This window comes from Pan troglodytes, chromosome 21, assembly GCF_028858775.2.
Source record: "Pan troglodytes isolate AG18354 chromosome 21, NHGRI_mPanTro3-v2.0_pri, whole genome shotgun sequence".
NCBI lineage: Eukaryota > Metazoa > Chordata > Mammalia > Primates > Hominidae > Pan > Pan troglodytes.
In genome coordinates, this window is record NC_072419.2 from 13,325,639 (window position 1) to 13,397,727 (window position 72,089).

Genomic DNA, 72,089 nt, shown 5'->3' on the forward strand with positions numbered 1-72,089 from the left:
AGGGCCATATAGTGAGGAGTTGATCAAATTTATTGTTCAGGTGGAAACTTGAGTTCTTCTAAGTCAACTCGTTCCTACAAGTGTCAGTCATGTTCGTTCAATTTTTTAAAGTCTCTCTTTTGACCCTAGCTTCCCTCATTATTTGAATTTTTTTAAACAGCCAAATTACATATCCCCCAAAGTTATTCCCCACTCTGACTCAGCTTCCTTTCCTTCCACTCCCACATCAACCCCACTAGCCTTGCTCCACTTCATTCTTCTTCTATATCTGCAATCTAGAAACCTCACCAAGGAGCTGCAAATTTTTCATCTATTTGTTCCACACTCCTCACCATCGTTTAAGACTGCAGATGAGCTTCTTCTTCTGAGAACTCCTCTCTTATGAATTCTAAGACAAATCACCATTGTCTGCTTTCTATTTTTCGGAACACTTTTTCTGTGACATCTTCTATGCACTTCCTTGGCAATTTTTTCCTCTTCAAATGGTTAAGCCTTAGCTCAGAAATCTACAACTCAATTCCCTAATCCTTCTGATCTCCAGGCCAGTGCCTAATTATCACTCCAGAAGAACTCTATGAGGATATTTAACCAGAATTTTCTAGGTACTTCCAGAAAGAATCATCCCTGAGTCTCTTGTCAGGCTTTTGCTCATACTCCCCCATGTTAAGGGCCCCACTAGTTTTTGTTTTTGTTTTTTTCACCTGGGCTCCAAACCCTACAGATACTGTTGATTCTTTCCCTCTGCAAAACTCTCCTACCCATCCACAAGCCACAACCTGCACATCCCATCTCCATTATAGCTTTCACTTTGGCTTATTTTTCGTGTGGACATTAGACCCCCGTTACCACTTCTGTGCATAGTTACAAAAGCTAGGAACTGGTTCTATTACCTACAGTCTCTCACTGTACTTTCTACACTGCACTATTACACTCTACCAAATGTGAGATTTGTTTTTGTAACTTGCATCTCCAACATGCCATTCCTTTAGTAAAAACATTTCACTTTGGAGTAGGAGGCAAGAGTCCTAAGATCCTGTAGTCTGCCACTTTTCAAATCTTATGAGGTTGGATATTGTTTTTGTACCCGGAGATCCACAACATAAGGAGATCTACTCTTTTTCTTCCTCCGTGCCTGAGAGGCCGACTTCTATAGGCTCCAGAGACCGAGAGTCTGAGCATTTGGTGTGCAAGCTCTGAATACTCCCCTCCTTTTGAGTATGAGAAGTATCTATGAATATTATGAAATGTTACCCCTCTTATTGGGTTATGTTATAAGGTAACAGCGAAGGGATTTTTGCAGATGTAATTAAGCTTCCTAATCAGTTGACTTCGAGTTAATCAAAAGACAGGTTATCCTGGGTAGGCTTAATATAATTATGTGACTTTTTAAAAGTAGTGTCTAGTAGTCAGAAAGACAGTCTCCTGCTGGCTTTGATGAAAAGAGCAACCAGGAATGAGTTCTGCAGCTGCAAGGAAGTGAATTCTGCCAACAACCACCAGAGCATGGAAGAGAACCCTGAGGCTTATATGAAACTGCAGCCCCTGTCAAAACTGATTACAGACTCAGAAGACCCTGAGAAGAGAACTAAGTTCTTTCTGCATTCCTGACCCACAAAACTCCAAGATAATAAAATGGGCTTCAAGCCACATAGTTTATGGTCATTTATTACACAGCAATAGGTAACTAATACACTTGCTCTTCTGGTCAAATTAGGCCAATGAGAGATGTCCACAGATGTTCAGAGAGTAAGAGAAAAGAAAGGTTGAGATCTTTATTTGCCCCGCCGGCTCCCCAGCTTCTGTCAATGGCTTGCCTTCAGCTGTGGCTTTCTCTGGGCTCTAGCAACTATCCCTTCTGTGTTCCTGGTTTGGCTACCCAATGTAGGGCCATAATACATCATGATCCCTTACCACTTTCTCTCAATTCTGCCCACAGTTTTGTACAATGTTCCTTTGTTCAACTCTTTTCAACTGCCCCTTTAGAATACGCCATCATTTCCCTACTGGGGCTCAGTCTAAAGAATAGTCCTAATTTCTAGTATAGTCTTATCCCTATCCAACCCCACCTCCAAATCTGAACTACCTCTTTGTACTCCTCAAAACAACATCCTACATTTTTTTCACATGATGTCTTGGCTTTGAGTTGTTACCACTGTATAGAATTGAGAGACCATAAGCATAGTGGGGCAAAAAGCCCCAAACTCCCAAAACATGAGTCTAGTGTAAGCTATGCCATTTGCTAGCCATGTGGCTTTGGAAAAATGACTTAGCCTTTCCAAGCACAGTTTCTTCACCTGTAAAATAAGGGTAGTGACATTCACTGAGCAAGGTTTTTGTTCCACATTTCAGAAGTGAGTTGCTCTTCATTAAACCTGAAGCAATTGTTTCTCAACTCTCTTAAAGTTCTTATCTCATATGCCATATATTTTATATGTATTTACCTGTAAACATGTTGCATTTCTTCCATTGAATTCTAAATAAATTATGTGCAGAGATTATGTACTTTTGTATTAACTGGAACCCAATAACATAGTGCCGTGGGCGTTGTAGTTGCTCAATAAATATTTGTAGACTGTATGTAAAAGGAAATACTATAGTTGACTCTTCACAGTCTATTTAACAGAAAGTCAAAACATTTTAATATCATTGACAAGGTATGCAAATGTATTAGTATATGATAATTAAAACATATGTAGTGGATATTTAAAACAATCGTACTTGGCCAATTTGGCCTGGCTTAGGCTTTGCATATAAATTACCCCACTCCACTCATCCTTCCTGTTACATCTAATCAAATGCAAAATAGGTAAACATTTGAATGACTAAATGCTGCTCTTTTGCTGTGGCTCCCGGTTCCCATGAAAGAATTTCATGGAGGTAAAGTCATCAGAACCGGTATTGGGTGTTGCACTAGTAAGAAAGTGTTACTCATGCTAAAAAGCCAACAGGCTTCTCAGGGGAGTCTTATTTTGAAGACTATAATCATTTTCCAGAAGCATGTGCTCATTCAACCCATATTTTTGAAATCTACCAAGTGCAAAAGAAAATCACATAAGACAAACTCACATCTTTCGAGAACCAGAACCGATGGCCTTAATTTGCATGTATATAGTAATACAAATTTGCAACTTTTTGTTGTCTTCACACATATCTTCTCATTTATTCTTCACAACCTCCATGAGAAGTCAACTGTTAGTCTCTACAGAGTATTCATGAGGGAGCTGAGGCTATGAGAATTTGTTACTGCCTTAGATCAGAGGTCCCCAACCCCCGGGCCATGAATAGTACTTGTCTATGGCCTGTTAGGAACCCCCAGGGGCAGGCGAGGGAGCATTACTGCCTGAGCTCTGCCTCCTGTCAGATCAGCAGCAGCATTAGATTCTCATAGGAGCTCAAACCCTACTGTGAACTGCATGTATGAGGGATCTAGGTTGCATGCTCCTTATGAGAACCTAACTAATGCCTGACGATCTGACGTGGAACAGTTTCATCCTGAAACCATCACCCCCAGCCTGGTCTGTAGAAAAATTTTCCTCCACAAAACTGGTCCCTGGTGCCAAAATGGTTGGGGACCTCTGCTTTAGATTGACTGACCCAACTGGTGGCCTTTCTGATGAAATATCCACTGTTTGGCAATATAATAAAAGCTGGGAGAAGAGAAGGAGAAGGAGGAGAAAGAGGAGGAGAAGAAAGGCATCCAAAGTCCTATTTCTTAAAACCAGGCCATATTGCAGACAGAAGGCCAAAGAATACATTTGAAGATACATAGAGTGAGTAGCAATCAGAAACTAAGTTCACACATGTTATCCATTTGACCTTCATCATGTCAGTCTGAAGCAAGCAAACATATATTTATTTACTCCAATTAATAGATGAAATGACCATTTTAAAGTCAGTCATCCATGACAGAACCAGGAATTAGAACCGAGGTCACCCAACTACATCTTAGACTATTATCAACATAGTTTACAGACATAACTTAAGGTGTACATCTTAAACTGTGTGACAGTCTAATCAATGCACAAAATTCATTCTTTTTAATTTTTAAGAAGATGTAGTTGGTACTTGCTGAAAGCAGTGATCCTGATTTGGCCAACTTGGCCTAGTTTCTGATATAAATCACTCCACCTCTCCCATCCTTTCTACCATGTCTAATCAAACACCAAAAAGGAAAACATTTGATTGACTAAATGCTTCTCTTTTGCCTTGGCTCCAAGTTCCTGTAAAAAAAAACTTCATCCAGGTAAAGTAAGTATAGATGGTTATGGGTGTCACCCTTGTAACAAAGCGATATGTATGCTAAAAAGCAAAGAGGGTTTCTCAGGGCAGTTGCCACAGGTTTCCATGGAATGACAATTACAAGGTAGATGGATCAGGTAATGCCTGCTGTGAACTTTACAATACATGAGGATCACTATTTTAATGTTGATTTGCATAATGTTTGGCCTAGCAAGAACAATACTGAATGCTAATAGCTACAGAATGCAATAAAATGGAATATCATGTGAGCTGAAGTGCTAAAATTGCTAAAGTATGACTGTAAGCAGTTAATTTCATCCCGAGTCTTGTCCACACACAATCAAATGCAAATTTCCACTATCTCCTGAGAAACTGCCAAGAGATGACTGAAATGGAATAGCAACAACCTCCTTTATGTGGAATCATTATCTGGTCATCTTTGCTTTTTTACATAACTTGTCTGTACCCTCTGATGCATTTGAATTTGCAACTTCTACTATCCCTATCTTAAACAACTCCCCACTCCCACCTCTGCCCCTTCCACATTTGCTGGCAGATGCACTAAATCTGATAAACTCAGCAAGAATGAATCTCACCCTCTGAACTGAAAAACTTTGAATGGACCTTTGAAAAAGGTAGAATTGACAATGGTTAGCTGCAAGTGATATTTTCAAGGCAAACAGACACTCTCCCAAAGTATTAAATAACCCAGCATTCTAAGTTGCAGGTGGAAGGTAGCCATTAGTGAAGAGAGAGAGAAAAAAAAGAAATAGCTCGTCTGTATTTAGATTTATCATTTCTGACTATTGCTCTTCCCTGGAAAACGGGTAGGTACAGTCATCCTGTACTTCGATCCCAAATCAGTCTTTGGAGACTATTTATTTATTTATTTATTTATTTATTTATTTATGGACTTCTTTCTTTCAAGCGTTCGAACTCATTTCCACCACAAGAGGGCAGCCATCTCTAAAAAAAAAAATAGGGCCAAAATTTATGTAAGTTGTGCTTGGAACAAGCATTCAGTAGTTCCTCAGAAATCATACACCCTACATAAAAGAGATTCTGCAATGGGCAGCACTAACATGAAACAGTGTTCAGAAGTACCCATTTTCCCTCAGATTCTAAACTGACAAGGTTTCCACTTATCAGGTTATGAAGTTCTAAAGCTGCAAGACATCCTTGAGGTCATCACAGGATATTTATTTTTTATTTTTTTCTTCGGGTGCATCCAATAGTTATCAACTTTTCCTCCTCTTTAAAAGCTACTTAAATCTCATTGAAGTTTTGTTTTGTTTTGTTTTTGAAATCTAAGTAATGAGAGAAACAATTGTTAACTTCTCAATTAAACTTGATAGGAAAGGAAATAATTTCAGAAGCCCTGTGTCCATGAGTAGGATATGTTTTATCGCCTCCTTGTTTGCGGTGCAATGACTCTAAGTGACAATCAACTTCTATAGCACCTTTTTTTTTTTTTTTTTTTTCAGGAAATAAAGTAGCATGTTCCTGAATAATTCCCCCACCCCCTTTTATTTTCCTGGTAGTCAGGCTTCCTCCAAAATACCTTATTTGACCTTTATACCTTTAGAAACAGCAAGTGCCTAATTCGCCTCTGTGGGTTGCTAATCCGATTTACGTGAGCGGAACCTAGTATTATTTTAGCTCCCCTACCGAAAAAATAATACACATGGATAATAGTTTTATTACCAGCTCCTGCTTCTGGCTTTTCTCTCTCTGTTTCGCAGGCCCGATAGCTCTGGGAAAGCAGAACTTGGCCTTTTCCAAAAATTTTCTGCCCTTGGTTTTGGGGATCATTTGGGCAAGCCCGAGGTGCTGTGCATGGGGGCTCCTGGAATCCTGGGAAGGGCAGAAAGCCTTGGCCCCAGACTCATCGTGCAGCAGCTCTGAGCAATATTTCGGCTGAGGAGTGACTTCAGTGAATATTCAGCTGAGGAGTGACTTGGCCACGTGTCACAGCCCTACTTCTTGGGGGCCTGGTGGAAGAGGGTGGAGTAGAAGGTTCCAAGGTCCCAAACTGGAATTGTCCTGTATGCTTGGTTCACACAGTGCGTTATTTTACCTTCCTCTGAGCTGCTAATCGCCTGCCTCTGAGCTGGGTGAGATAAATATCACAAGGCACAAAGTGATTGTACAATAAAAAGAAATCAAATCCCTCCCATCCATCCTTCAGTCTGCCACACACGCAGTCTATGTTACACACATGTCACGTAAAGCAGGATGACATCCATGTCACATACATAGACATATTTACCAAAATGTGGGCCTTCGGTTGCATATATTCTCATACATGAATATATTTATAGAAATATATGCACATATTTTTGTATATTGGATATATTTATATAACTATAAATTTACATGCCTATGGATATGAAAATCAATGCATACACATATTTATGTAAAAGAAAATTTGTACACATGCATTTACATATGTCAATACATACATCTCTGTGTATTAATGTTTAAAAACACTCAATTTCCAGCCTGCTGTTTTCTTTTAATTTTCCTCCTATTCCGGGGAAACAGAAGCGTGGATCCCACGTCTATGCTATGCCAAAATGCGCTGTAATTGAGGTGTTTTGTTTTGTTTTTTGAAATCGTATATTACCGAAAAACTTCAAACTGAAAGTTGAATAACGGGCCCAGCGGGGAAATAAGAGGCCAGACCCTGACCCTGCATTTGTCCTGGATTTCGCCTCCAGAGTCCCCGCGAGGGTCCGGCGCGCCAGCTGATCTCTCCTTTGAGAGCGGGGAGTGGAGGCGCGAGCGCCCCCCTTGGCGGCCGCGCGCCCCCGCCCTCCGCCCCACCCCGCCGCGGCTGCCCGGGCGCGCCGTCCACACCCCTGCGCGCAGCTCCCGCCCGCTCGGGGATCCCCGGCGAGCCGCGCCGCGAAGGGGGAGGTGTTCGGCCGCGGCCGGGAGGGAGCCGGCAGGCGGCGTCCCCTTTAAAAGCCGCGAGCGCCGCGCCACGGCGCCGCCGCCGCCGTCGCCTCCGGAGTCCTCGCCCCGCCGCGCTGCGCCCGGCTCGCGCTGCGCTAGTCGCTCCGCTTCCCACACCCCGCCGGGGACTGGCAGCCGCCGCCGCACATCTGCCGCCACAGCCTCCGCCGGCTACCCGAACGTTCTCGGGGCCAGCGCCGAGTGGATCACCGGGGACCGCGAGGCACCCGCGCGCCGCAGACCCCGCGCGGGCTGGAGCACCCGGCAGAGCGCGCCACAGCGCCGTGGCCTCTGCTGCCCGGGCTGCGCCAGAGCCGCGGACGGGCGCGCAGAGCGCCGGGGACTCCGGAGCCGATCCCTAGCGCCGCGATGCGGAGCAGCTACTGCAGGAGATCGGGGGCCTGGGACGCGCTGGCCGAGGTGTGATCGGACCCCAGGCTAGCCACAAAGGGCACTTGCCCCCAGGGCTAGGAGAGCGAGGGGAGAGCACAGCCACCCGCCTCGGCGGCCCGGGACTCGGCTCGACTCGCCGGAGAATGCGCCCGAGGACGACGGGGCGCCAGAGCCGCGGTGCTTTCAACTGGCGAGCGCGAATGGGGGTGCACTGGAGTAAGGCAGAGTGATGCGGGGGGGCAACTCGCCTGGCACCGAGATCGCCGCCGTGCCCTTCCCCGGACCCGGCGTCGCCCAGGATGGCTGCCCCGAGCCATGGGCCGCGGCGGAGCTAGCGCGGAGCGCCCGACCCTCGACCCCCGAGTCCCGGAGCCGGCCCCGCGCGGGGCCACGCGTCCCTCGGGCGCTGGTTCCTAAGGAGGACGACAGCACCAGCTTCTCCTTTCTCCCTTCCCTTCCCTGCCCCGCACTCCTCCCCCTGCTCGCTGTTGTTGTGTGTCAGCACTTGGCTGGGGACTTCTTGAACTTGCAGGGAGAATAACTTGCGCACCCCACTTTGCGCCGGTGCCTTTGCCCCAGCGGAGCCTGCTTCGCCATCTCCGAGCCCCACCGCCCCTCCACTCCTCGGCCTTGCCCGACACTGAGACGCTGTTCCCAGCGTGAAAAGAGAGACTGCGCGGCCGGCACCCGGGAGAAGGAGGAGGCAAAGAAAAGGAACGGACATTCGGTCCTTGCGCCAGGTCCTTTGACCAGAGTTTTTCCATGTGGACGCTCTTTCAATGGACGTGTCCCCGCGTGCTTCTTAGACGGACTGCGGTCTCCTAAAGGTAGAGGACGCGGGCCAGGGCCCGGGGTGGGTGGTGGGTGGGAGGGGGATTTGGGCAGCCACTGCGGCAGAGCCCTTCCTTACGTCCAGGCCAGAAGTAAACAGACCCCTCTCCAGTCCACGTGCAACGGAGCCCTGCAGGGGCTCCCCCTTCCAGCTGCCCCGGGCGACCGTAAGCCTCACCCTCCCGGCCCGCACTCTTCCACCCCTCTTTCTTCCCCTCTCCCTGGAATACTTTTGGAGCTGTTAACACTTAGATGAGGTGTTTTATTTATTTATTTATTTATTTTTAATTTTTTAAAAAATTTTTTTGGGTCAAAGAAATCCCTTTGAGAGGGTAGCCCCTGGGTTTCACCCGTTAGCTGAGAACCTGTCCGCCCTGCCATGGTGATCTCCATTCTTCAAGTGTTTCCGGGAGACTTGGTTTCTTTGCTCAGAGCCGTGTCCCATTTAGGAAAGTACTAGGAGTTTGGGGTTCTCCCTACTTGTTTCCAGAAATGCGAGGGGTCAGTACGGAAGGATCACTTGGTACTGTGTTTTTAACAGCTGACACGTGCATTAATAGATATTCACCATTTACGTAATCCCGGGAAGATACATGTGTATCTTGACTGCACTGTGGGGATGCGGGATGGAGCTGCCTTTCGAGACACCCCTGAGGGTAGGGGCCTAGGACACAAGTCTTAAGTGGCTTCAGAAGTTGTGGCCTTGAGCTTACAGGGTCTGGAAGCTATAAGGGTGTGTGTGTGTGTGTGTGTGTGTGTCAGGAAGTTCTATACAGTGCCTCTAAGGAAGTCACATGCACCATTTATGTGTGTTTATATGCCAGAGAGCGCTCAGCACTCTGCATTTGGGTTTGTATAGGGGACGCAGGGTGTCAGATCAAGCGGTGGTTTTCCCAGGTTCCCGGCATTGGCTGTCAGCGCTGTGTCACACACAAAAAAGTGACAGTCATTGGCGCTGGTTTGGTTGGGGGGGAGGGCAAATCCCAAATCTGATGTCAGACGAGTTAAGCGTTGGATGGGAGCGATAAATCATCTGGTTCAGGAACTTGGGACCCTTCATTATCCCAAACATTTGAGCTTCGGTCGGTCTTACCTAGACTCGTGAGTGTGCCAAGCCAGGAGGGCATCCTGGAGGAGGCACGCCAGCCAAATGGGAGACCGGGCCGCGGGGGCGCGAGGGGGGAGGACTGGGCGGGGAACTCGGGTGACTCACGTCGGTCCTGTCCGCAGGTCGACCATGGTGGCCGGGACCCGCTGTCTTCTAGCGTTGCTGCTTCCCCAGGTCCTCCTGGGCGGCGCGGCTGGCCTCGTTCCGGAGCTGGGCCGCAGGAAGTTCGCGGCGGCGGCGGCGGCGTCGGGCCGCCCCTCATCCCAGCCCTCTGACGAGGTCCTGAGCGAGTTCGAGTTGCGGCTGCTCAGCATGTTCGGCCTGAAACAGAGACCCACCCCCAGCAGGGACGCCGTGGTGCCCCCCTACATGCTAGACCTGTATCGCAGGCACTCGGGTCAGCCGGGCTCACCCGCCCCAGACCACCGGTTGGAGAGGGCAGCCAGCCGAGCCAACACTGTGCGCAGCTTCCACCATGAAGGTGAGGCATGGAGCAGGGCGTGGGGGCGGGGAGTCACCCTGCAAAGCCCTCCACCCTGGGCAGACTGCAGCCGTCCCTGTAGAGGCAGCTTGGCCGGGGCACCAGCGGACGTTTCCACTCTTGCTTCTGTACTATCGTTTCTGAATCTGATTTTAACTCACTGCTTGTGTGGTGGGGGAGCCAGGGATTCCCCTTTAGTAACTCCGCACCCTCTTCCTGGCTTGCAGCCAAAACAGCTACTCCTCCTGGAAGAGTTGGAGAGAAATCAAGTGATGGGGAAGATGAGGGCAAAAGGCCTGCCCCTAGTCAGCTACACGTGCAAGAATTCCACAGAGGGAAAAGGAGAAAAAGGGAGGCAGATTGAGATTTCTTTAAGTCTCTTTGGAAGCTTTTGCTCTATAAATCTGCCGCTTAAGCCAGGGTTTTAGGGTAGACAGAGCCAAGGGCAGAGTTTTCAGAGATAGTATTGAAAAATCAAAGCCCAGGGCCCCAAAGTCTTTCTAATTTATAGTTGATCTGGGCCTGGTTTGGAAGATTTTGAATCCCAATCTAATCCCCGTGGGAGATCAATACTACAATCAATCTTATTGTTTCCACAATGACTTTCTTGTCCTGTGCTTAAATCTGAGATAGGCTCTGAGTAGAGACAAGGCAAGCCTTCAGATAAAAGCGTTTGTAGCAGCTGCCTGTTTTTTTTCATGTGCACTGAATTGTGGATTTTTTTTTTCTTTTATGATACTACATGTGGTTTTTCTAAGGTGGGATATTTCTGCTTGTTTCATCAGAAGGGCATTTAGTGGACTGGAAATGTCTTACAGCAGCTATTGAGATCTGCTGTACCTAAGTTCTTAGAGCAATTAGTCAAAAATATGTTCCACTTCAATTCTTTTTCTACACTTTTAAATGCTTCTTTGGCTTAATACATTTAAAATAGAGCATGGGTTTCTTCAATTCCTAGAAAAGAGTACAAAATTGTATATCACAGAGCAACCACTTGGTGGATATTTGGGGAGTTGGGAGTGAAGTTCTCTTTCTTGCCTTTCCCTGCTTAGGTGGTAAATTTCAAGTGGGAAATTTACACTGATAATAGACTCATGGGAAATGGCACTTCCAGATGTTTTCTCCCAGTGTGAAGGGTGACTTATACTTGTGAGAGTATCTGTTGGTAATGGGAATAAGTCCCAAAGGCAAGCCACATAGCAGAAGATACGTTCTCATTGAGGCAGCTACACATTACGACGGGGACACTGAATTGATCATCAGTTCATTTACAAGCACATTCCTAAGTGAGGTGCTCTCTGCTAGCAGAAATCAGATTTGAAAGGCAGTAAGATCTCACTCCACTCTTTCAGAATTCATCCAATGAAAGCAGAAATCACCTGTTGTCATATGTAAAATTTGTGTGTATGTGTACATTCTGCCATCTTAACCCTGAAATGATTATAGATCCAGCTAATCATTCCCAGGTAATGCTGATTAGAATACTTTTTTTTTTTTTTATATATATATAGAAATGTAATAAGAACAACTGTTTTAGACACCTCTTCTGGAAATTTAGCATGGAAGCTCTTAACTTTATTTTTAAGGCCTGGAAGATGCTGTGTCTCTGTTACAACTTAAAAGGAAGATCATTTAAGTTAGTTAACACCTAAAACATTCCATTGTGTGAGGATTTTATCCGTGATGTCTGCATATTCTCATCATTCATCTAGAAGTGGTTTGATCAGAACTAAACAGGCTACACGTTATTCAACTGTGTTATTTTAACTTAAAAAGCATGCTTGAGTTTATAAAATCAGAATTTATATCTTTGTGAGTGTAAATGTTACCTGAGAAACAGTACAGAAGTGACCAACTTGATTAAAATCAACTTGTAATAACTTCAGGTCTTAACGCAGTTAGATAATGGAGAAAAGCTATGTAATTTTGCCCCAAATTTCAACTAATCCATTTCTTGTCTCGTTATGACTAATATATCATCCTTAATCTGGATGGATATAGCACTTTTTTCAAGACTAATCATTGTTGTATACACCCAGGATTTGCTTTTGATAAACATCCTTGTGCCATGCGTGCCACGAAAAAAGTTTTTGGTAAACCATGTGATGAAGGTTGCTGGCTCAAGAACAGAATTTAGTTTCTACAGCATTAATGAGCATTTATTTGAAAAAAGACCATAAAGACCCAATCATAAGAATTACCTGTTGGGTTTTCTTTGTAGGTGTGATCGAATGGTTTGGTGGAATTACTCGACGAGATATCATGATAGCATTCTTTCAACCAATATGAGTATAATGCGACCATATCATAGGGGATCTGAGACAGAATTACCAGTTGTATTTTTCCTATTGAATTTTGTCTAGTCCTTTCTCCAGTGGCTTTTATTTGGGAGAATATCAGCTTTGCTAAAATGTTATTGTTTTCAAGATCATTAAAAAGTGCTTCAGCTACGTAGACCTTTGGAAACTGCCATTGAACATACAAAAGTCAGTTCTGCAAGTGGAAAGAGTGTTTTGTGTATTGCTGTAGTTGGAAACACATTGAAACTGGTTGACTTCACTGGCCCTCCAAAAAGTCTTTATGCTTTTTTGTCAGATGGGAGAGAGAAACACCAGGTGCTTCTTGTTCTCCTCACTCTGAAGGACACAGTCTTCTTTTTACATGAAATAACTGGATTATTTGCCTCTATGACTGAAGCTTTCAAATAGAGATTAACCCTCTTTCCACAAATATAATTATTATGAAAATATCCATATAATAGGAAAGTTCAAGAAATAACTATTGCCCTGCATTAGAGACTTAGTGGCACAGATTCCCCCGTGCAAACAACAGATTTGGACACATAGATCCACTGAAACCAATACTTACCTGGTATGGTTCCCTAGTGGCCCCAGGTATTTCATTGTCATTACAGAGGCCACATTAAGTAGGAAAGTTACTCTGTTTGGAAATGGTTGTTGAGATTGAGGCTTTGGTGTCCAATGATACTTCCTTGGCACTGACATTTTCCGTTCCACCTGTTTTTTAGTGGTTCCCCTAAATTTCTCTTGATCCCTTTGCAGTGAACTATTTTGCCTTCTTAGACTTGCTCTTTGTGTATTTTCACTGAGACAATAAGAGAATATTTCATCATTCCGAAGGTGTTGGTGTTAAGGGTGGGCAGAGGCCAAATCAGGGTTGTTGATGACAACCATGCTCTCTATTCCTTTATTTGCCATTCCCTTGTTGTATTTTTTTAAAATGGAATGTTTTTAACCTTTTGTATTTGACATTTTTTTCTCCTTGATCAGTTGTCTGTTATTTTATTATCTGGAAAATCTTATATTATACTCAGCCTCTTTCATTTTGTGTTAGGGCAGTGACTTCCAGCCTTACTGATTGCCAGCATATCCCCAGGTTTTGTTGTTGTTGTTGTTGTTGTTGTTGTTGTTGTTGTTGTTTTACTGGAGATTTTTTAGCCCAAAGTGTGTTTTAAAATCCTCGAAGCATAATGGTAACTTACTTTTTTGATAAAACTTACCATACTTTATTTAGAACAAAAGCGCAGCCACAAAATAGCAGTGGCTCCGTATAAAATAGACACATTCCAGTGGGCCCCGTCACTTTTCTGCTCATTTCTGTCTGTTCTGTCCATCATACCTAAGTCATATATTTCTGTTCATTTAGTTGGGACAGAATTCACCCAATGTTATCATTGTACTAAATATAAATGTGCCCCTAATGGTTTTGACTTTTGCTTAAGTTTTTGAGTCCTCATGTATGTTAGGTAGTGCCATCTAGTAGCCAGAAATTTGGGAACTGGCTGGGCATGATGGCTAATACCTGTAATCCCAGCACTTTGGGAGGCTTAGGTGGGCGGATCACTTGAGGTCAGGAGTTCCAGACCAGCCTGGCCAACATGATGAAACCACATCTCTACTAAAATATAAAAAAATAGCCAGGTATGATGGCCCGTGCCTGTAATCCGAGCTAATTGGGAGGCTGAGGTGGGAGGACTGCTTGAACCTGGGAGGTGGAGGCTGCTGTGAGCCAAGATTGTGCCACTGCACTCCAGCCTGGGCAACAGAGTGAGACCCTGTCTCACAAAAACAAGAAACGAAACAAAACAAAAGACAAGAAACCTGAGAAGTGCAGTAGATTCAATTACATATATCTACGTTTAATTTGCTAGCTCTGTGACCTTAGGAAAGTTACATAACCTCTCTGAACTGCAACTGTTTCATTTACAAAATGGAGATAATGATAGTTTTTCTCTAATGGGTTTGTTGTGAGATAATTCATATAAAGCTGATAGTGCCAGATTACACTCAAAAAAAGCATTCAGCTGTCATTATCATTATGACTTCTTTTGTTAATGTTATAGCCTTCCCTTCTCTAGGGAAAAGGAGGCCAGAGTGGACCTAGGCTGACTGAGAGAATTCAGCTCAGTCTTTTGAATTATTTTGAGGTAGAGGAATGATTGATATAGTATAGATTATTAAATTAGGACTTCACTTTTGGAGAAAAGGTCAGATATCATTGTTGTCTTATTTTTCTTCACTTTCCCACATTTTTGCAGCCATAGCTCCATCCATTTGGTTAAGAACTTAGAAGCTCACAAACTCGGGTCAAAGATAGGTCGAAATCCTCAAATCCCTTAAGAACTTCAGCTTATTCAGGAAGGGATATTTACAGAAAACTAGCAATTGTATAAGTCTCCAAAAAAGCATACATTACTTGAGGATCCATATATTTTTGGCATCCTCAGGGTTGCTGTGATGATTTATAGAAGGTTTGTTTATTTAATTTACTTTATTTCAAATAGGTTTTAATTTTTGTACCCTTAAGAAAAGATTCGTACTCTTCCCTGGCAGATTAAAGAAAATGAGCGTATATTCCCTAACCTTGGCCAGTTACTTTCCTGGGTTTGAGGGTTTCTGTGAACGTCTGACTTACCTCTGTGACCTGTTTCTGCAACCAGGGGTGTTGCAATGGATGCTTTTGTATTGAGGATGGGACCTTTCAAGAAACAGATTCACTGAGGTGCAGTGGGAAGGTCAGAGAAAGATCTTCGTATCACCTATTATTATTTGCTCGTGTATTTTTTCTCCTTTCTTAAGGCCACTAACTGATTCTCCTTTGCTAAGGCTACCTACTTCCACTGAGACCTTGAACCACATGAAAGTGTTGTTGTCTGTGTTTGTGTGTTGTCAAATAGTGGCAATTTTATATGATTCAATCTTGTCATTTAATTTTTTGGGAGGTTATTATTCTATTTCATACCTTTTTTATACCCATCTTCTTTACTTCATTTACCTGACCCTCATACTTGCCTTGTAGCTTGTCCCTTCACTGTCATCGTCTGGCCATGTGGGTGTGTACGTGTGTGTGAGAGAGAGAATGTGTGAGAATGTATGTTTCTTTATGGATTGGGATTTAGGGTTTTTCTTGCAATTGTGATTTCTCTGGGCACTTTTGTTAATATAGCTAGTCAGCGAGTGCTCTAGATAATTTTCCTTGCCTCCCCCTCTTTGAAAGAAAAGAGGGTGTTCTTAGATGTATTCTTATCAGATAAGCCAGTAGCTCAGGTGCTGGTCTGGCTTTGGTGTCATTGGGGTCTGAGGTTGCTGACTTTTACCTTCTCTGCTGAAAAATTACCTTCAGCAGAAACATCTGAATTGCAAGGAGAAGGAGAAAAAAACAGGCCAAACACAGTCCTTGGTACTCCTTGGGAGCCACTGAGAAGAGTCCAGGTTCAAATGGTCAGAAGGTTATTTTAAGGATTGTGTCTGGCCTAAAGTACCATTAGCTTCCAGTGGAGTTTAGAATGTGGATGGATCCTGAAAGGTATTCCCCAGAGGTTTGGATTAATAGGCACAAGGGAACCCTAAAGGACTGTATTGGCCTGATACTCCCCATATCCACGTAGAAGAGCTTTAGAAGAACCTTCTGTTCTGAGACCCTGGCTGGGCCCACCCAGAGCTGGCCCATTCAACTCTTACTCCTTTGCCACCACTAATGGTTCTTCTACTAGTTTTTATATTATTTAACAAAAAGGCACTTTAAAAATGCACTCCTCTGGCAATCTACACTGGAATATGAAAAACATGCTGCAAAACCTTGACACTCCAAGTGTGGTCTTACAGTTCCCAGAATCCCCTCCTCGAGGAGCTGCTAGAAATGCTGAATCTCAAGCATCTCCCCAGACCCACTGAATCAGAGCCTGCATCTGAAGCTTTACGGTGTACAAGCTGTTTTATGTGAAGGCTGAAGTTTGAAAAGCACTGCATTAAAGCGTTAGTTTGGTATAAACTGCCCTGACTGAACTTGGTGTGTCCACTTAGCTTGCATAGTGACTGTTGCTTTGATGATGAAGGCTTACACAGGTAGATCCTTTGAGTGAGAGATCTGACATGATTCTCCTTTGCTAAGGCATCTAGATTCAGTGCACAACTTATAGCTGTTTGTCTTTAGGGGAAATACAACTGTAAAATTAATAAAAACATAGTCTCTTCTTATGATAACATGGAACGATGGCAAAATAGATTTTGTTAGCACTTGGGTAGGAATTCTGAATGAAGCAGGCAAATTCTGTTGGCAGTGAAATGATAGGATGTGGTAAAGTTACAATAAAATAAACTTAAATGTCTCAAAACTCTCATGGTATATACTACCAGTTTAATAATAAATGTTGTACCTTTGATGATTTGCAGACTACAAGCATTCAAGGTGCTGTGTTATATATTACTTGCTTGGAGAATAATACTTCTTAAAAATTGAAATTCAGAAATTTTAAATCAGACAAAGCTTTTGTGCATGGCCCACTTAAATGGCTATTTTGAAATAATGATAGTGGATATAGAAGGATTATTCTGTAATAGGATGAGACTGTTCCTTTTGTCATGTAGATCATAATCATATTTTTGTAAATTTTTATAATTTTTTTGGTTTTGTGTCCATCCTGCACACTATTAACTGGGTAGGTACATGGTTTTTTAACATGGTTTATCTTTCAAAACTATAAAGGCATTGCAAACAGAAGACAGGTCATTTATTTTTCTTCCAAAAGCATCTAAAATGAGATTTTGATATTTGAGGTCATAAAGAGGTGAGAGAACAGACGACAACAGTTGGGAAAGCTATTTCTCTTGAAATTGTTTGGCCTTAATTACTGCAGTGTCCTAGTACCACCCATACGTTTCCAAAGAAGTAGATCCCTGTAAATGCCTTTGTCTCTGGACTTTTGAGTAAAATAGTAGGGTGTGCTTTGCAAAATGTCATCGTTGATGTTGAGTTTCAGAGTCTTTAATTAGGAAGCTGAAATCTGTATATCGAGATTTGTAAATCATCTAAATTGCAGAGTAATGTTGTAGAATACTGCTTAAGGGATTGACATTAAAGCCTTTTTTTAAAAAGAAATGCAATAATTTCCTCAAATCCTCACTCATTAGACCTCTACTAACTATAGTGCTGACTTTTTTTTTTTTACCCTAAAGTCTGGAATTCCAAAGAAATGCTTCACCATTTCCCCCATTATTATAGCCACCTGGAAGCAGTATTCATGTATTAGATCAAAAACACAACAAAGAATTATGAAAGGTTGTTTCCTGGTATGCAACGCATGATGACATGAACTTACAGAACAGAGAGAAGGGAGGCTCCATTTTTATTTAAAGAGGAAATTTTTATTTTCTGGTTACCAACTTTTACATGGGTTAAATCAAATCCCACGATGAGGTTTAAAAATTCTCATAGATAATCAAACGTCATTACTTGGCTTACTGAAAGACTTTTCTTTTTTCTTCCCTGTTTTTCTCTATCAAATTAGAATCTTTGGAAGAGCTACCAGAAACGAGTGGGAAAACAACCCGGAGATTCTTCTTCAATTTAAGTTCTATCCCCACGGAGGAGTCTATCACCTCAGCAGAGCTTCAGGTTTTTCGAGAACAGATGCGAGATGCTTTAGGAAACAATAGCAGTTTCCATCACCGAATTAATATTTATGAAATCATAAAACCTGCAACAGCCAACTCGAAATTCCCCGTGACCAGACTTTTGGACACCAGGTTGGTGAATCAGAATGCAAGCAGGTGGGAAAGTTTTGATGTCACCCCCGCTGTGATGCGGTGGACTGCACAGGGACACGCCAACCATGGATTCGTGGTGGAAGTGGCCCACTTGGAGGAGAAACAAGGTGTCTCCAAGAGACATGTTAGGATAAGCAGGTCTTTGCACCAAGATGAACACAGCTGGTCACAGATAAGGCCATTGCTAGTAACTTTTGGCCATGATGGAAAAGGGCATCCTCTCCACAAAAGAGAAAAACGTCAAGCCAAACACAAACAGCGGAAACGCCTTAAGTCCAGCTGTAAGAGACACCCTTTGTACGTGGACTTCAGTGACGTGGGGTGGAATGACTGGATTGTGGCTCCCCCGGGGTATCACGCCTTTTACTGCCACGGAGAATGCCCTTTTCCTCTGGCTGATCATCTGAACTCCACTAATCATGCCATTGTTCAGACGTTGGTCAACTCTGTTAACTCTAAGATTCCTAAGGCGTGCTGTGTCCCGACAGAACTCAGTGCTATCTCGATGCTGTACCTTGACGAGAATGAAAAGGTTGTATTAAAGAACTATCAGGACATGGTCGTGGAGGGTTGTGGGTGTCGCTAGTACAGCCAAATTAAATACATAAATATATATATATATATATTTTAGAAAAAAGAAAACAAACAAACAAACAAAAAAACCCCACCCCAGTTGACACTTTAATATTTCCCAATGAAGACTTTATTTATGGAATGGAATGGAAAAAAAAAACAGCTATTTTGAAAATATATTTATATCTACGAAAAGAAGTTGGGAAAACAAATATTTTAATCAGAGAATTATTCCTTAAAGATTTAAAATGTATTTAGTTGTACATTTTATATGGGTTCAACCCCAGCACATGAAGTATAATGGTCAGATTTATTTTGTATTTATTTACTATTATAACCACTTTTTAGGAAAAAAATAGCTAATTTGTATTTATATGTAATCAAAAGAAGTATCGGGTTTGTACATAATTTTCCAAAAATTGTAGTTGTTTTCAGTTGTGTGTATTTAAGATGAAAAGTCTACATGGAAGGTTACTCTGGCAAAGTGCTTAGCACGTTTGCTTTTTTGCAGTGCTACTGTTGAGTTCACAAGTTCAAGTCCAGAAAAAAAAAGTGGATAATCCACTCTGCTGACTTTCAAGATTATTATATTATTCAATTCTCAGGAATGTTGCAGAGTGGTTGTCCAATCCATGAGAATTTACATCCTTATTAGGTGGAATATTTGGATAAGAACCAGACATTGCTGATCTATTATAGAAACTCTCCTCCTGCCCCTTAATTTACAGAAAGAATAAAGCAGGATCCATAGAAATAATTAGGAAAACGATGAACCTGCAGGAAAGTGAATGATGGTTTGTTGTTCTTCTTTCCTAAATTAGTGATCCCTTCAAAGGGGCTGATCTGGCCAAAGTATTCAATAAAACGTAAGATTTCTTCATTATTGATATTGTGGTCATGTATATTTAAAATTGATATCTCGTGGCCCTCATCACGGGTTGGAAATTTATTTGTGTTTTACCTTTACCTCATCTGAGAGCTCTTTATTCTCCAAAGAACCCAGTTTTCTAACTTTTTGCCCAACACGCAGCAAAATTATGCACATCGTGTTTTCTGCCCACCCTCTGTTCTCTGACCTATCAGCTTGCTTTTCTTTCCAAGGTTGTGTGTTTGAACACATTTCTCCAAATGTTAAACCTATTTCAGATAATAAATATCAAATCTCTGGCGTTTCATTCTATAAAGTCCAACCTGTAAGAGAAAATGGTGCATTTGTATAGCGCTTACAATGATGACCTTGTGTTTGCATTTTTGTTTCTGAAGTTATATATTTTAGAGGGGGTGGGGGAAAGGTAATGAATGGCTGGAAAATTGCAGGCAAGTTATTTGATAAGTCATATTTGCACTAAAGGTGTTACCAGTGATTTAGTATTTTTCAAATGAACTTCTTTGGGGCAGAAAGATTTAAGGGAAAACTAAAGCCTACAAAACAAGCAAAACCTGGATAACCCGAGATAAAGTTTCAGAGATAATAGCCCATGCAACAGAGGCAACGGTGCCAGAAAATTAGAAAGGGAAAGTGTCGGAGATCAGCTTCTATAAGAACATCTGCCAGTTGGACTGACGCCCAAACAGAATGAAGTCAAATTAGGCTGCTCAGATTGAACCCTTACCAGAGCGTCAGGGCTTCTGTACCCTGGGTTAGAATCAGACCAAGGAAGGGTTCAGCAGATGTTCGTAAGAGCAGGGCACCCACAACTACCCACTATTTTACTGGCAGTATTTTAGGTCAGTTTCCAGGACTTTGCATCCCCTCTGATCCTGCCATGCATGATTGGTGAAACCTACTTCTAATCTCCTTGGAATTGGCTGAAAAACAGTGTGTTTATAATGGAACAGACTGTTATAATCAAATTCTTCCTAGGAATTAACTTTTGATGACTATGAGCTTAGTTACAGTTCGGAGGTTATGAGGTTATGTAAACCTTATCTTTAAATGTGCATAACAGTTATCTTTTACTAATGCTGGTTAACTTTTAAAATCTTGTAGCTTCTTTTTATCTCTAGTTCTATTGTTCTTGATTAGGTGAGAACCATTAGATCATACCCAACTAAGGGGATTGGGGTCTTGTTTATTCTCCAGCTGTTCTTCAACCCTCTATTGCCATGGACATGAAGGACAGACTGCACGGTCTTAACATGTTAAAACGAATGACCCATGTTTTCTCATATTCACATTCTCTAGATGAGAGCATGAGAGTATAGCACAAGAATTTCATCCTTTGGCAGTTCCATCCACCCTTTTGATTTCTCTGCTTCATTGGTTCTAATATTCTCGGTTAAAACTGTTTTCAATGGTGTCAACTAAAATGTGTTATCTTGCATATGCGTATTTAATATATAAAACATAAAATACATAAATATACATCTAAAGATGTATGTAATATGTAGTACATATGTATAGATGCTGGCATTTTCAGTTTAGTTTCAGAGATTTTATAATCAGACACTCTGACCCTCTTGGAAGCTCACATGAGAAACAATATTTTTACAGACATTCTACATTGTTACAGACATCTTAGCTCACAGTCTTCATTCCGAGGAATAAAGAGTCAAAATGAACATAACACTGAATGTCTTTAATTTCACTCACTATTCTATAGGATGCTTTGAATCATTTCAGAGTTGGCTTTAAAAAGTCCACACATAGTCATTTCTGAATTTTCAGGGGCCCGCCTTTCAAAATCGGTTAAACTGATCATCTGTTTTTGTGCTTGTCTCGACTGCATGTGCCCCTCTGGCATGGTTTTAACCTGTATGGCACGTCCGGGTTACCATGTTCATTATTTGCCTTCAAAAATTAGGAAAAGAGAGTGTGGGCAGCTTACAGATCTATCTGTGCTTCCATCTTTTCATAATTTCTACTTAAATCACAGCTTTAAATTGTACCTTAAGAGGTCAAGAATGGAGAGATGATCTGTAAACCTGATCTATATAACAAGCTGTATAATCACTACATTACCTAAGCAATCCATATTTTTTCCCTCAATTTATTATTGGAGAGGGAAAATCATGCGCACAATTCAAAGGGCTTTCAAAAATAGCTTATTTCTATTCTACTGGCATATTAATGTTAAGATTCACCGAATGTTTACATGCCACAGCCTCCTTATCTGTTCTAAGGCAAAAGGAACATAGCCTTGCAGTCAAGAGCAATGAAAGCCTATAGTAATTGTGGCATAGATTCATAATCCAAGAAAAGTTAAGAATGTCCTGGCGCCATTTCTCTTCTGTTTTTTATTTATTTATTTATTTATTTATTTATTTATTTATTTATTTATTTTTGTGCAGGGAACGGGTAGGGTGAAATGGGGGATAAGATGCAGGTCTGCTCAGCTTGGGTAAATTGCTTTTCCTCTTTCCTCCACCCTGCTGACATAAATTACAGCCTTTTGGTATTCTCCAGGGCAGAATTTTCTGACCATTTCCCTGCCTTGCAAACTTCAAAGTAAACTTCTACCTAACTTAGGGGACCAATGCTCTAAATAAAACTTTAATTTTAATGTGCATCCGAATTACCAGGAATTCTGTAAGGAGAATAAAAGTTTAATGTGTGTACAGACCCCCAGGAATCATGTTCTATTAGAGATTCTGTTTCAGTGAGTCTGGGTGGGGCCTGAGATCCTGCATTTCTAACAAGCTCCCAGGTGAAGCCCTTACAGGCCAAAGGACCACAGATTGAGTACCGAGGCTATAATGAATAGCTTCGTCGTCACTGCAGAAGTTGGATCAAGTTTAGGCCCCTCTCTAAGAAGCAGTACTTAAAGGAAAAAAAAAAAAAAAAAAACCAGAAACCAAACCCGTATACAGGATGGCATCTTAATACTTTTCACCGTATCTGAAATGATGCCCTACATATTTTTTTTCAAAGGCATTTTTCCCCCCACAAGATGACTGGCAATTTTGTGTTCTAGCCACCCTCAGACATGAAAACACTTGGTTGCTTATCTTGTAAAATCTGCTCTGCTTGCTTGCTTGGGCATGTATGTAGTCAGTTTAGTCAAATACGTGTCAGTACATCTATGTGGATGGGGAGCAGGTGCAAGCCCTTAAAAACGTACTTTAAAAAACTTTAACACTTAAGTCAGTCCACTGAGCTGATCCTGTGTGATCTTAGTGCCAAGCGTCTGAGTTTAAAGTTTTCCCTTTGAAGGCAGCAAATAGATGTCATACATTTGAAGCATTTGTTTATACTAAATATGATGCTTGATTTTTTTTTTTAAGTTCTAAGACAGTTCACTGTTCAACACCATTGAGCCTGCAGGGTGGTATAAAGCTTCCAAAGCTGGTATTTGAGGTTTGATTTAATGGATATTGGAATTTTCAATGCTGCGGTTGGCTTCAAATAAGGTGTTTAACATGGGCTCAGGCTAGAAAAAACAGCGGGAATTGATTTCCTTCTGAGAAAGGGAGTCAGCAAAGAAATAACTTTCTGCCTTTGCTTGGTGATAGCACCTCTTTGTAAAGTAAAATGTCCTGTGAGGCTCTTCTGTGTAGCAGCCTCATTTTATTTTAAGAAGCACTTGGAAGATTTCTCACAAGTAATTCAGATTTGAATATTTGTTGAAGACATGCTGGGATGAATGGATTCCTAATCTCAAATACACCCCTTGTTGTGTGTACATACGTACATATATGCATATATGTGTGTGTATGTGTCTGTGAATGTATATGTACATATGTAATGATTTGTTCCTATCTGGAGTCCAAATGCCAAGCGTAGGGCACCTCCTTCTGGTTTACTGAGTTTCTCATTTTGCGTAGGTCTCTGAATTTCGCATTGAGTCCCTCTGAGGTGCTTAAGCAGTACTAAGCAAGACACTGACTTTAACACCACTTAAAAGCTTGCGTTTGCCCCACGTCCTGGGCCCCACTCCAAGGCATTGCCAGGAGTACATTATTGTTGCAGTGCATTCTGATGAGGAGGTCTCTAAGCAAACCACCGATCTGCTTAAAGCCTCCCTCATAAGGAGCAGGATCTCATCTGGACTGCATTTACACTGGAACCGCTTGGCCACAACACTATGAGAGAATAATTATTGAACTATTTTACTGTACAACTATTTCCAAATTGTTGATTTTTTATTGATTTCAGGAGGCAAGCTAATTGCCCCATGGCAACTTGATGTTAACGTTTAATGAAGATCAGGAAACACAGTTTATGAAAAGCTTTTGTATAGTAACTGCAAAGTTTCAAGAACTGTTTTATACTTCCTGACAGTGCTGGGCCTAGCTTAATGGTTTGTTTTTATTGCTTAAGAGTGTAAACCTTGCTTTAGCCCGGTGTGTGGAAACTATACCCTCATCCTGCATTACACATTTTCTCATTGCTTTTTATTCACTCCTGACTTCCTTTCCTGATATCTGCAATTGAGACCTTTTTCTGTTTTAATTGTCTCAAAATGAGTTGCTATCTTTGCATGTTGAGAATCTAACACACACACACACACACACACACACACACACGTGCACGCATACATACTCATGAAGTTAAGTGTCTGTATTGTTTCACTTTGTTTTGGGTGGAGTCTCTTTTGGACACTTGGTTGCTAGACGACCAAGCAGACAAAAGTTAAAGATTGAAAAGGCATTTTTAAAGATGCCAAATCTTGGCGGCTGAATTATTTTATCTGTGTCTTTCTATGGAGGGCTTAGTATTCCTACCAGGTTACCATTGCTTTTGTCGGCTAGATGGCTGGTAGAAGATTTTTTTGAAGTCTAGCTCTGAAGGCATTATCTGTTTGAGAACTTTGTTAAGTGTTGTTCCCATTTGAGGGAGCACGCTTCCCACCTGGATTGACAAAAAAAAAAAAAAAAAAAAGGCCAGCCAGTTTCCAAGGGTGTGTTTTAAATCACTAATAAAGTGGAGCTCCAGCTCCCAGCTGCTTCAATTGTTTCAAGGCAAGGAGGAAGAGAAAAGGTTGCTTTTGGAGGCACCATTCAGATATACAGGCTTTAGTGTGTGGAGAATACTGTTTCCAGGAAGCTACCGTTGCTTTTTTGGTAGATAGTACTGGAAAAGTTTGGTTTTTTTTTTTAATTCTTTAAAGCCTAATTTTAAATCAAAGTCATTTGTTCATTTCGGTAAGATGTTTCAGGAGCATGTTATAAATACACAATCTTTATAGATCTGCCAAGTTAGACATGTGTTCACAAGTTCATCTTGCATGTGTACACAGTTTGTAGCTGACGTGCGTTCCTCACTGAGGGCTTCCATTCTTTCTCATTCATTCTGTGAGATGCTGAATCTTTGGCTCTCCGCTTTGTGGGGTCTGCTGTGCTGGAATTAAGTCACATCTATGGCAAACTTCAGCTAGTTTCCTGGTTCATTTCCAGGCAGGGTTTCCTGGCATGGGGATCAATTAGGGAGCCCTGAGGTGTGCTCATCACAGACTCTCTTGAAAATTAGGATCTTCTGAAACCTGTCTGGCCTATATATGTAAATTTGACAAAATATTCCTCTGGAAGGAAATCTTACTAACTGACTTAGAAATTGTTCAATCACTCGGTTTAACTGGTAAACCTACAGTCCTCCAGGACATATCAGTATTGTCAATATTATAATATTACAAACCATGAAAATAATTATGCTTAAACACTGAGGCCCTGAAGTGAACCAGACTACAAACTTAATAATAGTCAATCGATAAGCTAAATAGAAATAGGAAAACAGATTCAGGAGAATATTTCAATACTTCCTAATCTCATAGGATGTGGAGCGTGTTTGCTGCCACAAGATAGCTCAGCTGAATACTAGAAAATGGGGAGAAATGGAGAAGTTAGGGGTGGTTTCTGGTTAAAAATATGCATATACATATATACAAATATATATACATACACATACAAACACATACAGACACGTATGTATATATAAAAGTGAGGTCAATGCTGCTTTCAATAGCAGAACAGTGATTGTTTCTTTTTTGAGACGGAGCCTCGCTCTGTCTTCCAGGCTGGAGTGCGGTGGCACAATCTCGGCTCACTGCAAGCTCCGCCTCCTGGGTTCATGCCATTCTCCTGCCTCAGCCTCCCAAGTAGCTGTGGCTGGGACTACAGGCGCCCGCCACCACGCCTGGCTAATTTTTTATATTTTTAGTAGAGACGGGGTTTCACCGTGTTAGCCAGGATGGTCTCGATCTCCTGACCTTGTGATCTGCCCACCTCGGCCTCCCAAAGTGCTGGGATTACAGGCATGAGCCACAGCACCCAGCCCAGAGCAGTGATTTGTAATACAATTAAACAGCACAATCATCCCTTTCTTGGTGATGGTATGAAGCATTTTACCTGCACAGAGCAGGGCCCAGAAGCTCCTTTTGAAGGCTTCCTCTTTATTGAACTTTGGGGAAAGAACACTTCTCAGCTGAAAGAGAACTGAAGACTAAGAATTCTAGAATCCTCTTACCAACAGCTGCCCAAAGGAAAATCTGCCTGACACGCAAGTATCAGATTTTGTATGAATATTATGTTTTGTGGAAATATATCTTTGGGGGGTTGTCATATTAGACATCTACACGTAAGCTCCAACTCTTCTCTCTCTTTCGTGAGTACCCTGATGCCTGAGCAGCCCTTTTTTGATGGCACAGGCAGGTGGAGGCCAGGTTGTTGTAAGGACACTGCTTTTGTGCCTTTGTTCAGCCTCACCCTTGGTGTGCTTTCGAGTGCGCTAAGGTACTATTGAGGATTTGGTACAAGGAGCAGAGAGAGGGCTGCTTGAAATTCCTAAAAGACAATCAGGTGCGTTCTTGTACATGGCAGGCAATGTTGCAAAGCACTCTCATTCCCAGAACCAAGAGGGAAAGGACACTGAAACTGTGACACTGCCATGAATCATGGGAAGATTAGTTAAGGAACTTTTATGAGGGAGGGGACAAGTTTGTGTTTTATGTACTATTTCTGGAAAATTCAAGGAGTGGCAATGTTTCAGTCCCAGTGGTGTGAAAATAAGAACCTTCGTCCAATGGCAGCTGGTGCTGAAATGCAACTTTCTGGAAGTCTCCTGTTTAATGGGTCTGTGAGGTTTTGACCTCTGGGTCCCAACGGATCCCAGGACCCACAGTGCTGTTCTGTGATAAGGTAAGTTACCTGGTGGTCCTTTTTTCGCAGGAGTAGAAATTGGTATCATTAATCTTGTCCCCATCACTTACGTAATCCTCAAACAGTGTGACTAGACTTATCCTGTACTTTTCATTTTACATTCAGTTCCCTTTCATTTTTTTTTTTTTTTTTTTTTTTTTTTGAGACGGAGTCCCGCTCTATTGCCCAGGCTGGAGTGCAGTGGCGCGATCTCGGCTCACTGCAAACTCCACCTCCTGGCTTCACGCCGTTCTCCTGCCTCAGCCTCCCAAGTAGCTGTAGCTGGGACTACAGGCATGTGCCACCGCACCCGGCTGATTTTTTGTATTTTTAGTAGAGACGGGGTTTCACCGTGTTAGCCAGGATGGCCTCGATCTCCTGACCTCGTGATCCGCCCGCCTCGGCCTCCCAAAGTGCTGGGATTAAGGGCGTGAGCCACCGCGCCCGGCCCAGTTCCCTTTCTGTTTCTCTCTCCCTTTCTCTGGGTGTCAGGAACATTTGTGGAGATAAGGAAATGTGCTAGGGGAAGAGGAGCTGAAAAAGTCAACCTTATTTGCTACAAAGTGAGAGCAATGTGGTCCTGTGTCATCACAGACCTGAGCGTTTGTTAAACCCGACTGAAGCTGTGCCTAAGATCTCCTGTGAGCGGCCAGTTTGGACACAGAACAGGATCCTATTGTGTTTGTCCTTTTCCATGGTAATGCGACTCGGCTTGGGAGGAAGAGTCATTTCACAGACTTCCCTCGTGGAAAATGCTGGTGGTGAGGGAGAAATGGCTCTCCTCCCATCCCTGGAACACCAGTTGTGGGATGCTGAGAAGGGCTGCTCCAGCTGGGGGTGGGGTCGTGGGGGCGGGGAGGGAGCTGGAAATCCACCGGCTTCAGCAGAGTGTAAGCACGGACCAAAGCGCTTCTCCTCTGCAGCCAGAAACAGTGATTCATTTGATTTTAATTTTTAACATTAGCATTTTTCTCATGACTCACTGATAATTTAATATGGAATTTAAAAGGTTGAAACAGTTATTTACTTTTTAGGAAATTAAAACATTCCCTAGGTGGATATATATTTTCCCTCTGAAACAGAAGATGTACTCGTGGTTGATGAAAGAAAGAAAGAGAGAGAGAGAGAGAGAGAGGAAGGAAGGAAGGAAGGAAGGAAAGAAAGAAAGAAAGAAAGAAAGAAAGAAAGAAAGAAAGAAAGAAAGAAAGAAAGAAAGAAAGAAAGAAAGAAAGAAAGGGAGGAGTGGGCATTTCACCCTTCCCTTCCCAGCTCCCAACTGCACCCGTACACCAGTTGATCTCGCTAATGTTGACCGACTATCAGCCAGTCTGTTTCTTCTTATTCTTTCTCTTATATTGAATTGCTCAGAAAACTGGGTGAAAATGTCACCCCAGCAAATACTTCCCTACTATCATTTACCTCCTCTGGTCTTCGTTGTAGCAGCATTAAGTGAGGGCAGTCTTTCTCATAGGTATTTTATGAATCTTGTGAGCTAAGATCCTGCCCAAGATCATAGATCTTTCTGAATAGTTTTACTGAGGGTATTGTAGGACTTCTGCTGAATGGATGAGGAAAAACCTGGGCTGGCACAAGGATCTTGTCATAACTTAAAAATACACACGCACAGTTATTCTCACTAACTTTCTGATATTAAATGCAGTTGTAACTGGTAAATTTGCTATCTAATAATGGGTTGTAATAAAAAATGTGATTCATCCAACAGCTCCCGCTTCATAATTTTTTGCATATCTGCAGAACACCACCAATGAACTGATGCTCAGAAACTTACTTTAATGAATAGGTAATAATTATTCTAAATCGGGATAGCAAGGATATTTTTGTGCCATTGCACAATGCCAAGAACATTCTCGGGAGTCTAGGCATTTCCACTGGAAACTTGCATATTCATTCTGATGACTATAATAAAAAGGATATGGTAGATCTCTGCACAGAGGATCCTTTCCCCATCATCTTTCCTGTCTTCCAGTTCTGTTCTCCAGGAGAATGTATTAGGAATGGAAAAAGCAAACGGAAAGCAGGGTGCTCCAGTTCTCAGTATTTGCCTGCATGCTCAAGTTAGTTGTGAGATGTGGCTCTAAGCATTTTATACTAAAATGAAGTATCATCTTTTATGCGTGATATCCTTAGAACAGAACTGTGCAAAACAGTAGCCACTAGCCACTTGAGGCAATTAAACACTTGAAATGTGACTAGTCCAAATTGAGATGTGCTGTAATTGTTGAATACGCACCTGATTTCAGAGTTAGTATGAAAAAAAAAAGATGGAAGATAACACATTAAGAATTGCTACATTGATTTCATAATGAAAGGGTAATATTTTGGATATAGTAGGTTAAATAAAATGTATTTTTAAAATTTATTTTATCATTTCCTTTTATTTTTTAATGTAGCAACTAGAAAATTTTAAATTACACGTATGGCTAGTATTATGTTTCTGTTGGACAGTGGTTAGTTAGAGCAATAAATTAGAGTGGACTCGCATCACTTGCGTTCATTTCCAGACTGATGGAGTTTCTCAGGTGACAGTGAAAATGATGAAGGTAGAGCCAACACTTACATAGAAATTCACGAATAGCTATAGGACCCCGATAAAGGTTAATGATGTTCATCTACTGTGTCTTAGCAGAGAAAAAGCTGGGAGCCATCGACATGGTAGAAAGAGAACTGGCTTCACGTTTTGGAAGTCTGTGTTGCACTCCAGCTTTGCAGGTTGCTAAATGCATGTCCTTTGGGAGGTGGTTTAACCTATCAGAGCCTCAATCTCTTTGCCTTTAAAACAGATTATTCTAGTGCTTTCTATTTCATAGGATTTTTTTTAGAATGGATGAGACAATGCTTGTAAATGTATCATTGTTCAAAGTAAATGTGGTTTATAAAGTGAAAATTGAATAAGTGGAACCTGTATTAGGTGTCTATTACTGCAAAACAAGTTACCTCAAACTTTGTGGTTTAAAACAAGCTTTTATCAACTCACGTATTTTTGAAGGGTTAGGAATTCAGGAGTATCTTAGCTGGGTGGCACTACTACCTCAGAATCTCTCAGGACATTGCAGCCAAGGTATCAACCAGGGCTAAAGTCATTTGAAGACTTGAGCTAGGCCTGGAAGATTTGCTCCTAAGATGGTTCATTCAACATGGTTGTTGCCAAGAGGCCCCTGTTCCGTCCCCCATGGGCCTCTCTATATGGATGCTTGAGTGTCCTCATGACACGGTGGCTAATCTCCCTGCAGTATTAAACAATAAGAGAGAATAAAGAGGAGGCCACAAAGCCTGTTTGCCTCAGTCTCAGAAGTCAAACACTGTCACTTTGACCTTATTCTATTAGGAGCAAGCCACTAAATCCAGTCAAGTCTCAAGGGAAGTGGGAAGGGGCATTGATTGAACCCCACCTTTTGAAGAGACTGTCAAAAAATTTGTGACATATATTTCACCTCCACAGACCTTTACCCTCTAAAAGTCGATGACACAATTTGGATTATTCTCATCATATCTAACTAAATCAGCATCGAGGAACCAGGGGAGAAAAGCACTTGGGGCACATAGCACCCAATTCAAGAATTATCCTCAAACCCAGCTACTGAAAGGGGCTGCTGTAACCTTAACACCAGTTTTACCTCACGGCTGTTGAAATGACCCACTATGACTCTAAGAGTAATTTTACCTAAAGCCATCACTCACTAATCAGAGTTTGCCAGCTCCCAGAAACTTGCTAATATTAATGAGCATTTTTTTCAACACAATACAGAACGTTTCTCTTTTTAATAAAACTCCCAACCTTCTCTTTGTTCTTTGGACACAACAGAGACCACCATGGTCTATGTGTATGCCCCAAATTGCAATTCTATGATTCCCAAATAAAATATTGAGTTTAGAGATTTGTCTCTATATTTTATTTGATGTTGACAACCACATTTGAAAACAGAAAAAAAAAACTGTTTCTATAAGGGATTGAGCTCATGGCCTAGTTGTCTTCAGAGCAGAACAAACTTTTGGTTCTGTTGCAGTCTCTGAATAACAAAATCTCCAGTTGAACTTCATATTCATTAGAACTAACAATTTGAATACTTTGCCCATCATTAACCATAATTCATTTTTTGAGATATAGCAGAATAGCCTCCTGGAGTTCTAACTCCTCTTCTCTCTCTTCCCAAGCAAAGGAGCTCCTGCAGAATCCATGGATTCAGTAATAAGCATGAGAAGAAAGACGTAATTGTGCCGCAGAAGTCAGGAGGCCATAGGAGCAGGTTGGGAATGACTGTGGTTCTTGAGCCTTTCGCCTACCACTGCCCCTTCTTCATACCCTTGACCAGCCTTTCTTTTTTTAATCGATGGAGATTTTAAGAAGAGGAGACTGCTTTCCTAGATTTCGGAATACATGTGGAAGCATTTTATATTTCCCTGCTCTACTGTCTTAGTGTATAGGGAATTTTACTGGTATCTGGATTAAATTAAGTCCTTGGTCTTCTTTATCCCCTCTTTGTCCTAAAGCTGTCTCCCTAGCTAGAGAACATTTATTTTGGGAAAGCCTTTATGATATTAAAACTCATCCTATAGTACCTGTCTTATTTGCAGGTGGACAAAACATTTCCCTTGGCCCTTTGTGGAAGGTTGACTATTGAATGTCTGTTTCTTTCCTAGAAATTGTGGTTTTTTTCTCCTTTTTTGAGTTTTGATACTTCCCAGAGGAAAAGAAACTCATAATATAATAACTACCACTCAGAATTCTCCCTATTCTAGAAAAATACAAAGTAAGATGGACCTTTCTCCCTATATTTCAGGGACATTTAAATGAATAATGTTAAATGAATAACACCAACAGAACTTGATAGAAACTTCTTTCACTTGAGAGGAAACACAAGAAAAATATAAATCAGCAGAATACTGATATGCATGTTAAAATTTTGGAGTCAAAAAGAAAAATAATTGTAGGCTGGGTTTATATTTTTGAAATATTTAGGTTCAAGATTTACCATGTCAGCAGGTGTGGTGCCAATCTAAACTACCTTTTGAAGTGAGCTTAAATACCAACTAATTAATTGCAAAACTAATATTCTTGAGAATCTACAAAAAAAAAAAAAACCAGAGTCTTTACCAATAAATAAGTAAACATACTGATCAGTGAATAATTACTAAACACAATATGCTGTAAAGGAATCAGGGCACTGAGCTAGAAAATACCAGGTACCTATTTAGGATGATCCCTCCGAGGAAGTCAGCAAGCTGGAAGTTCATGGAAGAGAAACAGACCTGCTAAGCCAAGTGTTTGGATATGCGAAGGTAGGCAGAAGGGAGCATTCCAAGCCTCTGTGTGCCCCCAAAATGTTATGGAGTGAAATAGTTTGATGTCAGTGAGGAAGAGGGAGAAGGCCATGGTAGGAGGAGCATCTTGATCACGAAGAGAGGAATAACATAAGACCAGAAGGTAAACAGAGCTCATATCATATCACTCTGCTATTCTAAATCTGCTGCAAAGTTATTTAAGGCATATGAAACAAGGGTGAAATGAGATGTAATGAATTTTTTTAAAAGGTACCATGACTGCTCGTGGAGAATAGATTGAATAGGAAAGGAGAAATGGAGAATGATTAGGAGGCTGCAGTAGGAATAATTTTGAGCTGGCCCTCAAGATTTCTGCTCTCTGATGTATGCACTCTGCAGAACCCTTGCCTTTGAGAGCAGCTGACCTGTAAATACGATGGGAGGCAATCAGTTGACTCTGAGTTAATCAGAAGGAGATTATCCTGTGTAGCCTCACCTCACCAGGTGAGATATTTAAAAGAAAGTGAACAGGCAGAGAGAGTACTCCTACTGGCCTGGGAGAAAGCAAAGAGCCACACTGTGAACTACTCATGTGGGCCATGTGACAAGGAACCGTGAGTAGCCTCTGGGAACTGAGACTGGTCCCTAGCAAGGAGCTACCAAAGGAAGCAGGGCCCTCAGCCACAAGGAAATAAATGTTAACAAGGAAGAGGACCTTGGTCCTCAGATAAAGCTGAGAGCCCCGGTCAACACCTTCATTTCAGCCTGTGAGACCCTGAGCAGAAGTACCAGCTGCCACACCTAGACTTCTGTCCATGGAAACTGTGAGATAACAAATGTATGTTATTTTGGCGAGGTGCAGTGGGTCATGACTATAATCCCAGCACTTTGGGAGGCCGAGGTGGGTGGATCACTTGAGGTCAGGAGCTCGAGACCAGCCTGGCCAACATGGCAAAAATGCGTCTCCACTAAAAATACAAAAAAAAATTAGCTGGGCGTGATGATGCACACCTATAGTCCCAGCTACTCGGGAGACTGATGCAGAAGAATTGCTTGAACCTGGGAGGCAGAGGTTGCAGCGAGCCGAGATTGCTCCACTGCACTCCAGCTTGGGTGACAGAGTGAAACTCCATCTCAAAAAAAAAAAAATTATGTTATTATATTTTAAGTCACTACACTTGTGGTAAATTGTTACTTAAGAAATAACTAATGCATAAGCTATTTGTGGCATTCCAGCTTCAAAAAGATGGTGCTTGTATTAGATTTGTGGTAAGGAAGATGGAGAGAAATGAGTGGATTTGAGATCTTCTTTAGAGGTATATTTGACATTACTGGCTGATGGACTAGACATGTCAAGGAAAGAAAAGAACTAAATGTAATTTTTAAGATTTTTAAAATTTGAGCTACTTAGTGACTAGTGATCACAATGAATGTTATCACAATTTCAGCTATCATAATTTCAGGAGGGGAAGCATGGAGGAAGAACGTGATGCTAGGGAAACATCATGAGTTCAGCTTGGACATGTTGAACTTGAGATGTTTGTGAAATATGCAAACGGTATTGTCAAGTAAGCAGTGGGTATGTGAGATGAACTCAGAGGAGACTCTTAGGTTGGAAATGGAAATTTGGAAGTTATCAGCATATCAGTACCAAAGCCATGGAAATGGAACAGGAAAGAAAAAGGAAAAGGGGCTTCGACCAAACACTGAGGAATTTTGACATTTAGAGGTCAATAGAGGAAGTAGAAGTGAAAAAAGGCTGAAAAGAGGTGGCCTGAAGAGCACAGGGAAACCTAGAGAGTGTGGTACCATGAAAACCACGGGAGGACATTGTTCACAAAGGAGGACAGAGTCACAATATTGAGTGCTACTGACATCTCCAGGAAGAACAGGGGTTTGTGACCTTGATTTAAGTGAGCCATTAGAGCTTTGAGCAGGAGCCAGGCTATAAAAGGTGAAGAGTGAAAATACTGAGACAGTGAACATGGACAATTCTTTGAAGATGTTTGTCTGCAAATATAGCAAAGTGATAAGGCAGCATTTTGAGGGAAGTTTGTGTATAAGTGCATGTTTGTTTAATGTGAGATATTAATTCATAACTATATCCTAAAAAAGGGAAAGGTTGATAATAACAGGGGAAGAAAAATATTTCAGATAGATCCAAGTATCTGAGAAGTTTAGAGGAGATGGATTCAGAATACTTGGAGGAAAGACTGGCTTTTCTCAGTTGAAACTAGAAAAAAGAAGGTGGAAGTACAAGTAGGCAATTTTTCTTTTTAATTTTTAATCTTGAAGTCAGTAGAGATTCATGTGTACCTTTCATACAATTTCCCCCAAAGGTTATATCTTGTATCATTATAGTACAATAGCAAACACTAGAATTTGACAGTGGTACAATTGTGCCTATTTCCATGACATTAATCACGTGTTTAGATTTGTATAAGCATCACTGCAATCAAGGTGTTCCATTATCACAGAGATCTATTTTATGCTTTTGTGCTGCTCCCTAATAACCATTCCCACTCCCTTCTTCTCCAACTTCCCTAACCCTCTGCAACCACTAATCTTTTCCCCGGGTCTATAATTTTGTCATTTAGAAAATATTGTATAAATGAAATCATACAGTGTATGACCTTTTCAGATGGGCTTTTTTTTTTTTCACTCAGCGTAACGCCCTTGAAACGTATCCAGGTTGTTGCACGTATCAGTAGTTCATTCCTTTTATTCTATGATATGGATGTATCATAGTTTATTCAGTCATTCACCTTGTGAAGAGCATCTATCTGATCTGATTCCAGTTTTTGGCTATTATGAATAAAGCTACTGTGAGCAAACATGGTTCTAAAGCTGCTATGAACAATCAGGTTTTGGTGTAGATATAAGTTTTCATTTCTCTGAAATTGTTCACGTGTGCAATTGCTTGGTCATAAGGTAATATCATTTTTGGTTTTGTTAAGAAAACGTCATACACTTTCCCACAGTACCATTTTACTATCACCAGCAGTGTGTGAGACTCAGTTTCTCTGTATCCTTGTCAGCATTTGGTGTTGTAACTATTTATTTTAACTATGCCAAAAGTTGTGTAGCTTGTGTTCTTAATATCCATTTTCCTAATGCCTGATGATATTGAACATATTTCCTTGTGCTTTTTTGCCACTTCCTTCAATAAAAAATCTCATTTTTTTTTGTCATGTTCTAATTGGATTGCTTATTTTTAATGATGAGTTTTAAGACTTCTTTATATAATCTAGATATGAATCTATTCTCAGATATGTGGTTTGCAAATATTTTCTCTCTCAGTCTGTAGCTTGTCTTTTTTCATCTTAATAGGATCTTTTACAAATCTTTTTCTTTTTTTTTATTTTTGATGAGATCAAATTATCAGTTTTTCATTTATGGATTCTGCTTTTGGTGTCATGTCTAACAACTCTTCACCAGGTTCTAGGTCTTGAAGGCTTTTTTCTATGTTTTTCCTAAAAATTTTATTAATTTACATTTAAATCTATGATCCTGATCCATTTTGAGTTAATATCTATATAACATGTAAGGTTTAGGGGTTTTTTTGCCTGTGGATATCCAATTACTCCAGCACCATTGGTTGGAAAAAACAGGTTCTTCCTTCATTGAATTTTACCATTGTCAAAAATCAGTTTTTCATATCGAAGTGGGGCTGTTTTGGGGTTCTTTATTCTCTTCTATTGATCTATATGTCAATCTGTTTGCTAATACTATACATTTTCAGCCAGGAGCAGTGGCTCACACCTGTAGCCCCAGCATGTTGGGAGACCCAGGCAGGAGGATTGTGCAAACCCAGGAGTTTGAAACCAGCCTGGGCAACAAAGTGAGACCCTGTCTCTACAATCAATCAATCAGTCAATCAATCAATCGACACAATAGTGTCATACATTTTCACAGTTATAGCTATGTAAGTCTTGAAATAAGGTACAGTGATTCCCCTCACTTTCTTCTTTTATAGAATAGTTTTAGTTATTCCAGTTCTTTTGCTTTTCCATATACATTTCAGAATAATCTTACCTGTATCTACAAAAATACCATACTAGGTTTTTGTTGGAATTCTGTTAAACCTGTATATCAGTCTGGGGAGAACTGATATTTTTACTCCATTGAGTGTTTGAATACATGAACACTTTGTCTCTCCATTTATTTCTAATTTTTAAATTTCTTTCATTAGCATTTTGTAGTCTTCAGTATCAGCGTCCTGTCCATATTTTTTCTTAGATTGCAACTAAGTATTTTATCTCTCTTTTAATGGTTTTTACATAGTATTGTATTTTAAATTTGTTTCAACGTGTTAATTGCTAATGTATAGAAATACAATTGATTTTTGGATGTTGACCTTGTATCTTGTGACCTTGTTGAATTTATTTATTAGGTCTAGAAGTGATTTTGTAGATTTTATGGAATTTTCTATTTACATCATAATGTCATCCGCAAATAGGACAGTTTTATTTCTTCCTTTCCAATCTGTATTCCTTTTATTTCCTTTTCTTGTCAATTGCACTGGCTAGAAATTCCAGTAGGTTGAACAGCAGTGGTGAAAGTGGACATCCTTGCCTCATTCTTAATCCTATGTGGAAATCATTTAGTCTTTCATCACTATATATGATGTTAGCCAGAGGTACTTTTTAAAAGATGTTAGATATTATTCATTGGGAACTATGATTCTTAGATGATAATTATTTTCTCAAACAATTTCAAAAATATTGTGCCACTTCCTTCTGGCTTCCGTGGTTTCTGATGAGAAATACACTGTTATTTGAATTGTTTTACCCCTCTCTGGCTGCTTTCAAGATTTTCTTTGTCCTTAGTTTTCAGAAGTTTGGCCACGATGTGTCTTGGAATTTGTTTCTTTGCTCTTTTTTTGTTGGTTTGTTTGAGGATCATTCATATTCTTGAGTCTATAGGCTATTTTTTTCCACCATATTTAGAAAATCTTTTGCCATTTCATTTTTGATACTTTTAAAGCCTCATCTTTTTTTTTTTTTTTTTTTTTCTCCTTTCCTTCTGGGACTCTGATGACAAGATCTTTTGTGATAGTCCCACATATACCTGAAACTGTTCACTTTTTTTTACACTCTGCTTTCTCTCTGATCTTTGAATTGGGTAATTTATATTGTTTTATTCTAGTTCACAGATTCTTTCCTCGGTCTTCTTCATTCCGTTGTTGAGCCCATCATTGAGTTATTTATGTCAATTATTTTGATTTTTAGTTCTAAAATTTCCATTTGATTCTTCTTTAGATCTTCTATTCTTTTGCTGACATTTCCTATTCTTTCATTTATTTCAAGCCTGGGTGAGACTGCTCATGGAAGCAAATTTATGCTGTCTGCTTTAAAATTCTTCTCATCTTAGGGCAGCATCTGATGATTGCCTTTTATCCATTAGTTTGAGTTCTTCCTGATTCTTGGTATAACCAGTGATTTGTTATTGAAACCTGGACAGTTTGGATTATAGGATTTTAGATCTTATTTAAATCTTGTGTTTTAGGAGGCCTGCTGGATGAAGGGGGAGAAGTGCCACCTTCACTCTGCCAGGTGGGGATAGGAGTCCAGGTTTTCCACTCTGCCTCCACTGACAGGGGATGAGAGGCTCTTTGTTACTGCTATGTGGGGATAGAATTTCGGGATCTGAATCTGGCTTGCACTGACTTTGTGAATAGGGGGTATCATTATCCCAAGAGAGAAGGAGTGGAGTATCTATTCCTGCCGTGAAGCCTGGGCTCTCACTTGGCTTTTGCTATCAGAGGTGTGGATAGGACTGAAGTTTCTTTCTGTGGTATTTGGCTGAGTAGAGTGGTTATTATCTAAATGTTTCATGTCTTGCTGGACTACCCCTTACTTCGTCTTTTGGCCAGAGTGCAGGCTTTCCTGTGGGCTTTTTTTTTTTTTTGTCTGTGTCCACTGGTGTTTTTAAGATGTCACTTCTCTATTATCCACTCTGGGATGTATGAAGTAAAAAGAAACCCCAGGGAACTTACCACCTGTGTTCTTCAAGTCCTAATGTCCCTAGCTAGCCTGCCTTTCTCTCTCTCCCTTTCAGATATTCTTAATTTATTTAATATATAATGCCCAGGGATTTTAGTTGAACTTAGAGGAATAGGGAAAAGTATGTCTACTTCATCTTCCTGGAAACAGAAGTCTCAGCAGATAGTTTTTATTTATTCTTCAAATGTCCTTATAAATCTGCAGAGTAAAAGGTGATAAATGATTTCAATTTTCCAAAGGGAAAAATTGAGACACTTAAAGGTAATTTACCTGATCAAAGTTACCTAGAAATACAGTCTTAGCTTCAAGTAAAACCTCACAATTTTAAATAGCTATTATTTTGCTTTTCTTTTTTTCTCTCTCTGCTAAAAGGAAAAAAATTACTGATTGGTAGGGGGAAAGGAAGAAATGGTCACCCACAAAAAGACTAAAAGGACTATTTTTTTGGCTTGGAAGCAGTAACTGTTTAAAATCACTAAAGGAGGACTTTTCAGAAGTGATTACATAATCTTCTCAGTTACTCCTTTATATCTTATCTTATAAATGAATGACTTTAATTATTTATACTATGTCCTGAAACTTAAGTGTCAAGGTGCACATTTAAGAATCATTGTCACTCTCTTGATTAAAGACTCACACAAAAACAGGAAAAAGGATGAAACTGTTTCATTACTATATTAGGCCATTCTTGTGTTGCTATAAATACCTGAGGCTGGATAATTCATAAAGAAAAGAGGTTTAATTAGCTGATGGGTCTGCAAACAGTGCAAGAAATAAGGTGTCAGCATCTGCTACTGGTGACAGCCTCAGGAAGGTTACAATCATGGTGGAAGGTGAAGGAGGAGCAGCCATCTCACATGGTGAGAGTGGAAGCAAGAGAGCAAGGGGGCAGTGCCACACTCTTTTAAGCAACCAGATCTCATGTGAACTCAGAGTGAGAACTCACTATTGCAAGGACAGCACCAAGTCTTTCATGAGGGATCTATGCCCATGACCCAAACACCTCCCGCCAGACTCCCTGCAACATTGTGGATTATTTTTTAACATGATATTTGCAGGGGACAAACATCCTAACTATGCCAATTACTTTGCAGGGCGTTCATCTTTCATCAGAACCCCTTTGGTCCTAGGATTTCTCTAGGTTGCGTAGCATTTCAAGAAAGATTTAGACTGCTCCCTTAAAACCCATTATCTGAAGTTCTTGAAATGTTTCCAGTATTGCAGAGGCAATGATAAGCTCAGGGAATTAACTTCCCTGAGCAAATTTTCCCAGTTCTAATATATTTCCTAATAGAGCGTTCATAGGCCCTCTTTCCCTATTTTAGTTTTGATCATTTAGCACCACACTTTAAAATTTACTGAGTCTAAAATCCAAAGACTGGGGAAGATGGGAAAGACCTTTCAGGGACAAGTGAACTGGCCTACAGTTCGCTCCTATTATGGCCATTTTGATTCACCTAGCTGATATGAGTTTAGATGTGGCATATATTGCAGGAATAAGGGTGGCAAATGGCATGATTTCTTCAAAAGAACATAGAAACCAGCAGAGGGTGGTTGGCAGAGCAGAGAGAGTTAAAAGTGTCATCATTCCAATGGAAGGTTCTCTTTGCTTCCAGGGAGAGTCAAGAGTTATAACTTTCCTGGATTTACTGAGGGATGTGGGGTTCCATCCCAGCTACCTATGGCTCAGGAATCCAGTGAATTGCTTCTGTCCTGTATTCTGTGCCCTGGTCTTCCCACACAGCTCAGCACAAGAAAAATGTTTCTTTGACGGAAGCAGCCTCTAGGACCTATGACAATTTTCAAGATATTTTTCTAAGTTGCATTCTCTCAGCTACAGAAGTGGCTCAGTTGATGCTTTGGAAGTTGTCTCAGCTGGTTCAAGAAGCTCCTATGTTACCTTCATTTTCAGGGACAGCAATGAGCCTGACTCTCCTGCGTCTCCTTTGTCTGAGGCATAGACCACTGACTGCTTATGGAAAAGAACAGATAATGATATCTGTCTCCTGCTTCCACCCACCACTCAATGTAACTTTCTGCCATGAACATAACCAGCCACACATAAACTGTCTGCAGAAAAGGAAGTTCCATCCTATAAGCTTGGCAGGAGGGTATTTAGGGTCAACAAAGAAATCTCTGCAACTAGTTTGCAGTCATTTCCATGAGGCTAATTGTCACCTCCAGAAATCAGCCCAGAAGGAATAAATGCATTTTCCCCTGATAAAAGAAAGGACCTAAGGAAATGGGGATTGGAGATTAGTCCTTTCACAGGAACTGACTGGGCCTGTAACAGCCATCCGAGTCCTGCTAACCAGCAGATAAACTAGATAAGAGTTTACATTAGCTTTGGCTGCTGTGAGGATGCCTCTGCTCTCTTGGACTCCAGAACAGTTGGTTCATTAAAGTACCAGGGTCGGCAAGTGCCGGGGTCATAAGTCTGAGTGTTTATGTTTTATAATCCTCCATTCGATGTTCTTTTTTGTATGTGTCTAGAGATAACGGTTTCTCTCTAGATCCATCCTTCTAGGTAACTGTATGGCATTCAGGAAGGCATCTGTACAATTTCTCCTCTTTTCAGAAATCAAAACTACTGCTGACTGCAGCAAAGAGTAAGGAACACTTAGAGAGATGGAGCAATATTTCAAAAATACTTCTTAGAAAAGAATTGGAAGTCTTTGCAATTCTAAATCCTACGCTTTTATGTTTTCAAATGAATCAGATGATATTGTGTCAACAAAAGCATATCTTATTTCAACACTTATTTCTATATCTCAGTTGGAATTTAGATACTCTTTCTGTCATTTTCATTTTCTTCTCATGCCATGTAACCTTGTCCCGTTTGAGAAGGCATGCTAAAAAGTTTGCAAAGAATAATGCAGTTTACTTCTATGTTCAAACATTCAGTACTCTTTCTATATAATACTTCCAATTGCAAAATTTTGTGCACCTAGAAAGAAGATCTCTCTATCTAAATATTGACGTCTTAATAAGTTCATTGTACTGATGTCTTACTAATAATCTCAAGGAGAGAATTTATTTGTAATGCTGCAATTTCAAAGTGCAGGTGTTGTATCATTTATTCATGTTTAGCTTTCAGAATCCACTGAGTGTTTTAAACGGTAATGAAAAGGCTCAAAGGTTGATAGCTGTGCCTGGAGAGGGATAGTGAATTAGAAAGATCTGCTACCTGACTATGCATTCATTTTCCAATTTTTTGGAATATATTTTTCAAAATTCAACACAAATATTTATAGGATGCCTATTTATGTAGTGAGTGGTATTATAGGCCATGGGAATTCAGTAGTAAATAAAAATAAAGTCATCATTTGCATGAAGCTTACAGAGCTTCCATATCTATTCCAGATCCCCCCTGTTCTCTTGTACTCAAAGTGCAGAGCATCCACGTTGCCTGGGATGTTATAATAGAATTGCATGATTTCAGATTCCTCTCCAAATCTCCTGAACAAGAATCTACAATCTACTAAGATTCCTAGAGGATTCACGTGAATATAAAATTCTGAGAAGTTTGCCAAATGTCAGTTTAAGAACCTAGGCTGTAGCCAATCATATATGGTATTCCTTTGACCACAGAAACTGGCTCAAAAGGGTATGTTGCCAAGGTGATTCTAGTTAAGGAAGATTTTTTTTTTTCTCTAAAGAAAGACCCAGAGGATGAAATAATCCCTTTATTCCTCTGTCTGGTGTGCTGCTCAGGGATGATTCCTTAAACTGCTGCAGTCTGATGATAAAGGTGAGGATGGACAGAGGCAAGGGAGACACAGGAACACAAAGCAGAAGCCTGATTGAACTGTACTTGATTCCCACTCTCTCTCTGGACCTTGTCAGTTACAGAAGCCGATACATCCCTAATCACCCCAACTGATGCACTTGCATAGGCTGCTTCCTAGATACTTGGTGGAAAAGCCCATATGTCAAAATACAACATACACCAAAGTGGGTAAGTGTGATCAGATCAGGCAACCCGTCAGCCTAGGGACCATCCTTACCACCGCCTGCAAATGAGGATAAATGACGTGCAGTTTTGGAAAATCTCTGGGCTTGGGACCAATTTGGGCAGCAAGGTGGAGGAGTGAAACAGCATATTTTGCTGATAGAGAAGAGATAGTGGTGAGTCATACAGATACACAGATGCTTGGGGTTGTTGTGAAAGAGAGAAGGGATAAGCCCTTGGGTGACTGAAATGGGATTTATGCAAGGTGGCCTTAGGCAGAATCAGTACTCCCTGCCTGCCTCTTGCCACCCTCACTTACTCTCACTTTGTTTCTTCCAACACCCCAAGCAACTCAGTAGTTCTCTGTGGCCTTCTGTTCAGTGCCCACTCCTTTCTCATCTTTTCTCCTTCCCCTCCCACCTCATCCCACTGCACTTTCCCATCAGTCTCACATGATGGGGTTTGTGAGGATATAATGGGTACTAATATTTGCTTCAAGAAGGAGTCTTCTCCTCCTCCTCCTCCTCCTTTTCCTACTCCTCCTCCTCTTCCTTCTCCTCCTCCTCTCCTCCTACTCTTCTTCTTCTCCGTTCTCCTTCTCCTCCTTCTTCTTCTTCTATTTTTTTTGTCGAGACTGAGTCTCACTCTGTTGCCTAGGCTGGGGTGCGATGGCGTGATCTCAGCTCACTACAACCTCTGCCTCTTGGGTTCAAGCTATTCTCCTGCCTCAGCCTCCCAAGTAGCTGGGACTACAGGCATGCGCCACCACACCCAGCTAATTTTTGAATTTTTAGTGGAGATGGGGTTTCACCATGTTGGCCAGGCTGGTCTCAAACTCCTGACCTCAAGTGATCTGCTGGCCTCTGCCTCCCAAAGCGCTAGGATTACAGGCATGAGCCACCTCGCCCAGCCGAGAAGGAGTTTCTTATGTGACTTATCCTAGCACTGACCTAATAAAGGGGAGAGATCTGGTGTGGACTCCCATCTTCCATGCAACAGCTGCCTCCACTGCCATCACACAGGACCATCCTGGAGATATAAAATAATTCTAACTACTACCATTTCTGGAGCACTTATGTATCATACTCTGCATACTATCTACTTGAAATGCCACATTTGTTTTAATCCTTTTAGCTGTCAAGAGAATACATGATTTTATATACATTTTCCAGTTGAGGAGCTTGAGGTCTAGAATGGTTAAAAATTCTTGCCCAGCTGGGTGTGGTGGCTTACGCCTGTAATCCCAGCATTTTGGGAGGCTGAGGCAGGTGGATCACCTGAGGTCGGGAGTTTGAAGCCAGCCTGACCAAAGTGGAGAAATCCCGTCTCTACTAAAAATACAAAATTAGCCAGGCATTGTGGTGCATGCCTGTAATCCCAGCTACTTGGGAGGCAGAGGCAGGAGAATAGCTTGAAACCAGGAGGCGGAGGTTGCGATGAGTCAAGATCGTGCCACTGCACTCCAGCCTGGGCAACAGGGGCGAAACTTCATCTCAAAAAAAAAAAAAAAAAAAAAAAAAAAAAAAAAAAAAAAAAAATTCTCGCCCATAGTGATTAAGTGAGAAGGAGAGATTTGAAACTTTGTCTTTAAATGGACAAATGCCATATTATACTACTCATTTGTGGTACTTAGGCCTTGGTTATCTAGTTGTAATTTATATTCTCAAGCAGACAATTTGTTGAAAGTTTTGACTATAAGAGCCTGTCAAAGGGCTATGGGTGCCTGGGTCTGATGACACATCGACATTCTCTGACTGTGTGCTGAGCCAAGTTCATGTTCACCTGTGGCTTTTACCAAGATGGTGCTCTGAGTGTTTTAGTGCAGCAGTCTCACTTATACTTTCACTGTTACTGTGATGCTTTAAACATCACTTAGCTATGTTTTGCTATTTTAAGTACAATTATTCATCCTATAAAGACCCTTGTAAAGAATTTAATTCCAGCTGCTTTTGCTGATAGCTGAGGAATACAACCCTCAGCTAGATAAACCAATATACTGGGATTTGTGGTTCATGAGCATCAGTGGCAGGACCAGAACAAAAACCCAGGTATCTTAATTCCTAGGTTTTCCAAACTCCAGGTTAACTGTTGATTTTTATTTTATTTTGTAATAAAGTGATATTTTGTAGATTTATTCCCCTCAAGAGACCCTTTGCTGGAGTTTCAAATATATGCAATTTTATTTTAGAGGCAAATTCTTCCAGATAGAAGGAGTGAGGAACAGGGTAAATCCTGTCAACAAAAATGATTAAAATTGTGGAAAACAATCATTTCAGAATTCTTAAATCCACCAAAGGTATAAAATACATATAGAAGCATTTGTTCAAAAATTCCTGCCAAACCTTGGTTAAGAACTATGAAAATCTAAGGCCTTTTAGCCTGGGATGCTCCTGTTCAACCCATCCACATGACCATTTTTTTCAGGTAGTGAAGAAGTTCTACTAGGGCGTGGCAAGTTAAGAAAACCAGTAACGCTCTGCTGGAAGAGGATGGCTTGATTTGAAACAGAGTGCATAGGAAAAGCCTCATCCATAAATGTTGTGGAAAAGAATATGATCTCATGGCAAACAAATAAGAAAGGCTATCATGACAACTAGCTTGAAGCTGTAATTCTGATAAGGCATAATAATAATAATAATAACAGAGAGAGACAGGGAATGATATGGCTGTACTGCTCTTTGATAAGCTCCAAGATATCTCTAGACTTCTGAAAAGGTAAGTGTCTGTGCAAAGCTATGCACTCAGGAGAGACTGGAAAAGTCACCAGCTATATACTCATTCTGGCTGATTATAAGGCTTTGCATACCTAGAAAGTAAAAGCCAGGAACTAAATGCATTTCCAAATCCACACACAGTTCTACTACCAAATGGTGGAGGCATTACTGGCTCAAGGTGTTGAGTACAACCTCTGACCAATAACTGACTGATGACTAGACTATGCTAACAAACACAAGGAAAATCTCTAGGAAGCCAGACTCAACAAATAAAAGCAAGAACAACAACAACAAAAATCTAAGCAAAGACATTAGAGGCTATGTACCATGGGGGAGGCACACTCCACAGAATGAGTTCAGGTAAATTATTAAACAAACCAAGAGAAGCAACAAAAATAACCCCCCTTGGGGGGAGGGAATGGAAATCCTGAATTGCTACAATATGTTATCTAAAATGTACAGTTTTCAACAAAAACATTGCAAGACATACAAAGAAAAAATGTAACCTATGTTTAAAAAAATAAGTCATTACCTACCATTTTTGAGGAATCCAGTTATTGGACTCAGCCGATAAAGACTTCAAAGCAGATATTAAATAACATTTGAACAATTAAATGTAACATTTAAGAAACAAAAGAATAGTATAAGACAATGACTAATCAAATAGAGCATCTTGATAAGGAGCTAGAAATTATACAAAATAGGCCGGGCGTGGTGGCTCACGCCTGTAATCCCAACACTTTGGGAGGTCAAGACAGGAGGATAACTTGAGGTTGGGAGGAGACCAGCCTGCCCAACATGGCAAAACCCTGTCTCCACTAAAAATACAAAAATTAGCTGGGGGTGGTGGCACGCACCTGTAATCCCAGCTACTTGGGAGGCTGAGGCAGGAGAATCGCTTGAACCTGGGAGGCAGAGGTTGCAGTTAGTCGAGACTGTGCCACTACACTCCAGTGAGACTCCATCTCAAAAAAAAAAAAAAGACAGGAAAGAAAAGAAATTATATAAAATAACTAAGTCGAAATTCTTCAGTTGAAAAATAGAATAACTGAAGTGAAAATTTATTATAGGAGCTGAACAGTAGATTTGGGGTCACGGAAGAAAAATTGATAAACTTGAAGATAGACAAATAGAAATTGTTCAAACTAAAGAACAGAAAGAAAAAATAAAGAAAAATGAGGAAAGCCTCAGAAACTATCTCCAGGATAGTCTGTCAATCACATGGAGTACTATCAATCATGCCAACTATCAGTCATACCAACGTGAGATACTCTCAGTAATACTAACATATGCATGTTGGGAGTCTCAGAAAAAGAGAAAGAGATAAAAGGTCAGAAAAAATATGAGGAAATATTGTCTAAATATTTCCATATTTGATGAAAATCTAAACTACAGATCCAGTAAACTTAATGACTCCAAGTAGGATAGACACAAATAGAACCACACCTAGACACATCATAGTCAAACTGTTGAAAAACAAAGTTAAAGAAAATCTTGAAAAAACAAGAGAAAAGTGACTCATCATATACAGGGAAATAACAACATGACTGACAGCTGACTTCTCATTCAAAACAAAGGAGACCAGAGGCACTGGGATGACATACTGAAAAATGCTGTAAGAATATGCCTGTCAACTAAGAATTCTGCATCCATTAACACAATCTCTCATAATTAAAGGTGAAATAAAGACATTCCCAGGTAAATGAAAGATGTGTGAATTTGTTGCTAGCAGACGTGTTTTACAAGAAATACTTAAGGAAGGCCTTCAGGCTGAAAGTAAATTATTCTAAAATGGTAATCCGCATGAAGAAATAAAAGCATGGCAAAAGATAAATATACCAATAAATGTGTAAGACTTTAAGTATATATACACATTTCTGCTTTTTTTCTCTTAACTGACTTAAAATATATAAGATTGCATAAAACAATACCTATGAAACTGCATTTCTGGGCTTTTAAACTATAAAGTTGTAATATATATAAATAATAGTGCAACATTTTAATTTCTTATTTTTTCATATATATATGAGGTGTGCATGTATATATATATGTGTGGTTATGTGTGTGTGTGCGTGTGTGTGTGTATATATATATGTGTGTATATATATATATACACATATATATATAAAATGGTTGATTTAAGACTTTCAAGACAGACCTTAGTTCATTATAACCTACTTCAGATTAATACTAATTTATTTCTTGGAAAATATAGAAACATATTCCAATACAACTCTATTTTTTCCTCCCAACTTTTTGCTATTCTCTCCAAATTGATCTATAGGTTCAACACAATCCCTGTTAGAATCCCAGCAGACATTTTTTTTAAAAAATGACAAGCTAAATTATATATGAAAATGCAAAGGACCCAAAATAGCCAGAACAACTTTGGGGGAAAAAGGTTGAGAGATATATATTTTTCAATTATAAACTTACGGTAACTGCAGTAATCAGGGCAGCATGGCAGTGTAATAAGAGTAGACATAGATTAAAAGAGTGGCATTGAAAGTAAAAAAATTAAGTCTCATATTTATGGTAAGTTTATTTTTAACAAAGTTACTCTAATAATTCAATGGGGGAAAGGATTGTGTTTTCAACAAATGGTACTGGGAGAATTGTCTATCCTTTTGCAAAAAGAATAATTCAGACTCCTACCTCATATCATGCATAAAATTAACTTAAAATTTATCATCTGCCTAAAAGAAAAATACAAAACTCTAAAACTTCTGGGAGAAGAAACATAGTAGGAACTCTTTATGGCATTGTGATAAGCAAAGAGTTCTTAGATATGGCGCTAAAAGTAAGATCCATAAAACAAAAATTTTGTGCAGTGGGCTTCATTTAAATTAAAACCTTTTGTACTTCAAAAAAAACACCATTAAGAAATGAAAAGATAAACCACAAGCTGGGTAAAAATACTTGCAATTCGTATATCTGATAGTGGACTAACATCCATAATATAAAAAAAACTTTTACAAGTCAATATCAAGAAAAGCAACAACCTAATTAAATAATGAACAAGCCAAGATGGGCGGATCACCTGAGGTCAGGAGTTTGAGACCAGCCTGCCCAACATGGCAAAACCCCGTCTCTACTAAAAATAAAAATAAAAAAATAAAAATAAAATTAGCTGGGCGTGGTGGTGGGTGCCTGTAATCCCAGCTACTCAGGAGGCTGAGGCAGGAGAATCGCTTGAAGTCGGGAGGCGGAGGTTGCAGTGAGCCTAGATCACGCCACTGCATTCCAGCCTGGGCGACAAGAGTGAAACTCCATCTCAAAAAAGGAAGAAATAATAATTAACAAATTATCTGAATAGATATTTTACCAAGAAGATATACAAATGGCCAATAAGCACATGAATAGTTGCTCACCATCATTAGTTATTTTTTAAAAATTCCAATTTATACTGCAATGAGATACCACTGAAAAGGCCATAATCAAAAAAGCAGACTATAGCAAATGTAGGAAAGGATGTAGAAAAACTGGAATATTCATCCATAATCGATGAGAACTTAAACGGGAAAACACTTTGGAAAACAATCTGACAATTTCTTTAAAACTTAAATTTACCGCACAATCTAGTAGTTCCCCTAAGTATGTACCTAAGACAGGGGAAAACAAGTTCTCCTAAAGACTTCAAAGGTTATTTCTTATTTATTTTTAAATTCATGGCATTGCCATTATTTTAAAACTATAAAAAAGATAAATATTGCCCACATACATAATGGTCCCCAAAATAGTCTCTCCTAAAAACTTTTTTAGCTTTGTTTTATTGTGGTAGAACACACATAACATAAAATTTATCATCTTAACCATTTTAAAGTGTATAGTTCAGTGGTATTAAATACATTCATAACGTGCAACCATTACCGCCATCCATTTCCATAACTCTTTTCATCTTGTAAAACTGAAACTCTATATTCATTAAACAATAACTCCCCATATCCCCTACCCCAGCCCCTAGCAATCACCATTCTCCTTTTGTCACTATAATTTTGATGACTGTAAGTACCTCATATATGTGGAATCATACAGCAATTATCTTTTTATTACTGAATTATATAATTTAGCATAATGACCTCAAGTTTCAACCGTATTGTAGCATATGTCAGAATTTCCATTTTTAAAATGGCTGAATAATATTTCATTGTGGGTATATACCTCCTTTTGTGTATCCATTCATCCACAGGTGGACAGTTATATTGCTTCCACATTTTAGCTATTGTGAAATATGCTACTACAAACATGGGTGTCCAATATCTCTTCAAGACCCTGCTTTCAATTATTTTCGGTAGATAGCCAGAATTGCATTTTCTGGATCATATAGTAACTCTTTTGTTTTTTGTTTTTTGTTTTTTTTTTGAGACGGAGTCTCTCTCTGTCGCCCAGGCTGGAGTGCAGTGGCGCGATCTCCGCTCACTGCAAGCTCCGCCTCCCGGGTTCACGCCATTCTCCTGCCCCAGCCTCCCGAGTAGCTGGGACTACAGGCGCCTGCCACCACGCCCGGCTAATTTTTTTCGTATTTTCAGTGGAGACAGGGGTTTCACCGTGTTAGCCAGGATGGTTTCGATCTCCTGACCTCGTGATCCGGCCGCCTCGGCCTCCCAAAGTGCTGGGATTACAGGCGTGAGCCACCACGCCCGGCCCAGTAACTCTGTTTTTTAATAAGGAAGTCCCATTCGGTTTTTCGCAGTAGATGCACCATTTTACATTCCCACCAACAGTGTGCAGGGTTCCAATTTCCCCACATCGTCACTAATACTTGTTACTTTCTAGTTTTTTTGATAGTAGCCATCTAATAGGTGTAAGGTGGTATCTCACTGTAGTTTCGATTTGCATTTCCCTAGTCATTAGTAATGTTGACCATCTTTTTATGTGCTTCTTGGCCATTTGTATATCTTCTTTGGAGAAATGTCTGTTCAAGTTCTTTGACAATTTTTGAATTGGATTATTTGTTTTTTATTGTTAATTTTTAGGAGTTCTCTATATATTCTTGATATCAATCCCTTATCTGATATTTGATTTGCAAATATTTTCTCCCGTTCTTTGAGTTGCCTTTTAACTTTGTTGGTGGTGTCTTTTGATGCACAAATGTTAAGGAAATTTTCATGAAGTACAGTTTGCTTTTTCTTCTGTTGCCTGTACCTTTGGTGTCATCTCTAAGAAATCCCTGCCAAATCCAATGTCATGAAGCTTTTGCCCTATGTTTTCTTCTAACAGTATGATAGCTTTAGATCTTTAATCCATTTGAGTTAATTTTTGTATTTGCTATTAGTTATGGGTCCAGTTTCCTTCTTCTCTGAAATAAAATTTTATATGTATATTTATGGCAGCATTATGCATAATAGTCCAAAAGTAGAAATTATCCAAGTGCCCATCAACTATTGAACGAATAAAATGTAGTATATTCATACAATGGAATATTATTCACCAATAAAATAACTGCTGATACATGCTACAATATGGATGAATTAAAAGAAAAACATCATATTAAATGAAAGAAATCAGAGGCAAAAGGGCACATATATGTGACTCTTTTCATATGAAAGCTCAGCAAAGGGAAATCCATAAGATCAAAAAGTAGATCAGTGGGTGTCTGGGGTAAAGACTGACTGAAAATGGGCATGAGGGATCTTCCTGGGGGGAATAGAATTGTCCTAACACTGGATTGTGGTGATGGCTGCACAACTCTGTAATGGAAACGCACTGAAACTTTCTGAATTTCTTAAAGTGAGAAAAGTATAGTACGTAAGGTAGACCTCAAGAAAACTCTTAAAATTTTTTAAAAGCTCTAGGTAAATTCAACCAATCAAAAAACAGGCAAATCAAATCCAAAAAAATTTATATTGTATCAAAAATTTGTGTGTGTGTGTGTGTGTATGCCAGTCTTGCCATGAACCTCTTGGTCAGTATTGAAATAATGTTCCAGAAACAAGGCTACTTTTGTTGAGTAAAAAATCAACACAAATGCCCTGTCCTTTGAAAATGTTAGATGCATCTTATACTGTGTATTCCTAAACAGTTGCAAGCTCCTTTAGGTACTTGTTTCTTCTATTTGTTTGCTATCACCTTCTAATGGTTCCCCTTAGGAATCCACAGTCCAAGCTCAGTCAACGTTGACTGACAGCCCTGAAAGACCCTGTTGTCCACTCCCAGTGTGGGGAGAACTGTATGTAATCCTTTCTCAACCTAAATTCTTGTGGGAGGAGAAAGAGGGCACAGAGCCACGTATCTGATCAGGATTGAACCTCTCACAGGGGCCAGCAGAGACCATTGCAGTCTGTAACTACAATTGTCACACATTCTTACCCCAAAAGGGGCTTTCAGAGGTCACCTGGCTGAGCACACCGCTTCCCAGCTGGCGACCACCTGTCTTAGTGACTTTAACACTCTGGATTCAAAATAGTAAAAATGTGTGCTCTTACTTCTCTGGCTCAAGGCAAGGTTTAAAGATTTAAAGGTCCCTGGGTTCTTTGGGTAAGGATTTCTCATTGTGAATATAAAGGGATTCTTATCATTACCAAAACATTCTGAAAACAATGCTGTTCCTGGCGTTTAACCCAATTTCGTATCTGCACACAAGATAACTATGCACTGAAATCTTACTATCTAATGTTTTCAAGGTTTCAAAAAGCAAGAGAGTGGTAAATAAGGGGGATATTGCAAATGGAATTTCTCTGCAGCCTCACAATTGAGCTTCTGAAAACACCATAAAAAAAACACTAAGTGAATTAAGCCTATAAAATCTGCATTGTCCCCACTTTTTTCCTCCTTGATTCCTCAAAGTCCTCAGGCTTAAAGACCCCAGGGAACTGGCAGGTGTAGATTTCCATGGAAACCAACCCTAAAAGAATGAAAACCCAAGGAGAGAATTGTGTGAAGTGCCCTCACTCCTGTGTCATTTCCTTGCCAACAGTTTTCGAGGTCAACCTGGCTTATTTCATGAAATTAGAGGCCCTGCTGTCAGGATTTCCCCAGGCAAAAAGGGTTTGCTCAGCTCCATTGGTTGTAAATCCACAGATTCTGGTTGTTCTCTGCTTCTAGAAGAACAGCCTTCACGATTCTGCCTGACTTTCAAACGCCTTTTATACTGACCTCATTCTGATTAACCAGAGCCGTGCTTTTTTCCACAGTTAGATTGGGTGTGCTTACTTTAAAATATTCATTGAAAAATAAGATATTACTTAATATGATGTTATTGAATACAATATTCAGAAATAATGTATTCAAAAACATTTTTTAAAAACCACATGAAAAGAGTAATATGTGTATATAGAGTATATATATGTATGCGTGTGGTTAAAAAACTTCCAACAGTACAGAAAGTAAAAAAAGAAAAAAGGAAAACTTCTATCTCTTTCTCTCTTTGCAAAGGCAAAATGGATAAAAAGTCTTAGGAGTCACCATGATTTCTCCAACACTGGCCTAAGGAGCACCGTCATTCCTGTCTGCCTGGATGGCGAAATAAGCCTCAATTGTGGAAAATCTCTAGGCTTGAAATCTATTAGGGAACTCCTCTGTACCTTGCTTTTGTAATTTAATAAGAATATAGCTTAGAAGGCCTTCTTTTTTTTTTTTCCTTTTTTCATTTTCCTCCTCTCCCCTCAAAGATGTTCTTTATCTGTTCACAGACCCAACTCATGTAGTAGAGCAATGGTTCTTAAACTTGAGAGCACGTTGAATTCCCTGGAGGACTCCGTGCACTTCAGATGATCCACAGAGCTCCTGATTTAGTAGGTCTGGGGTGGGGTCTTCGAATTTGCATTCCTGAGCAGCTCTCAGGTGCTGCTGTGCTGCGGGGTGGTGTACTAGGTAGTGCTGTCATTGATTGCTTCAAGCCAACTTAGAGATCCACCTCAGCAGTTATAATATGCCATTGTTTGAACTTACCCTGTTTTTATCTAATCTCATATTGTTGGACACTTAAGTTCTTTCCAATGTCTTCCTGTTATTCTCAGAACAACCTTAAGATAAGATAATAAGAATAGCTACTATTTTGGAGTACTTAGAATGGGCCAAGCACTGTGAATTACTTTATCTGCATAGCACTTCTATCCTGCAGGTACTACATTATTCTTGTTTTACAGGTGAAAGAACTAAGTCTAGGAGAAATTAAGTAGTGTAATTAAAATAAGAAGTAAGAGAGGCTGGGAATCTAAGAAAGACTCATCTGGTTGCAGAGTCCATGTTCTTTCCAGGGTCTCCACCCACAAAAGTTTACAGGCTAGTTGGACAATTAAGGATGAAACACAATGAATAAGAATAACAGAAGTAATGATTGCCAGAAGCAAGGCAGAGGAGAGAAGTTGGCTTAATCAAAGAATCCAACTGTGACTTTGCATCCCACAGGGCCCTGTGTTTAGAAATGCTCCTGTTTGCTTTCCTGCTCCAGTGTCATTGTCTTGAAATTCTTAACAATCTTTTAACAATTGTCCCATATTTTCATTTTGCACTGGTCTCCACAAATTATGTAGACACTCCTGGAAGGGTTAATTTAGTCTTCAAACTTCAGCCAGCCAAGAGCTTTAGCAATGACTTAGTAACCACATTTTACAGATGATTTTTGCAATATTTTTCCTACCATGCTTTGTTTTTACCCTCCAAATGGACACACTCTTGGGCTGATGTTTTCTACCTGGAATTTGTTCAGGGAGGTATTTTCTTGACAAGAAGAAACATCATTAGGATGATAAGTATGAAGGGAGATAATACTATACACAGCTTTCCAAAATCAGTCAGAAATGTTGTCTTTGGTGGGGGGGGGAAGAAATCATTTGTTAATGCTGCATCTCTTGCCCCTCATTAGTTTGCTAATATATTGCTATTTAGCTGTAGTTGACAACCTCTGAAATTTATTATTTTTTATGTAAAGCAGAGATTCTTTTTTTAATTTTATTTATTTTTATTTTTTATTTATTTATTTTTTTGAGACGGAGCCTCACTCTGTCACCCAGGCTGAAGTGCACTGGCACGATCTTGGCTCACTGCAACCTCCACCTCCCGGGTTCAAGTGATTCTCCTGCCTCAGCCTCCCAAGTAGCTGGTGTTACCGACTCCTGCCACCATGCCTGGCTAATTTTTGTATTTTTTAGTAGAGACAGGTTTCTCCATGTTGGCCAGGCTGGTCTTGAACTCCTGGGCTCAAGTGATCCACCCACCTTGGCGTCCCAAAGTGTTGGGATTACAGACGTGAGCCACCGTGCCAGGCCAGCAAAGTAAAGGTTCTGAAGTTTTGCTACATTAACTAATTTTCATCTATTTCCCAGGGAGAAAGAATTATTTTCACTTTTATACGCTAAAGCTGGGAGAATTCCATTGTGAACACAGCGCACACCAACTATGCCCCAGGGGAGTGTTGCCTTGTGTATTACATATTTCACACCATAACAATGTTATCCGATTTTATAATTAACATTAAACTTTTATAGGAAAAAGTACCTTGTTATACTAGTTGTTAACCTTTGGATATATTTAAAGCTCATTTCATAAGGAGCCATATGCTGCTTCATCACCGTCCTAAGTGGGCTGTGTTGCTAAGTGTTATGGGATCTGGTAATAAAAGATACAAACACAATGTGTATGCCCAACAACAGGGGCTGAATTAAGGGAGCAACGGGAGCCTTAACTCTTGAATTTCCTGACTTCTGTGGGTTTCATTTGCAATCTCAACATTCCAGTAATACTTCGCTTTCTCACACCACTTTTTTATTCTTTCTTCCTCAACATCCCCACCTCCTCTCCAACCCTGATAATAACTGTTTAAACATTCATACTCACTTGCCTACTGCATTGAGTTATATGATTAGTTTGTACCCTTTTAGTGCCATCGATGATAGGGACTGATTATTGAGTCAATGTTTCTAAACTATGGCTCTCTGACACAAATCAATCTGCAAAACGTGTCAGAAGAAAGTACTAGTGAACCTAACAAGTATTTAGACCATTTTTTAAAAATGTAAGCAGCTTACTTGGGGATACATTCTCAAGTGTATGTTTAGAGTAAAAATAGAGAATGGTAAAAAATGGCCATTGAAAAATCTCTTACGTCATTTCTAAAGAATATGTGTGGGTGTGTATTTAATATAACAATGATCTTCACAAAAGCTTAAAGAACACTTACACCAGACCAAAAGAAGGAATCAAAGAATTAACCTTCATGCGGACACCAGGAAACCATCTGTGTCCTAGCATTTTCCTAGGGGTGAAAAGGGAACGGGTGGGTGAGGCTAATTGTGTCTTCTTATCTTTCTGGGGTTTACTTACTTTTTAAAATAGTAAGCATTCAAATGTTAATTTATGTTAATCGATTGCTTGTTCATGAGGATTAAGAGAATTTGTGGAGTCTCATTGGACGGAGGGTGACGTTTTAAAGTCAGCACCTGAGTTAAATTTGATGCAAGTGTATATTTCTGGCATTAACTTGAATTTCTGTAATATTTCTATTCAGAGAGTTGAGACATTTTGATTGCATTATTCTCCAACTTCTAGGAAAATGTAGTAATTCAGTTAGATTGTGTGGAGCATAAAGCAGTGCTTCTCAAACTCCAATCAGCCTGTGAATCCCCTGGTGAATTTTTTAAAATATGGATTTGGTAGGTTTGAGATAGGACCTCAGATTACATGTTTTCAACAAGTCCCCAAGACATGTTGCTGCTGTTGGTCTGCAGACTACATGCTGGATAGAGAGAGTCTAATGGAATAAGTACTGCAAACTGGGAAAACGGTAGTCATGATACCTATCTTTACTTATGCCTTTTTCTGCAAAATGTCTTTATTTTAGCTTCTTCACTTGAAAACAAAGTGAGGGAGAGGAGGTTACCTTGCTAAGTTTCTTCTACAGATGAGTGTTTACTCCTAGTTGGGGCGTATATACACAATACCTTTAATATGAAAATATTTATGTTACTACTTATAATGTATGCATGCATATTTTCTGCTTAACATTAGAAAAACACAATACTGAAACTGTTAATAGCTACATCCAGATATGAGTTTTGAGTTGCAGACTAAATATATAGAGGTGAAAGCATCTCTAGGGGTGAAATCAACTACTGGTTGGTTGTCTCCTATGTCTGATGCTTTTTGTTTTACTTTAGAAGAGCCCAACCTGAAATGTTATAACCTTATTTAACATAGCCTGCTCAGTATTTAATTATCTTTTGAATTAAAAACCAATTATCTATGTTTAATTTAAACTCTGCAATTTAAAAGACTGTGTCCATGGATAGGACCTCAGCTAAATGTAAGAATATATATCCACTATCTGTTTAAAGAAATCACAGTAGGATATGATTTATTTCTCACAAGCCGTGAAATTTCCTTTCAATATAACAAGGCATTTGAGGGTTAAAAATTACATTTTTTACCTTGTACATTTGTTTAAGTTATTTGTAGATTCTGGCTATTAGCCCTTTGTCAGTTGGGTAGATTGCAAAAATTTTCTCCCGTTCTGTAGGTTGCCTGTTCACTCTGATGACAGTTTCTTTTGCTCTGCAGAAGCTCTTTAGTTTAATTAGATCACATTTGTCTATCTTGGCTTTTGTTGCCATTGCTTTTAGTGTTTTAGTCATGAGGTCTTTGCCCATGCCTATGTCCTAAATGGTATTGCCTAGGTTTTCTTCTAGGGTTGTTATGGTTTTCAGTCTTACAAACAAACCCATAAAAAAGTGGGCAAAGGATATGAACAGATATTTCTCAAGAGAAGACATTTATGCAGCCAACAGACACATGAAAAAATGCTCATTATCACTGGTCATCAGAGAAATGCAAATGAAAACCACAATGCGATACCATCTCACACCAGTTAGAATGGCAATTATTAAAAAGTCAGGAAACAACAGATGCTGGAGAGGATGTGGATAAATAGGAAAGCTTTTACACTGTTGGTGGGAGTGTAAATTAGTTCAACCATTGTGGAAGACAGTGTGGTGATTCTTCAAGGATCTAGAACTAGAAATACCATTTGACCCAGCCATCCCATTACTGGGTGTACACCCAAAGAATTGTAAATCATGCCTTTATGAAGACACATGAACATACATGTTTATTGTGGCACTATTCACAATAGCAAAGACTTGGAACAAACCCAAATGTGCATTGATGATAGGCTGGATAAAGAAAATGTGGCACATATACACCATGGAATACTATGCAGCCATAAAAAAGGATGAGTTAATGTCCTTTGCAGGAACATGGATGAAGCTGGAAACCATCATTCTCAGCAAACTAACACAGGAACAGAAAACCAAACACTGCATGTTCTCACTCATAGGTGGGAGTTGAGCAATGAGAACACATGGACACAGGGTGGGGAACATCAAACACCGGGGCCTTTTGGAGGGTGGGGGGCTGGGGGAGGGATAGCATTAGGAAAAATACCTAATGTAAATGACAAATTGATAGGTGCAGCAAACCAACATGGCACATATATACCTATGTAACAAACCTGCACATTGTGCGCCTGTACCCTAGAACTTAAAGTATAATTAAAAAAAAGAAAAAAATTAGTTTTTTAATGATGCAAATTCTGTATGAAATATATTACAGGCTGGGTGCAGTGGCTCACGCCGGTAATCCCAACCAGCATTCTGGGAGGCCGAGGTGGATGGATTGCTTGAACTCAGGAGTTTGAGACCAGCCTGTGCAACACGGCAAAACTCTGTCTCTACAGATAAATACAAAAAATTAGCTAGGTGTGGTGGTGCACGCCTGTGGTCCCAGCTACTCAGGAAACTGAGGCTAGAGGATCACTTGAGTCTGGGAGGTCGAGGCTGCAGTGAGCTGAGATTGCACCTCTGCACTCCAGCCTGGCCAGCAGAGTAAGACTCTGTTTCAAAAAATAAAAATAAAAATAATAAAAAAAAGGGACCTGTAATGCCAGGCACTGTCATTTTCTTGTAGAATAGGGCATTCCATCAGAAGTTATCTAATAGTTGGAGCCTCATCCTCCTGATTATTCCGTAAACCAATGACTAATATTTCACAATGATAATGTCTTTTTACTGGATTCCCAAAAACATATTACCACATTTTGATAATTTAAAGATTCACACTTAAAAAATGTTTTCATTCATTTTCCTTTTGATACGGTTTGGCTGTGTCCCCACCCAGATCTCATCTTGAATTCCCACATGTTGTGGGAAGGACCTGGTGGGAGGTGATTGAATCCTGGGGTCAGGTCTTTCCCATGCTGTTCTTGTGATAGTGAATAAGTCTCGCGAGATCTGATGGTTTTAAAAAGGGGAATTTCCCTGCACAAGCGCTCTTCTCTCGTCTGCTGCCACGTGAGACATGCCTTTCACCTTGAGCCATGATTGTGAGGCTTCCCCAACCACGTGGAATTGTAAGTCCATTAAACCTCTTTCTTTTGCAAATTGCCCAGTCTTGGGTATGTCTTTATGAGCAGTGTGAAAACAGACTAATACACTTTTTGTGATAGATTAAATTTTCCATGTACTAAGAAGACATAAAAAAGAATAGTGCAAATTGTAAGGAAATTTAAAATATAAGTTAACCAACGTGATGAAAATAAACAGAATCCTAGATCTCCCCATAGAAGAAGGTGCTTTGGGATTGCTGGTTTCTGTAGTCTTCTTTTACCAGCAGGATGGAGACAGGGTCCCTGATGAGAATGGGGTGAGAGCTAAGGGTGTTGGTATGGTGAGAACTCAGGGTGAGGCTGCTGACCAGGGTACTGAGAGGGGAAATTCTGAGAAGTGCAGCTGCCTGCCCATTCCGGTGAAGAGTGAAGATGGACAGAGCTTTGCACTGACCCTGTTGCTCTTCCCGCTGGGGTGGCCAGTGTGGAATCCAATGAGTTACTAACAAGGACAGTTACCTTTGCAGATAAAACAACAGTAATTTAGAGGAGAATTGCAATTTACTGGGATTCACTAAAAGACTACCCACGAGTGAACACTACTTGCTATTTTATATTTGTCCAATCAAATTTAAAAGATGTTTATTAGCTCATGCCTTTCTACGGTAATGCATCATCTTTCATGGGATTGGAGAGAAGCTCAGTGCAATAATTTCTCTGGTTCAATTCCTTTGCTACATATAATTAATCTGCATTGATAACTATGGTATTTTGGGGATGTATCATTTGGGAATTGCATTCTCAAATACCTTTATTGTGATGCTAAAGAGTCCCAAATCATAGTATATTAAACCAGATATATATATATTTCCTTTCATATAACAAGAGGGTTGAAAGGAGGTAGTGCAGAGATGAAATGAAAGTCCATAGCCCTACCACGGTCTTGGCGGGTTCTTTCCTTCTGTTTTACCATCATTAGCATATGGTTCCCTGATGGTTGTTTCAGAATTGAACGATGGCTGCTACAACAACCAGCCATAGCATCCATTTCATAAACAGAAAGAATGAGCAAGGGAGAAAATATTCCTACAGTTCAGCAGGCCCCCTTTAGATAACTCTCTTAGATGACCCAGACAAAGACTTCCTCTTCCATCTTATTACCCAGCATGATCTTCTAGAGAGGTGGGGAAATGTAGTTGTACCTGCCCTCAACAACATAAGGATCCTGTTAGTAAAAAGGAAGGGTAATATGAATATCGGGTAGGCAAGTGGTAGACTCTGGCTACCACTGTGTGGCATTTTAGTGAATGAAAGATGACGATGCGGCGTGTATATTCTTAGAGAGGCCATGTAAGATGATGTTATCTATGGGTCAAATGAATTTCCTTTCAGGTGACCAAGGTATTTACACACATTCCTTGCAGGCATTAAAAAGAAAAAAGGAAGGAAGGCAGGGAGAAAGCCACTGCCACAGTTGTGGCCGAGTGAAAGGTGAACACCTAGGTGTGGTAGTTCCAGTATGGCAGATGGAATTGTTCACTCTTTCAGTGCCCCCTTGTGCCCAATATACTGTAACGGGATAATACAGGGAAACAGTCAAGAAAGAAACTTTTTGAAAACTCCATTCATTAAAGCTACAGTATAGCAATGTGTGGTTTTAGCTACTAGAAATGCAAAAAAAAAATAAAAAATACCTATACCGTATATAACTTCACGATGCTGGGACAAGACGTCACAATGTTAAGGCATATCTTTCTTGTGCTAAGTAGTTCTCTTGTCAAAAAATATGTTTTCCATTTAAATTTGGAGCTGGTGGGCTTTTTTCCTCCCTTATATTTATGTATGGTCTGATTTTTTTTTTTTTTTGTATTGGCTGGTTCTTCATTAATCTACCAAGCTAACTGTACTTATATGTAAACTCAAGCCTGATGCAAGGGTCTTTTGTTTCTTTGTTTTATTTTATTTTTAAATAACTGTCTGAAAAGCAGTGGAATATGGGTTGCAAAATTTACCAGCAGCACTATCATCCAACAATCAGTTTAAAAAGGTGAAGCAAAAATAAGACTGCTCACACCCCTGTTATGGGTAGGCATTCATTGAACATTGTGTGTGCCCTGCAGACCTGCATTCTCCAGTGGTTCCAGTCCGGTTCCACAGAATCAACTTTTAGAACTGTAATCATCAATACAGACCAACTTGCTCAACTCCCTCTTTCACAGATAAAGAAGCTGAAGTCATGAAGGAAAAACAAATCCTCTCACAGTCTCATGGGACAGGGTAGGAACTAGAACCAATGACTCATCCAGAGTTCATATTAACTCCGAACTGTTGCCACCATTTACAGAGACTCATAGGAGAAGCCACTTGCTCTACAGTGTGAGGATTGCAAGCTGGGCTAGGATTCAAGCTCAGAGTCCCTGAGCCTTTGTCTCCTGTTCTTTCCTGTGTGCTTTTGTGGTCAGTCCACTTTTCTTCTCCGACATGAAGGCTTGGCCCATTCCAAGCCTCCTTTGGAAGAAAATGGGTAAACTATGAATGCCGTTGTTTAACACTGTCAATTGGAACATTAAAATGTTTCTTTCATTAGAAATAAACTTTTGTCAATTTAAACGGTGGAAGAGTAATTCATCACAGGGGAAGAGGAATGAGAACCTTTGGAATTTATTTTCAATAAAAGATCCTGCTAGTAGAAGAAAACTCCTGAAACCCTGGTTTTACTGATGCCCATTAACATGTATACTTGAAGCAAGAGTATGAAGCTCTTAAAATCTGCCCTTTCAAAAACTTTAAAAAGTTATGTAGGGAGTTATAAGTACATAAGATGAAAATGAACACCTTCTCTTAGTAAATGTATTTTAGGAGCGTAGAGAAATTGTAAAGAGAAAGGTGAGAGTAATAGAACTTCACCTGGTAATTTTCTGGGGTAAAAGAAAAGGGGATAAAGGGCCCGGGGCTATATTACTAAAGAAAAAATGAGAAAGAAAGGCAACGCACTGTTAAATAATGTATGCAACATTCTGCCCTGAAATTCTTATTTTGAGTAAGATCCTTTACCTTCCCTGACAATATGATCATATTGAACAGTTGGATTAAAAAAAAATTGTGGCTTTGTTCAGTAAAAACCTAAATACCAGGGGAATATCTGCTTTCTTTATACCCATATAATTAGGTGGAAAGTGGAAAAATCCAATCAAGCTGTGTCTGACTGTATATCTAATCTGATTGGCTTTCAACTGGATCATAGAGGAGATAAATGGCATTTCTACAAGACAGCCATTCAGTCACTTTGTTATGAACTTTTTCCTTACCTTAAATTCATCCATAAATGCCATTTAAACTCTGGTCCCAAAGGTAGTGAGGCGGTGAGTAGAAAATAGAATCTTAACACCCACTTCCTCTGTTCAGTTATGTCTTTGCTCCTTCAAGTATGGTCTGCAGGCTGGTCATCACCTGGGAGCTTGTTTGAAATGCAACTCTCAGGCCCTCACTCTGACTTGTGCAACCAGAATCAACATTTTCAAAATATCTTCGGGTAAACTGTATGCACATTAAAGTTTAAGAAGCTGTCAGTCATCCATATAACTTCTATTCACATGGAAATTCTGATTATGAACCTGCTGCTTAAATCTAAGATATTCTTCACATGACTTATACACCTATTCTGGAAAATATCTGAAAGTATCCAGGAATAAAATGCATGAGACTATCTGTGTATATATAGCTTTCTATGTTTCTGGTTGACTTTTCTTTTTTTTACTATTTTATGGCAATAAATATTTTATTGAAGCAGCTTGGGTTTTTTTTTTTTTTTGATTGGTTAACTGACTTATTCATCCCACAAATCTATATTAAACACTTCATGTGCCAGTAAATAAAAAAAGATGATGAAGACATGCCGATCTCCTCAAGAAAATCAGACTCTGGCAAGGGGAGCAAAATTAAGGTTTCAAGGAGCTCAGATATTCATAACCTCAAGCAGGTCACAGACACCCTTGCTATCATGATGAAAGCTAAACAAAACTTTTCTAGGAAAAAGTCCACAATTTCAAGGAATTCGTGGTACCACTGGAGACCCTTGTAGAACTCCTCAAGTAGGTTTTCCTAATCTTGTGCTCACCAGTCACAGTGTCTGGGATTCATGATTTCTTTCTTTTTTGAGACAGGGTCTCTGTCGCCCAGGCTGGAGTGTAGTGGCACAATCTCCACTCACTGTAACCTCCGCCTCCCGGGTTTAAGTGATTCTCGTGCCTCAGCCTCCCAAGTAGCTGGGATTACAGGCGTGCACCACCGTGCCCAGCTAAATTTTTATTTTTTTGTTTTTTGGTAGAGATGGGATTTCACCATGTTGGCCAGGCTGGTCTTGAACTCCTGATCTCAAGTGATCCTCCCACCTCAGCCTCCCAAAGTGCTGGGATTACAGGTGTGAGCCACTGCACCCAGCCTATGATTCTTAGAGGTATTTTATATCTCCTGAAATTGTACATAAAATTCCATTTTTATGTGCTGTTTTCTGGGAGGAGAAACCATAATTTGAATCTGGTTACCAATCAAATTCACTCCCCAAAAGGAGATCTAGCAGGTGATAATGATTTTGAAGGTTTACATAGGCTTTTTTGCTACTTAGAAAAGTCTTTACATGTGTCATCCTTAGTGACTCAAGAGTGGGTTAACTGGAGATTGGGCGGGAAGGGGGTAGAGTCTAAAGAAAACAGAAGTGAATTGGTTTAGCTCTCCACTCAAATCGCCTTTCTTTACCTGTTGAGCAGGCACACCCTTGTGTGTTCTGACTCCTAAACTTAGTCTTCTCTAGGCATCACCAATCGACCCCATCATCCCAGGAGGCCAGTTGGGTCCTCAAGAAGCAGCCTCCCAGGTTTCCTCTAGAAGACAAGCCAAGTAGATCCTCTTTAAGGACCTTCATGACCAAGGACCTTCTTGAAAGAAAAAAGAAAGGGAGTATGAAGGGAGAGAGGGAAGGAAGGAGATGCATTGCCATGACCTTGTCTTTCATGATAGTATTTAAAAAATTTGTTTTGAAAAAGTTTGCTGAAAATGCAGCCAAGATGTGGGCAAGCCTTTTCTTTGGGCAGAATGAATTTTAAAATGATTTAAAGTTTATTTTAATAAGGTTATTTAAATAAAGAGTCTTAGCTTGACGAAGGATGCTCTGTTAATAAAGCTTCAGTTCTATTTCATAGTGTTAGTATTTTAAAATATAGCTCTCTGTATTCTTTTTCTTGAATAATCTTGGTTGTCTTTACAAATACTAGCAATTTTAGTGCTTTCTTTGTAATATTTTGTGCTTTAAAATATGTATCTTTGGTCAGGCGTGGTGCCTCATGCTGTAATCCTAGCACTTTGCGAGGCCAAGGTGGGAGGATCGCCTGAGGCCAGGAGTTCAAGATTAGGCTGAGCAACATAGACAGATCCCATCTCTACAAAATAAAAATAAAAATAAAAAATTAGCTGGGTTCAGTGGCATATACCCGTAAACCTAGCTACTCAGGAGGCTGAGGCAGAAGGATTGTTTGAGCCCAGAAGTTCAAGGCTGCAGTAAGCCATGATTGCACCACTACACTTCAGCTGGAGCAACAGAGCAAGACCATGTCTCAAATAAATAAATAAAAATGAAATATCTATTTTTCTTTTGGTCTTTAAGGGTAAGATACATAAAGCAGGCAATGTGCTAAAATGTACTTCTTTTTCTCTTTAATGCTAACTTTTGACCTGTAATCTCAGTCACATATACAGAACTAGATTTGACAACCAGGGAACATTCTAGGTTAGTAAAAGTTGGCATGCAACTTCTTTGAAACTGAGTTGCTTGTTAGATGATGAAAACTTAGAAAAACTCTTTTTCTTTTCTTTTGGGTAGAGCTTTTTGTAGATTGTTTTATAATGTACATGATGGTTTCTTATTTTTTAAAGCTGGGCTTCATGTATGAGTTATCATTTTAATTTATCTAATAGTAACAATTTACTCTAATTGAATCTTTTAATTGAGAAATACCAGGGTATTTTACAGGCATTAATTAATGCTTCCTACTTCCCTGTGCGGTAGGTAAATGTTAACCTTCTTTTATAGGTGGAGAACTTAAAGGACACAGCTAAGTGTTCTGGGGCCACCCAGAAACTCAGCGGGTGGAAGGCCTAGACAACCCATTTTGGTTCTGGACCGATGCTCATTCCCTTGGTTCTCGAGCTAGAATCTGGCCTTTTGCTCTGATTTATGTGGAATAAGAGAACAAGGAAAAAACATGGAGATCTCTTAACTTTTATTCTTTTGCTTTATAAATGAGGAAACTGAGTCAGAGAGCAGTGACGTGAATTCACTATCCATGATAAAGTTACTCATTTGTTTACTCATTGAACAAATATTCATTTAGTACCTGTTGCATGGTGTGCATGCTTCTTAAATTCTGTAAACACATCGAACAAAACAAGCGAAGTCCTTGTTCTTAAGGAGCTTATGTGACAATGGGAGGAAGACAACAGTCAATAAACAAAGAGAAAAATAACTGATACTGAATCAGGTTGTAGTGTTAGTCCGTTTTGCATTGCTATAAAGGAATACCTGAGGCTGGGAGATTTATAATGAGAAGAAGTTTATTTGGCTCATGGTTCTGCAAGTTACACAGGAAGCATGGTGCCAGCATCTGCTTCTGGTGAGCTCAGCAAGCTTTCAGTCGTAGTGGAAGGCAAAGCAGGACCAGACAACTCATGGCAAGAGAGGGAGCACAAGAGAGGGGATGAGGTACCAGGATGCTTTTTAGTGATCAGATCTCATTGTAACGAACAGAGTGAGTAATGCTCGATTACTGTGGGAGGGGCACCAAGCTACTTATGAGGGATCTTCCCCGATAAGCCAAACACCTCCCAGCAGGCCCCACCTCTAACTGTGGGGAGTCACGTTTTCACGTTAGGTTTGGTGGGAACAAATATTGAAACTGTATCAGTTGTAATAAGTGTTTTTTTGGAAAAAAAGAAAAGCCAAAATTAAAAGGCTGCAGAGGAGGTGCTATGTGTGTAGGGGTGGAGCTGTTGCTGTTTTATATATGATGTGCGACAGAAGTCTCATCTGTAATATCATGTTTCTGTAGAGACATAACATGATGTACAAGTCATGCAGGTAGCTGGAGAAAGTTTTTCAAGCAGAGGAATCAGCATGTGCAAAAGGCCTGAGGTAGGAGAATACTTGACTTCTTTGAAAAACAGAAAGGAGGCTAATTTATCCAAGAGAAGCAAGCAGGTAGAAGAGTCATAAGCAATGAGATCAGAGTAAAAAGGGGGGCAATAGTTTAGAGAACTTTGTAAGCCATTGTAAGGACTTCAGCTTTAACCCTGACATGTGAAATCATGAGACGGTCAGGGCAGAGGAGTGATGTAATCTGACTTACATTGTAGAGGGCTTACCCTGACTATTAGGGGGAGACAAGTCCGGGGTGTGTAGAGGAAGTGTGCAAATAGGGAGACCAGTTGAATGTGCAAGACACTATACGGAAATTGAATATTGATCAAGACTGGTGGTAAGGAATAGGAAAAGCTGTCATAAAGCTGAATAACCATTGTATTAAATTCCAACTTCAAGGCACAGGCCCTTCTTGTCATGTCAGGTAGTCAGTAAGTTTCAGAAGGTTTAAAAATACTCCTCCTGGGTGAATAATAGTGAAGGCATCTAAATTTTCTTCAATGAGTGCTCTGCAAGGTACAGCTGTCAAAAGATAACCAAGGGGCAAGTTGTACCTTAGGCATGGATGCCATGGTCACTAAGATGAGCAGCTTTCTAAGATCCTGCCTCTACAGGTCAAGAATAAAAGGAAGTAAAGGAGTTGCTGATGGGTTGAATATTCCTGCTTTAGCAAGGACATTATAGGCGGCAGTAATTCTGCTTGTTCTTTGTCATCAGGTATTTGTACTAATTAGGAATACTTTCAGCCGTGTGTAACAGAAGACTCTGACCAATGGTCTTAAGTGATTAACATATGTAATTATTTTACATGCCAAGGAGTCTAGAGGTTGGTGGAAGAGGATTTGGTGTAGTGGCTCAAAGATAAAAGTCCTGAGCTCTTTATATTTTCCAGTTTAACTATTCTTAGTATGTTGGTTTTTCATCATCATGCTGCTTATTTCATAGTCACAAGATGGCTGCTGCAGCTCCAGGCATTACTTCTTCATAGTAGAGTCACATTCAGAAAGGCAGTGGGAGGGGCAAGACACACTCTCCTCATTAGACTTGCTCTTTTTTTTTTCCCTTGGAAGAACAGCCCCTAACAGACAACCTCTCACCTCTCACTGGTCAGTAGAGGACTTCAGGAGATTTCTAGATCCTTTTGCTTTGTTGACAAAGAGCAAAGGATTACCTTGCCTGTTATAGAGCAATCATGAATCATCTCCTGTGGCTAAGAGGAGGCCACATTCCCCAAGATCAAGGTCTCTTTACCTGCTCTTGGACACATCAGCATTCTATTAGCAGGTATGAAGTACACTTGTGTTTGTGGTGAAGGGTAGAGGGAATGGGGCAGAAATGACAATTGGGTATGGTAGTGGCTGAGTGAATACTTTTGAGAGGATAGTTTGGGCTCGTTCTTCTAGACTTCATATTTAAGCTGTGACCTAAATCTTTCAAAGGAAAATGAACACAATCTGGTTTGCTGGAGGAACAGAAGTATACCCACAGTGTTGGCAGTGAGGGAACATGAGGTTGACAGCTGGGCAGGAACCAGATTAAGAGACTGGATCTTATTTTAAGTACAATGGGGAGCCATTGTAGGTTTTAAGTACAAGAATAATTTATGTTTTAAAAAAGATAGTTCTGGCTGCTGAGTGGTTAATAGATGGCAAGGAGAGAAGCAGAAAGATGAAATAGAAGGCAATTTCAGGTATCTAGGCAATAGAGGGTGAAGACTGGAGCTATGATTCTATGATAGCTAACTTCCATATTTGCCCTCAGTGATTCTCTCCTTTTGGTATTTACACCCTTTGGAAGTCTTCTGCATTTTACCAGGGTTAGTCTCAATGTAACCAATAGAGTACAGCAGAAGTGATGGTCTGCTGCTTCTGAGACTACGTTATAAAGGCTGTGACTTCCATCTTGGTCTCTCTCTTTCTTGGATCTCTTGCTCTGAAAGAAACAAGCTCCTAAGTTTTGAGCTACCTTAAGGAGAGGCCCGTGTGGCAAGGATCAACAGCCAGCAAGAAATGGAGGCCTGCCAACAGCTACACAAGTGGCCCCAGAAGTAGACCCTTTTTTCAATAGAGATGACAGTTGGCAATTGGCTATGATTCCAAAATTATGGGGATAAATTAGGAATGGAGAAATAGATTTAATAATCACTAGGGCCAGGTGTAGAGGCTCATGCCTGTAATCCTAGCACTTTTGGCATCCAGGTGAGGCAGATGGCTTGAGGCTAGGAGTTCAAGGCCAGCCTGGAAAGTATTGCAACACCCTGTCTCTACAAAAAATAAAAATAAAAATAAATAGGTGTGGTGGCAACTTCTTGTTGTCCTAATTACTAGGGAGGCTGAGGTGGAAGAATTGCTTCAGCCCGGAAGTTCGGGGCTGCAGTGAGCTGTGATCGCACCACTACACTCTACCCTGGGCTACAAAGTGAGACTCTGCTTCTAAAATAAAAAAAGAGAGAGAGAGAGAATATCTCAAATATAGGTAGCATTTAAAGCTGTGGAACTGGATGGGATAACCTAAATAAAATTTATTGAGAAGAGACAAGACCCAGGGCATGAATGAATGAAATGAATGAATGAAATATGAATATCTACATTAAAACACAATTCCCTTTAAAAATTAGAACACATAATGGGAATACATATAGGTGTTAAGTTGTCCATACTGGGAATATTCAATACTGGACATTACTACTGAAGAAAATTTCTTAAACTTCTTTATGATGTGACATTTACACACTGAGAGTGTGTGTTAAGGTTGCTGTGGGGACCTTAACTCTTGAACTTCCTGATACTTGGTATATTTTCATTTTAAACCTTCCTATTCTATCACAATAAATTTACAAGTTAAACATGTATAGCTATGCACCGTGGCTTTGAATGTGTCTGAATTTCCAAGGAAACATGCACTATGGTATTGGCTATTTATGAGTGTGGAGAAATCTAAGGAAACGTATTTTCATTTCTTATTCCTCAGCAAATTACAGCTCGACATGGGCCTTTAAAAAATAGACTTGCTTTACTTCAAACAACTTGCTTACCTTGAGGTTTTCTGGGAACGTAGGGCTCTATACTTCTGAGAGCTCTTTCATAAATGATGGGATGTGCTGCAACCTCTCAGCTCCAGGCACCTTGAAACAGGCAGGGGGGTTTCTCTTTTGCCTTCCGTGTTTGCTTAAGGGAAACTAAAAGCAATCTTCTATTTGAGGTCAAGTTCGATTACACTGAAAACATTTAGTCTTCAACATACACGATTAAGATAGCACATCTGTAGTGGTCACGAGGATACATGCCCAACTTGCCCCATAGAAAGATAGTAAAGGAATCTCTTGTGTTGGTGGAATAATAGGACTGAAACATATTGAACTTCTTGAAGGGAAAGTATAAGTAGCATCCTCTCCTTTTGCTTTCTGGACACATCTTTTCCCATCTCCAGAAAGACCGAGTCCCCAGGGAATGAAGACTTTTGATGTGGCCTTAAGTTTGCAATTTGTGCTTCCCATAAAAATTCCTCCCCCAACTATGTATGTATGTCAATCATGATATGTCACCAGCAGGTGGCAACAGCGAGTGCAATAGAATGGAAAACCCCAGGTCAGAATCTCTGCAGATCACTAGGAAGGGTAGCATGCCAGTGTACACAGTGTATGCAGAAGGGAAATGACTGCTATTTATTTTTTTTTAAGTGCTTTACCACTCTGTCCTACCTCTCCAAGAGTCCATTTTCTTTCTTCCACAAAAATTGATTTAGACTAGAGGTCAATACTCTTATTAATCAGAGGGAGGTCCTTTTAATAGCCTGTAGGTCTTTTCCTCTACATCAGGGACAGGGAGGTTTGCCCTTGTTTGTTAAAGAGTTCTCATTTTCTGACTTGCCTGCCCCTATGGGCCTCTTCAAGCAACTCTGAAAACAAGTGGCAAAGAATAATTTTTTACTAGAAGACTTAGCAAGAGCCAACTAATTTGACCCATTAAGTGGGATATCAGAAAGCTAGGAGGAGATGACAGGGGTTGTTTGCCAATATGAAAGAAAGAGAGATATCACTGGTTTTTTTTTTTTCTTTTTTTTTTCTTTGTTTGTTTGTTTTTTGAAGCTGGCAGCTGCTGTAGTCGGATTCACTGGCATTGACTGCTACCCGGTTGGGGAGGCGTCCTATATCTTTGCAGATTCCATCTCAGAGATGAGACATTGTCCCCCTGTAATTGCCTTTGTGTAATTTCAGGACTAGCATCATGATAGATACTATATGGCAGAGCAGGCATGCTTGGGCTTGTCACATGTACAATGAGGGACTAGAGCTGTCTTTCAGGTCCAAGGAGCAAGGTTATTTGAGGAAAGCTCAGCTGGGAGTGAGTGTTCTTGAGGAAACATCTGCTCCATAGGGATGTAGACCCTTAGAAGAACATCCTTTGCAGGTTGTGCATGAGACAAGCCATAAATTAGTAGGATGAGCTCCCCCTGTAGTCTACTCTGAGTGCAGAACTACCTTACAGACAATTCAGTTAGGCCTCAGACATCACAGTGCACCAAGGCAAATAAATCCACAAGTGGGAGGATATGCTTACAGGCACAGCCTTAGTGGGGGAACTGTGAAAATTATCCCTTCATGTTTCTCTGAAAGCAAGTGTATGAGCATTTTATGGAAACCTAGTGCCTCCCATCCCACTTGGAATCTGAATTGCTTGCAGTTTCCTGAGATGCCACTCCAGCCATCCATGAGGCCTGTTCTCACTTCACACATACTCTAAGACCAACGACTTGTCATATTATTGAGAAGATGGGAAACTTTATATTACCACCTAAAGAAAGCGCATTATAAGAAATCAGGCTATGACTTTGGTTTTGCCGATAGCTGACATTTCAAATTCTGGCAAGTCACAAAAATTTCATTTCCACTTACTTATGTTAAGTAGGGTAATGATCCCGCCTTGGAGACCCTATAGAATATTTGATGATAATAATAATAATAACTAAATGATTATCACTTATTCATGTGCTGATTTCCAGCCTGATAGTCAGGCTCTTCACCCGTCTATTTCAGAGAAAAGCCAATATCCTACCACCATCTCCAGGACCCTATATCATCTGACCCCTTTACTTCTGACCTTGTTTCCTCTTGTTCTCCTTTTACTCATTCATACTAAGAAACTAGCTTTCTTGTTATGTCTTGAATACACTAGGGTCTTTGCATTGCCTAGGTGCTCTTCCTGGACTGCTCGTTCTCCAAATATGCAGATGATAGAATTTCTTACCATCTTTCCATCTTTGTTCAAATGCTGCCTTCTTAAGGAAGTCTACCTGGCCCACACATTTTACAGTTCGAACCTGTCCCCAACCAGACTCCTAACCTCTTCATTTTCCACATTCAAAAGCCCTTACCTGTTAATTATGATTATTGTTTACTGTCTGTCTCCTCCAATTAGAATATAAATTCTTTAAGTACTGGAATTTTTGTTTCGTTGGTTTGTTTTCAATGGAGTATCCAAATACCTTGAAGTGCTTAACATACAAAGGGATTTGATTAATATTTGGCAAATGAATGACAACACAGCAGTCCTGTTAGGTACACACGCAAAAACACACATGTATACATATATTCACACACTCCCACTCTCACATACACTTGTATACAGAATTTAGATTTATTTTATAACTTGATGAGGTTGATTAATAACCCATTCTGTGCTCCTATTACAAAAGTAGCACAATTAGAAATATTTGAATATGTCTTCAGGTGAGTCTGTTAATTTTCTTTTGAATAATTTTAATCAAAAAATATGTTTATATTACAGAAGAAATACACCCTCCTTAGGCATTTTAAGAGAAAATGCAGTTTTATTGTTTTCAGTGATGTATAATATAAAGTAATAGTAAGGGGGCTACTGAGACACTGCAGATAAATACCCTGCTAGAGCTAGTTGAATGGATAGATAAGACTCATTTACAATCAACACACTGTTTGTATGCATTTGGGTTGTTGTAAATGTGTTTGAAAACAATTTGTTCTCAAGTAAATTGAAACACCGGCTACATTCATTCTTGTTTACATTAATTTTATTAATCTATTTTCTATAGATAATGGGAAAATAAACTGTAGCGACATAGACAAAGCTGTGTTTGAATTGTCACAAATTACAAATCACAAGGAATCTTAACTGACGAGTTTCTTTCTTGAAAATGTGTTACTCCACAATGTAAACATCAGGTGCTTTGATTGCTTTTGGCTTACTCATATTCATGCTTCTTTATCCAGGATCCTTCCAAATAAAGCATCCAGAAAATGTTTGAGTCACAAAAATATGGGCTTTTTATTGTTTACAAAGGAATATTGGTGGTAGAGAGGAGGGATGGATTTCAGTTCTATTTCACTCACATCACATTTGGTTTAGCGTTTCCTATTTTTGGGCTATCATTACATGAAGGAAGCCTACCAACTTTTGCCAGGCACTTTGCATCTTCCCTTGTTTTGAGTGAGAAGCTCTAGATTCTTCCCCATGTCTTCTACCACAGCTTTAAGATGGCTATTTGGCTTTGACTGAACACTCCAGCGGAGTCTTATCATTTTCCCAAACAGAGCATTACATGATTGTGTAGTTGTAGATGTTAGAAAGTTCTTCCTCACATATAGCTAAAATCTGACTCTTGGGAGGCAGCCTTTGTAGCTAGCTGTAGATCTGCCTAGTAATGGAATAAGAGGCTATCTGCCTTTTCCTTCCCCACATGTCAAGATCCTTTCTCAAGAAAGCTAAGAGTGGCATTGCTTCTCAGCTTTTTCTTCTCCAGATTAATAAAACTATTTCTTAACTGTTTTTTAAGAAAGTGAGCATTTATAGGCACACACACACAAGAGTTTATATCCCCATGTTTTAGAGGTTAACTGCTTTCCTAGAGGTGATCTTGTGCTTTTTGCCGCTT

At 40.0% G+C, this 72,089-nt stretch overlaps 1 protein-coding gene across 1 annotated transcript; it reads left to right on the plus strand.

Annotated features, from left to right (window-relative positions):
- Window positions 1-7,227: 7,227 nt before the first annotated feature.
- Window positions 7,228-19,536, plus strand: BMP2 (bone morphogenetic protein 2). Its single transcript, XM_514508.5, has 3 exons — window positions 7,228-8,417; window positions 9,652-10,010; window positions 17,818-19,536. Exons 2-3 carry the CDS (start codon window positions 9,659-9,661, stop codon window positions 18,660-18,662), a joined length of 1,197 nt encoding a protein of 398 aa, XP_514508.2. The 5' UTR covers window positions 7,228-8,417; window positions 9,652-9,658; the 3' UTR covers window positions 18,663-19,536.
- Window positions 19,537-72,089: the final 52,553 nt, after the last annotated feature.

Bases quoted from the DNA above. Each gene is read 5' to 3' on its own strand.
- BMP2 (XM_514508.5), top strand. From the start codon at position 9,659: ATGGTGGCCGGGACCCGCTGTCTTCTAGCGTTGCTGCTTCCCCAGGTC. The intron at 10,011-17,817 runs GTGAGGCATGGA...CTATCAAATTAG, and splicing joins GCGCAGCTTCCACCATGAAG to AATCTTTGGAAGAGCTACCA.